This window comes from Zootoca vivipara, chromosome 7 (genome assembly GCF_965207765.1).
Source record: "Zootoca vivipara chromosome 7, rZooViv2.hap1.1, whole genome shotgun sequence".
NCBI lineage: Eukaryota > Metazoa > Chordata > Lepidosauria > Squamata > Lacertidae > Zootoca > Zootoca vivipara.
This window is the reverse complement of record NC_142590.1, coordinates 9,408,681-9,460,721: the sequence shown is the minus strand read 5'-3', so window position 1 is coordinate 9,460,721 and position 52,041 is coordinate 9,408,681. Positions and strand designations below refer to the sequence as shown.

General features: G+C 46.8%; 1 protein-coding gene across 2 annotated transcripts; it reads right to left on the bottom strand.

Moving 5' to 3' along the window:
• Positions 1-10,259: 10,259 nt before the first annotated feature.
• On the bottom strand, positions 10,260-34,470 carry TMEM121 (transmembrane protein 121). Of its 2 annotated transcripts, XM_088674869.1 has the most exons (3): positions 34,262-34,470; positions 13,552-14,420; positions 10,260-13,404 (listed from the first exon to the last, which is right to left on the bottom strand). In XM_088674869.1, exons 2-3 carry the CDS (start codon positions 13,687-13,689, stop codon positions 12,751-12,753), a joined length of 792 nt encoding a protein of 263 aa, XP_088530995.1. In that variant the 5' UTR covers positions 13,690-14,420; positions 34,262-34,470; the 3' UTR covers positions 10,260-12,750. The 2 variants fall into 2 exon arrangements, with proteins under 2 accessions (XP_088530995.1, XP_088530994.1); XM_088674868.1 differs by having other exon boundaries at positions 10,266-14,420; positions 34,262-34,414.
• Between the last annotated feature and the right edge of the window lie 17,571 nt (positions 34,471-52,041).

The following is a 52,041-nucleotide window of genomic DNA, read 5'->3' as shown; positions in this document are numbered from 1 at the left end:
TGAGTTTCTGGGTGCCAGGCACTGAACCCCTGGACACTGAACATCTGGGGAGTTGATCTAAGCCTTGTTTAAATTTACCCAGTGCTTTTGGGGGGGGGTTTCAGGGGTACGCATATCCCTAAACATTTTGTGAATCTAACAGGAGAAGAAACAAAGATTTTTAAATATCTTAGTTTCTTCTCTATCACGGTGAACCGTCAGTTCTGATACTACCCCCGATGGCAGCCTCATTTCCATTCCCGGTGTTTCCAGAGTCTCAAACGGAAGTGAGCGTTTAATGTGTGAAGCAGTGTGGAATGTGGATGTTTTACTGATGAAAGTTTGGCCTCATTGAGGGGCAGTATTTCAATATTAGCAGGAAAATTACGAACTATTTTTCATCAACACAGCCAGAAAAGAAGTGTAAAGTTAATGAAGACTCTGTAAAAACAAAAGATGGGACAATGGTGTTGTCTAATATGAGGTAATGCATGTTCTTTGTACTTTTGTCCATTTACTGTTTTTATTTTCCTCGATTTGAACTGTAAAATTGTGATTTCCTCCAGTCAAAATGAGAGTACCACTAAACATTTTTTTAGGGGGGGGGGAAGCACTGAATGTTCCCTAAGCTCTTCATTTGATTGTTAGTTATAAAAACTGAATGAAAGCATTTTATTTCATTCACAAAAGAAAATCTGACGTGATTATGATAAAGGTTTATATAATAAAGGTGACACATTTATTGATCCTTTTTGTAAGTTGTTATTTGTCTACTTTAGGGTATTCTTATAGTAATCAAAAAGGAGGTGGGGTGGGAAGCAGTTTTGAATATGAAACTGGTGGATGGCTGTCATTAATCCAGATCAATTTCATAGAATCATAGAGTTGGAAGGGACCTCAAGGGTCATCTAGTCCAACCCCCTGCAATGCAGGAATCTCAGAGAAAGCATCCATGGCAGATGGCCATACAAGCTCTGTTTGAAAAGCTGCATGGAAGTATAGTCCAGCATCTCTCATAGGAGTCTGTTCCACTGCCAAACAGCCCTTACTGTCAGAAAGTTTTTATGAATGTTTCGTCGGAATCTCCTTTCTTGTAACTTGAGGCCATGGGTTTGAGTCCTGCCATCCATAGCAGGAGAAAACAAGCTTGTTCCCTCTTCCATGTGACAGCCCTTAAGATATTTGAAGATGGCTATCAGATCTCCTCTCGGTCTCCTCCTTTGCAGGCTAAACATACCCAGCTCCTTCAAGCGTTCCTCGTAAGGCTTAGTTTCCAAGACCCTTGATCATCTTGGTCGCCCTCCTCTGCACACATTCCAGCTTGTCAACATCCTCCTTAAATGGTGGTGCCCAGAACTGGACATAGTATTCCAGGTGTGGTCTGACCAAGGCAGGAGAGAGCAGGACTATGACTTCCCTTGATCAGGACCCTGTAGATGCAGCCTAGAAAAAGCATTACCATTTTCTGCTGCTGCACATTTCTTGTGACCGAGGCTCAGAGTAACACAGGGACTTTTCAGTTCATGGAGTCAACATGACTGCGAGGTGTTGCAAGTCATTAACTATGAGCCTCATGCCCATGCCTCTGAAAACACAAACAATCCGATTTTCAGAGCTGGCTATCATTGGCTTCTTTAATCTTTGTGTATTGCTCCACCTTGTGGCTGAATCATATAAAGCAGTGTTTCTCAACCTTTTTTGGGCCACGGCACACTTGTTCCGTGAAAAAAATCACGAGGCACACCACCATTAAAAAAGTTAAAAAAATTAACTCTGTGCCGCCCTATATTATAATTATGACTGTAAGAAACACTTGCCAAATATTGCTTTCCGGTGGGTCAGCGCTGTGTATTGGCGGCCGCCAGGCACGTGACAATGCAAATCGCCCTTCTCATCGCCGCACGTCGTGGCACACCAGCCAGCGTCTCGCGGCACACTAGTGTGCCGCGGAACAGCGGTTGAGAAACGCTGATATAAAGCACTGACTTTTATAGACATCTATTTAAACTTCCAAACGTTGCCTTTTGTCAGCATCTGGTTCTGTAGTTTTTCTGCTTATTTTAAGCTCATATTTTAAGCTCAGATCCTCTGGACAATCATTGTCTTTTTTAGCCATATTATGTGACAACTATGACAAAAAAAAAGTATGCGTAACAATTTAAAATAATTTTACATCCTCAAGATATCAATGACTTCCCTTCTTCTCTTTCCTTGGTTCATTTCACGTATCATAAATCCCTGCATATTTTACAAAAACTATACCAATCAGTTTTCCATTATTGCATCCATCAAAACTTATTTTCATTCTTGAATTTATCTTAATGCTGCCAGTGTTTTCAGCTGTACGCAATTCAATATATTCAATAAACCTTTTCCAATCCTCTTTAAATGTATGTTCTTCTTGTTCTCTTATTCTATATGTTAAGTCTCTTATTCTATATGTTAAGTTGTGCATATTCTGTCAACTTAAGTTGCCATTCTTCTTTGGTTGGGTTGACCTCACTCGTTTCCCATTTTGGTGGTAACAAAACGCGGACCGCAGTTGTAGCATACATAAATAACCTTTTTTTTTTTGATACCTGGGAATTTCAGTCTGAATTATCCCCAACAGAAAGGACTCTGTTTTTATTGGGGGGAGGGAGTACTTTTAAACATGCTTTTCAATTCATCATGGATCATTTCCCAATACTCTTTTACCCTTTTACTTGTCCACCACATATCAAAGAACATTGGAAGCTGGGCCAGATGTTCTGAGCCCCTCTTTTCTCTACACTTGAATCCCCTACTCACATTTTTCCAGGTTAGGAATGGTAAAGCTTGCCAGGTTCATTGCGTGCAGGCAGATTGCTCAGTGATTCATCGTTTGTTTTTGTTTGTTTAGTCGTGTCCGAGTCTTCATGACCCCATGGACCAGAGCACACCAGGCACTCCTGTCTTCCCCTGCCTCCCGCAGTATGGTCAAACTCACGTTGGTCGCTTTGGGAACACTGTCCAACCATCTCGTCCTCTGTGTTATCCAAAAGCGATGAGACGGTGGCTGCAAAGGCAGTGGGGAACAAGGGATGCTCTCCAACTTGGCTGCTCCCAAGCGAGCATTTAACTAATGTGCTAATCTAGCCGAGCAGCTGATCACAGGCTGCAATTCTCACAGTTCACCTGTCTGTTATGCTTCTGCCCCAAACTCTGCCTTTTTTCCTGCCATTTGGGGAATATGCTGCCCAGAGGTATTTGTTTTATTTCCATAAACAGCGAGAAGGGGCAGTCATTAAGTGCGTGCAACTGGACCTCCGCGCACAAAGTAGCCATGGAAACTCCTCCGAGAGCTTCAGTTTCCTCCTCAAGAATTAATTTACATGAAAATGCAGGTGTGGGAGCAGCGCAGATCTCTAACAAGCAAAGCTATTTATAGCACGGATCCATAGGCTTTTCATAGACCGGGAGCGGCAGGACTGAGGAGCTGGCAAGACACATCTGGGTTTGTCAGGGTTTCCATGGTCTCTGGCTGAACAAGTTTTGCAGGGTCCTCCCCCCCCCCAGCGCAATGTCTCAAGGCCCTGCTTCTCAGGTGTACCACCTGACTTACTGCGAAGCACCACTGCTTTAAATGTACACCCGAAAAGCTGGATCCTGTGCAATTTGCATGTATTTTGCTACAGCCACCTGTGACACCAAGCCCTAAGGCAGGCATCCCCAAACTGTGGCCCTCCAGATGCTTTAGCCTACAACTCCCATGATCCCTAGCTAACAGGACCAGTGGTCAGGGAAGATGGGAATTGTAGTCCAAAACATCTGGAGGGCCGAAGTTTGGGGATGCCTGCCCTAAGGCTTCCAGATTTACTTTCTTGAACTGGCTGGATGCAAAGGAGTGTTGGGAGGCACAAGCTGGGCAACCCCCAGGGGAAGAAAAGATCACAACATACCGTATTAGCCCGAATATAAGCCACACCAGAATATAAGCGCCACACCTTTAAAATTCAGGGGGGAGGGGAGGGGAAAAAAGACAATACCCGAATATAAGCCGCTCCCTTGATATTCCGCAGGCACTCACACCCGTTCCGTTTTGCCATATGTCTGTTTCAGCAACGATACCGTGAAAGCCAATTTTTGTAAGGCCACAAATTTAAGCTGCACTTAACATTTTTGATGGTGGGACATTCCTAGCCTTCTCATGCCTTGAGAGAGTGTCAGCAGCTGGAGTCTGCTGCAGATCAGCAATAAAACACCCGCTGACAGTGAACTCTTTCTTCAACCCCCCCCCCCACACCAAAATAGCTCATGCCTGGTGATCACAGCCACTCTTCCCAGTCTTGCCCCATTGAAGGTGTTGCAAGGACTGAAGGTCCGCACCTCCCCACCACTCTCTAAGGCTCCTTCCCCAGCAGCCTAAGGCTCCTTTGTTTTGTCTTCTACATTTATCTGCATGTTCTGGGAGACCAGGGGCAGGGGAGCTGGTCGCAGCAGGAGGGGAAGACTCCCTGGATTCTGCCTGATTTCTGTCTCCTGGTCCCCCTCCTCTCCTGCCGCTGAGTCTGGACTGCCCTCTGCCCCATCCACTTCCTGCTCACTAAACCCTGTTGCTTCTTCAGCTTCCAACACCTCCTTCTCTTAGTTTTGTTTCCAGGCCCAATTCAAAGTGCTGGTTTTGAGCTATCAAGACTTAAATGGCTGAGGACTGCAACACCTCAAGGACCGCCTCTTTCCATATGAACCTACTCGGACCCTGAGATCATCTTCTGAGGCCCTCCTTCGTGTGTCTCCTGGAGAGGTCCAGAGGGTAGCAACATGAAAACGGGGCCTTCTCGGCAGTGGCTCCCCGCCTGTGGAACGCTCTCCCCAGGGACGTTCGCCTGATGCCTTCATTATACACCTTTAGGCGCGAGGCAAAAACGTTCCTTTTTAACCAGGCCTTTGGTTGATCTGATTGACACCCTATACCCTTTTAAAATGTGGCTGGGGGGGCAGTGTTATTGGGTTGTTGTTTCTATTTTGATTATTTGTTGTGGTGTTTTATGTTGATCTGGTTCTGTGAACAGCCCTGAGACATCCGGGTATATGGTGGTATATAAATTCAATTACAGGTAATTAATTAATAATATTCTTTCCACAGACAGAATTGTGGAGCAAAAGACCACCAATGGCCATACCTGCCAAGTTCCTGCCGGAGAAATAAGGGACCGGACCGGAAGTAGAAGACCGGAATTAGCGCTGTCGCCATTTTGGAACTGGGTGGAGCATGCTCAGAAGCTACTTTTGATGCTGCTCTGCCCAGTTCCAAAAATGGCCGCCGTGCCAGAAGTCGCACTGCAGCCATTTTGGAACTGGGCAGAGCAGCATCAAAAGTCGCTTCTGAGCATGCTCCGCCCAGTTCCAAAATGGCTGCTGCGCCAGAAAACGTTTCTGCGCATGTCCAGAGACCGGGGAAAAACCGGGGAAAAACAAATAATCCGTTTTTTCAGCTGGGAACAGCTGGAAAAACGGGGGTTTCCCGGGGAATACGGGAGACTTGGCAGCTATGCCAATGGCGATTAATCGCGAGAGCGCTTGTTACTGCCTCCCGGCACAGAGGCAGCCTCTCGGAGGCAGATTTGGGGAATCGTGGGGAGGTAGGGAGCTTTTGCCCTCGGTTCCTGCAGGCAGCCTTTCCAGAGGCATCTGCTTGGTCCCTGGGGGAAGAGGGAGAAGCTGCCTTAAACAAGCCTTTTGTCAGGTCCAGTGGGGCTCCTAAGAAGGGAAGGAAAGCAGCAGCTGTTGCCACGATAAGCATCCAAAACAGTTTCAGTGATGCAACTGAAGCTCCCCCGCCCCCCGCCCGAGTTGTCACAAGATCCAGCAACTAGCTGCTGCAGCCGTGCAGACAAGGAAGGCTCCTTTGGGGGACTGTCCCGCAGGATTCAGCTGCCCAAAGTGGCTGCTTCAGTCTGTCTCATGAGTGAGCCGGCCCTCCCTGGTGACCATTTCACTTCAACCCCCGATCTCCCTTTTCCTCCAAGGTAAAGGTAAAAGGCAAAGGACCCCTGGATGGTTAAGCCCAGACAAAGGCGACTATGGGATTGCAGTGCTCATCTCACTTTCAGGCCGAGGGAGCCGGTGTTTGTCCACAGACAGATTTCCAGGTCATGTGCCAGCAGGACTGAACCGCTTCTGGCGCAACAGGACACCGTGATGGAAACCAGAGCGCACAGAAATGCCGCTTACCTTCCCGCCACAGCGGTACCTATTTATCTACTTGCTTTCGAACTGCTAAGTTGGCAGGAGCTGGGGCAGAGCAACGGGAGCTCACCCCATCACAGGTATTTGAACCGCTGACCTTCCGATCGGCAAGCCCAAGAGGCTCAGTGGTTTGGACCACAGCGCCACCCGCGTCCCATGCAAGGAGCTGAAGGTGGCATAAGAAGTTTCCCTCTTCCCAGTTCAGTTCTAGTACTATGAGAGGGAGAGAAAAGAACCTGCTTCCTCCATGCCGTGCATAATTGTATAAACCTCTGTCATTGCTAAGCCAGCCTCTCCAGTGGCGGAGCTTCATGCTCCGGCACCGGGGGCGGGGGAGGAGAGCAGGCGGGGCAGGGCTGGTGTACATCAAGGGGCATGGCGCGGCACCCACAGGGGCGTGGCATGCATCCTGGGGGCGTGGCACGCTGCCTGCATGGATGTGGTGCCTGCAGCCGTGTTGGCGCCCCCCCAGCATCGCGCTCCCGGGGGCAGTGCGCTCCCCCCGCACTCTTCTTCTTCTGCCAGTGACCCTCTCCCCTAAGTGGTCACTGCTTCAGCAGCCCGGTCATTTAGTGGTCTCCTTTTTGACTTTTTCCCTTTGAAGACAAGCCTGCCCAGAGCTGAACAAGAGATCCAGGTGTGGCTGGACCACAGATTTGTAGAAAGGGCAGCTGTGATCAAGGTGAATCCCAAGCTTGTGGGATGTGAAACACATAGCAGTCAAGTACAACATTCCTAGAGTGGTCATGCTAGGGGATGCTTTGTACCAGGGCGGAGAAAACTTCCTGTTTCCTCCTGAGCTGGGACAAACTTCCTCTGCATGTGACTAGATGTGGGCGTGGCCTAATCTGGGTAGGGGAGCACATGTGCTTCTTCTCCATTTTGTTTTTCCACGTATTAGCAGAAGTGACTGTCGGCAGTCACCTGGGACCAACTCTCTTATGGGATAGTGCCACATATATATACATGCACTTTTGTACTTTTGTAACCTAAGTCTGCCTTCAGGGATCCAACTGTGAACTCAATGAATGTGATTAAATTACTTTTATATAGACTTTAATAAGATTGCCGTGTCTATTCTTTTTAAGAGGGACAAGACAGGATCTTACCAGGAATCTTATATAAAGAGGCTCAGACGAGCCTGCAACAAGCAAACCACTGTGCGTTTAAGGGGAATGTCTAAACTCTGCTACAATATAGAGTAGGGGTCAGGAACCTTTTTCAGCCGTGGGCCGGTCCACTGTCCCTCAGACCGTATAGTGCACCGGACTATATTTTTTTTGGGGGGGGAATGAACGAATTCCTATGCCCCCTAATATCCCAGAGATGCATTTTAAATAAAAGCACACATTCTACTCATGTAAAAACACGCTGATTCCCAGACCGTCCATGGGCCGGATTGAGAAAGCGATTGGCCCACATCCAATATATAGAGCTTGCTAATGCAAGTTAGGAAGGATATCATTAAACAATATATCCTAGTCTCCTGGCTCCCTGAACATTCCCACGACGCTAAGAACTGCCAGTGCCACGATCTCTTAACATGACATTTGCCCTTTTCACAGCTGCCACAGGCTGAGCCAGTGGTTGCATTAAGCCTGCCCGCCATGAGTTGCAGGATTAGTTCAACCAGGAACTTGAGTACTGTATTAGAATCTAAATCAGATGGGGGTGACACAAAATGCTCCCTAAAATGATGGGGGAGGGAGCCTCCATCAAGTCATGCTGGTGGCTTTTTTCAGCTGCCTCTTTCGGTTACTCCTCGCTCTGCTCCCCCCCCCCCCCAATTCTTATCCTCCCACTGTGATTCTGTGGTCTCTTCCCTAGTTGAGTATAAGGATTTGCTGCCAAGGAACTACATAGCATCACTTCCGAATGGATTGCTTATTCTTTGGAAGAAAATAGGTCATCTCCCATTTCCTTCTGGCTTTCATCCAATGGAAGCCTCCCTCTCCATGCCTGCCCCACTGCTCCCTTCGGCAGTAGCATCTTTTCTAACGGCGTAGAGCATGCCGAGCGTGCAGGAAGCTTAGCATGACGCTCCGAGTCTGGGACTGAATCATTGAGTGTCATACAGCCGTTAAAAGCTGACACTCTCTACCTGGGGCAGGGGAGGGAAAGAGCTGCAGCAACAGCACCTAGCTAAGAGGTAGGCCACAGCATCCTTTGAATTCGGGGCGGCCCCCTGGAGTGGCCTTCATCTTGGTTCCTTCACACCTCTGCATGCTGGGCAAGCCAGGGGAAGGCAGGCAATGTTTCTACCACTGTAGCCCTGCAATGAAGCCCCATCTGGGAAAACTGCCCCAAAGGGCCCTGATGTTGCAACTTAAAAATGTTCTGGCACAGCCCTAAATTTCCCGGCCAGGAGACGCCCTGCACATGCCTCCTAAAAGGGACAAGGGTGGCGCTGTGGTCCAAACCACTGAGCCTCTTGGGCTTGCCAATCAGAAGGTCAGCGGTTCGAATCCCCGCGACAGGGTGAGCTCCCGTTGCTTGGTCCCAGCTCCTGCCCACCTAGCAGTTCGAAAACACGCTAGTGCAAGTAGATAAATAGGTACTGCTGCGACGGGAAGGTAAACGGCGTTTCCGTGCACTCTGTCACAGTGTCCCATTGTGCCAGAAGCAGTTTAGTCATGCTGGCCACATGACTTGGAAAACTGTGTACAAACGTCGGCTCCCTTGGCCTGAAAGCGAGTTGAGCGCCAGAACCCTATAGTCACCTTTGGCTGGACGTAACTGTCCAGGGGTTCTTTACCTTTCTGATTAAGTGTATTGTGGGGACAGGGCCGGCCCTAAGGCAAGGCTGGGTGGTGCAATGCGCCAGGGTGCCGGGCCACCCGGGGGGTGCCGTGTTGCGCGCTGCGCCCGCTGTGCTGGAAACCGGGGGGGGGGGGCGCACCGGAGGGATCTTCGCACCACGGCGCCAGATATACTCTAGACAGCCCTGTGTGGGGTGCTAAGAAAAAAGCAACACCAAACACCTGTCCTTGCCACGACTGAGAACTGTCCAAAGAGCCTCCACTCAAATGAACTGAACTTCTCCTGGCCAACAGCTCAGCAGAGACTCCACACATTCCCAGCATGATTTGGGGTGGGGCAACAATGGACCTGTCCATGACTTTGGTTCATGTTGCTTTCTTCTCCAGAGGATGTTATTGGCTTCATAAATGCTGCTCTGATCTCCCCACCATTCAAGAAAAGGGGAAGTGAACCAGTACACCAGAATATTCTTTTACAAACAACCACTAAAAGTAAAGGTAAAGGACCCCTGGATGGTTAAGTCCAGACAAAGGCGACTATGGGATTGCGGTGCTCATCTCGCTTTCAGGCCCAGGGAGCTGGTGTTTGTCCACAGACAGTTTTGCAGGTCATGTGGCCAGCATGACTGAACCGCTTCTGGCGCAACGGGACACCAGGACGGAAACCAGAGTGCATGGAAATGCCATGTACCTTCCCGCTGGAGCGGTACCTATTTATCTACTTGAACTTGTGTGCTTTCGAACTGCTAGGTTAGCAGGAGCTGGGACAGAGCAATGGGAGCTCACCCCGTCGCGGGGATTCGAACCGCCGACCTTCCAATCGGCAAGCCCCAGAGGCTCAGTGGTTTGGACCACAGTGCCACCCGCATCCCTATAACAAGCAACCACAACGTAATAAGGATCCATGTCCAGTCACAGAAGCGAAAACCCATCAGGGGACGGCAAGAGCGGCTGTCAGTCTTCCTGGCGGACTGCTTGGGGATGTGCCGGTCCGCTCCTAGGAAGTGGGCTCCTTTCCCCCTTAACCTTACCTTCCTGCATACATGTGGAGGCACAAAACCAGCTGGTCCTAGTTCTGCAACGGGGGCTGCAAGGTAGTAGGATGGGTTTGGGAAAGAATATCAGCTGGAGGGGTTCTCTGCCATAACTTGGCTGCATGATACTGGGTAGCTGGCCTCCTGAGATAGACCGGGAGGAGGATCCTACAGAGATGGACTTCCTGTACAGTTGTTTGCAGATACCATGTGGACTTCTGGGGAAGAGCAGGGATGAAATCGAAGGGTTGGCAAATAAGACACACAGATAGTGAAAGCAGCTGCCCGCTGGGTGTCCAGAACCCTTTATTACATAAAAACAGAACTGTCTTCAAACAAAATAAAAACAGAGTCCTGTGCAGGGACCAAACTCTTCTTCGGAGTTGTGTCGCTCCCCAGGCAAGTGACATGATCTGATAGTGCCCTATTGTTGAGCGAGCCCAGCACCTTTCTATACTTCCTTTTCGGGGACGGCTGCAGCTGGATGACTCCAAAACACACACCCTGCTGTTATGGCCTGAGAGTAGTGGATTCGTAGGAGTGGTGGAGATGCAGTGAAGGCCCCCCTGGAGGGTTTCAGGGCCCAAGAGGCTGCTGCTCCCAGGCACAGCACCTCGCAAAGCAAGACTCCACAGCACAGGCCCCCTTGAGTCACCCACATTTTTCCAGACACACCCCTCCTCTGCTCACCCGCTGTTTCCATCTCCTCGTATTTCTTCCCACCATTACTTGGTGGAGTGACAATTCTATGGGTCAGAAAGCTCAAACCTTTCCTCTGCCCATACCTGCCAAGTTGCTGTCAGAGAAATAAGGGACCGGGCGGAAATAGCAGACCAGAAGTAGCGCTGCCGCCATTTTGGAACTGGGCGGAGCATGCTCAGAAGTGACTTTTGATGCTGCTTTGCCCAGTTCTAAAATGGCCACCGCGCCAAAAGTCGCATTGCAGCCATTTTGGAACTGGGCAGAGCAGCATCAAAAGTCGCTTCTGAGCATGCTCCTCCCAGTTCCAAAATGGCTGCTGCTCCAGAATAAACCGGGAAAAAACAAAAAATCTGTTTTTTCAGCTAGGAACAGCTGGAAAAATGGGGATTTCCCGGGGGAAACGGGAGACTTGGCAGCTATGCCTCTGCCACTGAGCTTTGGCGTCCCTCTCCTCCTCTGCCATCCGCATGGAGGCATGGAACACAATGGCTGGGTATTGCTTGCTCAGCTCGGGGGGGGGGGAGGTGTAGAGGAAGAAATGGCAGCCCCTGGGATTTGCCAGCCCTCTTCCTTTTGCACTCCTCAGAGTGGCATCCCATTGTTAGTTTGCATAAGGGAATTGATGTATTCTGTTCCAGATGCCCGACACTGAGGCCGAGCTTTTAAAAACATACAATGAAAACACGGGCCGGCGGAAACCTCACCGCAATTTGGAACTTGACTGCTTGGGCTATGGCAGCAGGCCGCCAAATGGGACCCCTTCTCCCGTGCAGCTGAATGGGGCAAGTGAGCAAGGGGCCTCGTGGCTGAAGGGGATAGGGAGGTGCACGGCACATGGCGCATGGCACATGCAATGGGAGCAGCGGCCCCCAGACACTGTGAGGCTGCCCAGGAGAAGCCAGAGCTTGGTGTGGAAAGGGGAGAAAAGATCACTGATAAGGAAGGGGCCACCGGGAGAAGCCCCTGCTTGGGTGTCAGCCTTCTTTGCTGCTAGACACTGCAAGACCTCTTTCGGCCTCCATTCTCGGTAGCGTTTTCATGGTGCTTGGATCCAACTGCTGCCCATCCTCTGCTGGATCCGACTGCTGCCCCTCTGACCTGCACAGAGGATTGGCTCCTGCTCTCGCCTAGAGAAAGACTGTGTGGTTTATACAAAAGCAGCCCTGTTTTAAATTCAGCTGCTGGTGCTGCTGCTGGAATAAAAATGGACCTGCATCATCCTTAGGGTTGCAGCTTCCACTTGTAGCCCCATCTGGCCGCTCTCCTCACCCTGACCCCCTCTGGCAACCCCCCCCCACCGGAAAAATCAAGCCATCAGGACTGAGAGTTGGAAAATGAGAAAATCATCCTATACCCCCTCCCCCAAATAAACCCAGGAACCTTGTGCTGAATTATTTGACAAAGCATCAGAATGGCTCTTACAAAGCATTCCGTTGGCTGTCAAACCGCTGTTCCTGGCGCCACTGCCTTACCAGTAGCATTTTGGCCATGTTGGAGGTCCTCTTCTCCACGCCTCAGCTTTTGCACCTACGCTTGAAGAGAACGGCATGGCAGCTGTACAGAACCAGGAGCTGCTGCCAGAGATTATAAAACCGTCCAGAACTCTGCTGGAGTTCCCAGCAAGGATCAAACGGGTGGCTTTTTTCGTCTTTAAAAATAAGAAACTGTAAACACAGCCATTTTAAATAAGACACCCATGTTTACAGGGACACTGGTAAAAGTGCAAGGCCCGATTCTCCCTGCCCTCCCATCCCCTTCCTTAGAAAAGACTGTGATAACAAAAAGATCCTCATTCCCATCGTGTTGTGATGCACAGGTAACAAACAGCTAGAAAAGATCAGATGCTGACTGGGGCAAAGTTCTTCTCCGGAGGTCCATTTGGTTTTGTTTTCTTTCTAGAGGGCCCCAAGGAAATACCTGAGATGCAAGGGGTGTCCCACCACTTTGATCAGAACCTTGTGCCGGGGGGGTTGGGGGGCAGCTCTAGGTGCTGGGGTGAGAGCACAATCCCCTCTCCCCCCCCCACCAAGTGAAGGTGAGCAAGCGCCGATGCCCGAGGGGCCCCGTCATGTGTCCAAGATCTCCCTGGCGGGCGACTGCTCATGAGTAATGCCCTGTGAACTGTGGACCGTCTGGTTGTGGGGCACCGAGTTCTGCTGCAGCTCAAGCGCAATGGCGTTCTGCGGGAACTCCTTCACCTGCTTCTTGTACTCGAGGAAAGTGCAGGCTTTGGTGGCGATGGCGATGATGTTCTTGCCGATGAAGATGGTGGAGACTCTGCTGTCTTGGAACAAGACCATGTTGATGGCGCGGATGAAGATGGTGACGACGTTGATGGTCACCAGGCTCAGGACAGGGTAGAGCATCATTTTCTGCGGAGCAATGTGCTCCCCTTGCATGCTGATTTCGCTGAGCGAAACGCAAGGGAGGATCAAGAGAAGGATGTAGCAGTAGAAGAACATGAGTCCTTCTGCCCAGATGGGCAGCCCCGTCTTGTGCGGCTCCCACAGGTTGGCTTGAATGTCCAAGATATCCAGGAGGTCCAAGGCTACCCAGAAGAGCCTTCCTCGCAAGTCCTCCTTCTTCCGGAAAGTGCGGATGTATTCCATGCTGTCCAAAGCCACGAGCACCAAGTATAGTCCTGGCACGCAGATGGAGAGCAGCAAGGTCAGGGCCTTCCTGGCCACTGTCTCCAGGTTTCTCTTATCAGCCTTGTAGTTCTGGAATATAAAGTAGAGTTTGATTTCCAGTACAAAGATGTAGAGGAACCACAGAATCATAGCATAGCCACGCTTGGCCGTTTTGACCTCAGCCCCCACCCAGACAGCCACATAGCGCAGCACAATCAGAAAGCAGATGTCTCCTACCAGGACGATGATGCAGACGCCAATCTTACGGGGCCCCTGGTTCTGCTCCACCAGATAAGCATCCATGAATGCCATGCTGGTCATTATAACAATAGTGGTGAGACACACATGCCGCTTGTCCGGGGGTGGAAGCACCATGGTGAGGCGGTGGAAGCGCTCACTCTTTCCTCGGGCCTCCTTGCTACAAAGGCAGGCCTGCGTTCATCTCTGATGGAGTGTCACCAGGCGGGCAGCAGAAGTCCTCTGTCGCAAAAGAAGCTCCAGCAAAGCAATGACCAGGGACTTCATGTGATGTCCTCAAGCTCCAGTAGCCCAGAATCACAGCACCCTCGACACAATCATTGCTCCTAAAGGCTTTGCAACGTATGGATGGAGGTTCCTGCATGGAATGACCTCAAGCAAATCTTTCGCTGCCCGCTCACTGGAATTGCCTTCTGTTCTCAGTACCCCTGAAAACACCAACCGTTTCCTTTCTCCCCCTTCCGTTCCTTCCCACTCCTGATTCTCTCCCGCTTTTCACTACTAATTTCCTTCTTGGGAGTAAGAGCAGTCCCGCACAGGCCGGTGGGCAATCTTTCTTATGGGCCTCCTGACAGCAACTTGTTCAGATCCTCAACAATTAGAGAAACTATCGGACAGCCGTATCAGCGTAAAAGGGGGAAATGTTACTCCTCAAGAGGCTCAGGCTCTTCCAGAGCCGCAGACAGGACCAGCACAGACATTTCCCAGGGTATCCTCCTTTCTCCTGTGACTCGTTCTGCTCCTCCTGACCCAAACCTATTTTGAGCAGGATCCATGGTGGACAAGACTTGCATTTCCAAGCAAGGGTTCTGCTCAGCCATCGCTTTCCGGGAGACATCCATTCAGATCTGAAATAAACCAAAGAAAAGACATGAGAGGGTATATTGTATCTAATCCCTCACCAGTAAACATCACATTTTTCATTCATTTAGGCAAAGCTGGTAGATCACAGAAGCTTTTGCCAATCCTGTTAGCATCCTGAAAACTTCTGGGATGCTGGCTGCCAGCTAGCACTGCCAATGTGCTCACAGAGTCACTTGGTGGGGTTTACTAGATCCAATGAATTTTTTTTTAAAAGTCCAGTAGCACCTTAGAGACCAGCTAAGTTTGTTCTGGGTATAAGCTTTCGTGTGCATGCACACTTCTTCAGATACCATGCACACAAAAGCTTATACCCAGAACAAACTTAGTTGGTCCCTAAGGTGCTACTGGACATTTTATAATTTTTTAAATTTATTTCTACTGTGTCAGACCAACACGGCTACCTACCTGAATCTAGATCTAATGAGTGTTGGATAACAGATGCATCAGAGGCTCCAAACCGGCCTTCTCCAACTTGGTGCCCTCCAGATGTTTTGGACTATAACCTCCATCTTTCCCAGCAAGCACAGCTCCGGAGGGCAGCTGGTTTAAAATATATGGAGGATATCATATTGGGGAAGGCTGCTTGGCACTCCCAGGGCAGAGAAGATGAGCATTCAGATGCGGGAACCAGCAAACGGGAAGGTTTGCCACCTTTCCACGCCTGAGACTTTCCCTGTGGCATCTGGCCGACCACTGTCAGAATGCTGAGCCATTCCTTTCTCTGTGTGCAGTCCCCTGTGCTCTTATTCGTTTCCCAGCAGCAAGCAAAGATCTCTATGGAAATCAGAGCTGTGGCAATTGGCAATTGTTGTGATCAAAGGAATGGAGATTCAAAGGCAGTCGGGCTCATTACTACAGGGGTTCCATTCTGGTTTTGCATGAAAGTGTTTGTTTGTTGAGGCTTCCGGTCCAGCGCCAGCGCCGATCGGCGGGGTTTTGTCTCGCGTCCGAGACGGCCCGCTTTCGCTAGGGGGGGGGAGGGCAGAGAGAGCGACTCTGCGCCCCTTTGAACCCAGGGTCGAGCGTCCCTGGGGCGAATTTACTCAGCAGTGCCCCAAATTCGGACTCCCCAACTCTCCGGTAAGCTCTAGTAAGAGCCCCGGAGCGAGGAGGGTGGAAGTCGCGGGGGCCATTTTGAGTGTCAGCGTCACCCTGGCGGAGGGAAGCTCCGAGCCGGAGGCGGAGAGCGCTGGATTCTTCCAAAGAAGAAATTTAAAATAAAGACTGTAAGTAAGAATTCGAAAATATATTATTTGATTTTATTTCGGCATTGGGAGGAAGGAAAAAAAAGAAACGGAAGCCACCTCCTCCCACCGGTATCTACATGACCCAGTTAAAAAGGGTCCCAAGCCTTGATTTGAAGATTTATTTATAAAGATTCCTTCAAAGACTTTAAGAGAAAGGAGAGTTCCCCCCCGAAAGCAGGGCAAAGGGGGAGAAACAGTGTGTGGATTAAAATTCCCTGCAAAATGTGGAAATAAAGCTGGGAAAACCTATCCCTTCCTCGGAGCCAGCAGCCTGACAGATCAGCAAGTATATCAAGTATTTAGAGGAAAAGAAAGAAAGAAAGAAAAGAACTTATTATAAACTTTTTGGAACTTATATTTAAAACATCTGTTTGATTTTGAGAACTTATATTGCAGCCAGTTTGTTAAAATGGGGTTGGAAAAATAAACAGCGACCATTTCCCGCTCCCCCAAAACGGACACTGACCTTGGAAGGATTGAAAAAATGTCAACAAAAGAGTACTCAGCTGGGTTCCAACAAAATGTTTTGAGAATCTTGTGGGAAATGACTACTGGAAGGCACTATGAAGAAGCACAATCGCAGGAGACAATGCAACAACCGCAGATGGTGGATAGAAATAGCGACTTTTCTGTCGGAGACAACACGGAAATTGAACTGAAGGACAATGATAGCGACTGTGACAGGAACAGCACAAATGAAAAGGAAGTACAACGCGAAGGAAAAGACAATTTGGTATTGGAAGACGGTTGGAGGAACACCCCTCCTTTGTGGGGGGAAAGACAGGATATGGTGGATTTACAGAATAAACACAAGGAAAAGATCAGTCAAAGAAGAGGAAAAACCCAGGGGGGGTACAAGGATGATTGGACTGTAAAACACTGGAAAAAGGGGGTGGGTTGAAGGAAAATTGGACATTTGATTAATAGGATTGATTAACAGGATTGAAAATTGGTCTGAAGACTACGAAGCTTGCTGTGATGGAGGGGGTAGCTGGGAAAAGAGGAGGGGAAGGCGTATTGAGGATAGTTAATTATGGAATTGAAAATTAGTAGGAAAATTGGTCTAAAATTTATGGAGGTTTTTGGAGGGAAAAATTAGGCTAGGGAGGAAATTAGATTTGGAATAGGTAAAAGCAAGACGGCATGAAATGATTAGTAAGGAAGGAAGTTTTGAGAGGAATTAAAAAAAAAAGATTAATATAGTAAAATATTAGAAAACTGGTAAAGGAGAATTAATATGAAGACCGGGGTAGGGGGGAGGTAGGGGAAGCCAGAAAAACAATGATTATGGATAAAGATTTAATAAGGTATTTTTTCTTTTTCCTTTTTTCTTCTTTCTTTTTCTCTTTTTTCTATTTTTCATTTTTTTTTTCCTACAGGACAGGCACGGAAAATAGTTGGGAGGGTACCCTCCCTTACCCTCCCCAGGCTCTTGGGGCTCTCTGGTGGCAGGGGAGGGGTCTGAGGGGTGGAGAGGGGGGTGGGGATAAACCCAACTATAAAATGGATTGTCTCCGTCGATTCGCCGCGCATGGGTGGCTCTAGTGGCAGAAGAGGGCCCGTGGGGGGTGGTGGAGGGAGGGAATTAATTTGTTATATATGTTGTCCTTGTGTGTAAAATCAATAAAATATATTTAAAAAAAAAAGAAAGTGTTTGTTTGTTGTTTCGAATCCCAGATGAGTCCGCAAAGACACCCAATTTGCATATTTGCTTTCCTCATGAATCTGCCTGGCAAGAGCAAGACATGGGCCGGCAAAAAGTGAAACTCCCAGAATGAACACAGCAGAACAGCCTGTGGCAAGGTACCAAAGGCAAGTTTCAGGGCCGTCTTACCCATTAGGGTTAGTGGCGCCCTGTGCCAAGGCGCCCGCCCATCAGAGGCGCCCAGCAGCGGGAGTCCAGGACCGACAGGGAACAGCTGCAAGGGCATGCTCTTTTGCTTCCTGCCTGGGAGAGGAGGCAGCGGCAGCACCCTTCTCCCTCCTGCCCGCCCCGCGGCAGTAGCGGGACTGCTGAGGAAGCCCACGCGGCAAGCGAGCCTCGAGCTGCCCAGCGCAGGGGGCAGGGAGGACGGAGAGGGGGAGGAGCACTGAGAACGTCCCCCCCCCGCCCCTTCCATCGAGGAAAAAGGTGGAGGAGGGATTCATTCAGATTTGGGGTGATGGGAGGGGAAAGCTGGGGGAGAGTGCACTACCATTAGGACTCAGTTTGGAGGTAAGGATGGACTTGAGAGCATGCTCTCCATGCAGTTAGTGGTTAAAAACAAACAAACGCCAACAAAAAGTCTTTTAAAGATGGGGGCGGGTTTTAAGGTCCTATTAGGTTCAGCAGAGCTTATTCTCAGGTAAGTGCAGTTAGGGCTGCAGCTTTTGTGACCCACGTTTTGGGTCCTTTTTAGGAAAACTAAACATTGGGGAGCATTGAACTCAAGCCCTAGTATGCAGGCAGACCCAAGCCCTTCAGAGTGGTTTTGGTGGTGGTCAGGGCCGGATTTCGGTTTGATGAGGCCCTCAGCTACTGAAGGTCATAGGGTCCTTTATAAGTCCAGCTGTCCTTTGTCAACAACAAATTGTCGCTGTTTTTTTGTGTTGAATGCATGCTATATGGTAATTTATGGACCTAATAGGAATCTAGAGCCATTTGCACATGCAGAATGTAGGCACCCTATATATAGAAATGAGCAAACAGTGATATTTTAGGGAGCAGGCTAGCAGGCGGGGCCCATTACTTACATCATAGAGCCTAGACAACACAAAACACTGTGGCTGTATGTAGTTTGTTTTTTATCTTATATTTTGGAAATGTACATCCAGGTTGTTGTTTTTTCCTTTAAGCTCCTGCAGCCAATCAAAAGCCGCGGAAGCCCCGTTGGACGTTTGGCTTCCAAAAGAACATTCAAAAACCGGAACAGTCACTTCCAGGTTTCAATCATTTGGGAGCCGATTTGTTTGGGAGCCAAGGCATTTGAGATTCAAGGTACGGCTGTATTATTGTAGATATTCTAAGCTAAGGAGGAGATATGCTGGAGTGGGCGTACAGGAGGCCAAGATGAAATATTTGCAAACAATAGACAGCCCTGGGCTCTCCTCTAAGGAACCTGGAAGTCAGTTGCTGTTAATTACTCCTTAGCACTTTCACTGGTTGACAGTTGTGCTAACAGAATCATGGCATAAAAGTATTCCTTCCTTGCTCAGGTAAGCTATAAAATGAGCTCCAGTCTGAGTTCAGCCAGAATCAGCAATGTTTGATGTTCTTATGTCCCAATCTGATCCCAGCTGAAAAATCTCTACTTGAGTTAGCAACAGAAAATGAAGGTAGAACAGCCTGGGGTGGGGGGTGGGGTGGGGTGGGGAGTAGGAAGTAAAATCTGCCATAAATCTAGCATTACTCTGCTCGAAACTGGTGACTTTACAACTTTAAAAAATAAAAATGCTCATATAGACATTCTGGTAACAGTTCCAGAGGACAACTCTTGTCTCCCATCATCACAATTTCGAGGAACTTTAGGCATAGTTGTGCAGCTTATAAATATGAAATACTATTTTTCAAACATAATGTAAGAGGGAACACAAGATACATGGTGGAAAGCAATGGGCAGAGGGTACTTCATCCACGTTTGCTCTTGATCCCAGACCCCCACCCCAAGTTTTGGGGGCAGATCTACATTTATTAACACCTCTTGTTTAGCCCTCGGTTCATTTTGGAACAAGTAACACCAACAGAGGGGGGAAGTGGGCTGCAAGGAAGGCCCCGATTCTCTAGCCTCTGGCCACTGGTCAGGAGAAAGACCCACAGACAGCTCAAGCTGGGGCTCTCACAGCACAAAGCACAATCCTTCTGCTCATAGGAATGACCTGGTGCCAGGGATCCAATCCTGTCTCACTGCCTGCTGCACTACCTTTCCGCTATTTGCTGCTGAGGAGGTTCGTCAATCTATTCTTTGCTGCCTGCCAGGCTGCAAGCCCACCTGCGGTCTCTTTTCCATAACTCATATATGAGCACCTGGATCACACTCCAGAGAGGACTCCCTCTCCATCCCAATCCTGAATTTGCCTTCTCTGCTCGCCTGCAAATGCCAGCATCCTGCACTGTGCGGGCATGCGCTTAATTAAACAATATATATGGTCAATAATGTTAATCAAATCCAATTTCTAGGCATTATCCATGAGCAAAGACTGGCATTTATTTTAATTTAAAAGCTCAGCAGCTAATTCCAGGGTGGATCAGACAGTATTGCCAGTGAGGCGAGGGGGGGGAAAACAACAACACCTGGTGAGATCAGGGCACTGAGAGTGACACCTCCCAAGCAGCTAGAATTGTATTAAACGAGTAACATTAATTGTGAGAATAACAACAGTGGTGTGAGAGAGCAAGGAGGAGAATGGAGGAGAGTCGCTGCTCTCCTAGCTCCATCTCAAGTGCTGCAAGAGACATGGAGTGATGGCTGGAACTTCTGTGGACTTCACTGACAATTTAGGGAGGTGGAAGATGGGTTCCTGAGAATCTAAGCAACTCTGCATGTTATTCCTGGAAGGAGAACTACTTGAAAATGATTTACAGATGGTACCTAACTCCAAGTAGGCTTGCTAAGATGTGTAAGACTGAATCAGATAAGTGCTGGAGATGCAATGAAGTTGAGGGACGGTTATTTCATATGTGGTGGACTTGAGTACTGGGAAATGATTTATAATGAATTGAAAAAGTGTGTATCTGAAGAAGTGTGCATGCACACGAAAGCTCATACCAAAATAGAAACTTAGTTGGTCTTTAAGGTGCTACTGAAGGAATTTTTTTATTTTGAAAAAAAAAGTTTAAAAGTGCTTTCCCCCAAAAAAAACCAGAGTCCTTTTTTGTTGGGGATAATTGAGATTGAAATTCCCAGATGTCAAAAAGGGTTATTTATGTATGCCACTACTGCGGCCCGTGTTTTGTTACCCCCAAAATGGAAAACGAGCGAGGTCCCAACCAAAGAAGAATGGCAACTTAAACTGATGGAATATCCGCAGCTTGCGGACTTACCATAACATATAGAATAAGAGACCAAGAAGAACATACGCTCAGAGAAGATTGGAAAATGTTTATTGAATATATGGGGGAGGGGAATTGTATGCAATTGAAAACGTGGGCAGCATTAAGATAAATTCAACACTGTAAAAAAGCTATGGTGGGTGTAATTATGGAATGCTAAATGGTTTGGTTTATGTAAAATATGCAGGGATTTACGATATGCAAAATGAACCATGGAAAGAGAAGAAGGGATTTTTTTTGATATTTTAAGGTTGTTTAAATGAATATTCTCAATTGTAAAACAGAAAATTTAAATATTTATACATATATCTGTGAGAATCTAAGCAACTCTACTCAGCACCTCCTTTTACACCATGTGTACAAGTTGCTGATCAATTAGCTTTTAAATATCAAAGGCAGGAAATCCTTCTGCCCCCCCCCCCTCCCTCCCTGTGCACACACAGAGCCAGATTCCTTCTGCAATTTGGTCACCAGGAGTTTCCTACTGTGAGAGCTCTGAGCATCTCCTCTCATTCCCCCTGCCAGATTCCCCTTCAGCTCAGACTGGGAGAGCAATCTCTCTAAACAGGCAGTGGCTGCCACATTCCCATCTGAAAGATACTTTAGAATATTAGCAGCCTGGACAGCAATAGAAGGGGAAATAAAAGAGTCTGCATTGCAGAAAATTTGAGTGACAAGCCAAGATGGAGTAGGTGGGATTTGAAAGAGGACTGCAATTTGGTATCCATGGGTAGAGGAATGGTTTCTTTGTACTTGTAGCCAGTGCTTTTTTTCTATGAAAAAAAATGTTTAGGGGTACTCTCATTTCGACTCAAGAAAATCACCATTTTATAGTTCAAATCAGGAAAAATAAATACAAAAGTACAAAGATTCACAAAATGTTTAGGGGTATGCGTACCCCTACGTACCCCCAGGAAAAAAAGCACTGCTTGCCGCCCTCCCTTCACCATACGGTTACATAAAATTCATTGAAAATGTTAAATTAAAACCACAAAACAACACAAAATCACAGGAGCAGCACACTAGGCATGCAACAATGCAACAGGAGGCGAAGCAGCTCCTTGTCCCCAAGTTTCTTGACCTGATGGCACAAGAGGCACCTCTGAAGGGTTCCATAACCTGACGGCCCTCACAGAAAAAGCAAACATTCTACAACCCATGCAAGGCAACCCTATCACTAAAAAAGCCTACCTTTTTGATCTAGGCAGGTTGAAGACGAACGAGACATTTATTCAGATAGCTAGGGTTGTGTATGTCAGTATCAACAACATCTTAAATTGCTCTAGGGAGCAGGGTGCAAGATTTTGTAGGAAGATCGGGAAGGCAGTAAGGTCATTTTCATGCTTCTAATCATTAAGGTTGCAAGGTTTTTAGCCAGAGCCATCTTTCTCATAGGGCTTAGCGGTGCATTGCGCCAAGGCGCCAGCCTCTCAGGGACGCCCCAGCAAGTGGGGGAGCTGTGCGGTTTTGCCAGCGGCCTCCCCTCTCCCTGCACGCCCGACAACTGCGCCATGCTGACCATAAGGCTGGCGGGCGTGCAGCTTCTCTCCCAAGCCTCTGTGAGGATCACTCTCCTCCCGATGAGGCTTGGGAGGGCGCAACTTCACTCCCAAGCCTCTGCGGGGATCGCTGTCCGGCAGCGGCATGGAGAGTTGCGCCTCCCTGGATGGCTGGCAGTGTGCAGCTACGGCCACCCCAACACTATCCATGGTAATTTGGGGGCGCTGGGTGGATATTTGCATCCCGGCACCCCATCTGCTAAAGACGGCCCTGTTTTTAGCTGGGGCAATCAGAATAAGATCCACAGTATTTGACTATTGATTCAAAACCCTAAAATGTATTTTATAGTGGTACCTCTGGATATGAACGCTTCTGGTTGCGCACGCGTCGGGTTCCGAGCTGCACTAACCCGGAAGCAGTTGCTCCCGGATGTGAACTTTGCCCCGGGATGCGAGCGGAAATCGTGCGCTGGAGGTGTGTGCGAAGCGGGAGGCGTGCTTTTGCTAATGGTGCCTCATGTTAAGAACAGTTTCAGGATAAGAACGGACCTCTGGAACGAATTAAGTTCGTAACCGGAGGTACCCGTGTATATAATTGACTTTTTATTTCTATTCTTTGTATATTGTATTGTTGTTTTATTGCTGATGTCTGACGCAAATAAAGATTCATTCATGCTTCTAATCATGTTTTCAAGGTGTGATGGGGACTGAATTTCAGAATGGAGCTGATTCCTAATAAATCAAGCTATGATCTATTGAAAGAGAAGGCTCTCAGTTTTACCGAGCCCAATTCCAAACCAAGCTGCAGCAAGGAGCTTCTTTCTGTATCTCCAAACATCTAAACGCTCTCCCAGTGATGCTACCGGTTGGAGAGCATTAAAAGCTGCAATGCCTTCCATTCTGCACACCCTTCCTGTCCATATTTAGCTCCCCCCCCCCACCTTCCCCAGCACAGCACTGCCCTATTTATCACCCTCTGCTTCATTTCAATGAAGGGAAAGTAGCAACAGAGAAAAATATGGCAGAAAGGCAGGACGGCAGAAGACTTCCACAAACAGCGTCTTTAACTACAAGTCAGAAAGACCTGACAAATTGCACTCCCGAAAGTGATTGAAACAGAGACTTTAACATCTAGAAGGAACAGGAATGATATATTTGCAATCAACATGGATTTATTAAGAACAAATCATATCAAACGAACCATGGTAATTTCATTTCATGAATGATTTAGATGAATGATGGAATCACAGGACTGGAATGTACCCACTTGTCCTAATGCAAGATGTGCATTATGTATAGATTAATTCATGGCAATTCACAAAAAGGGCACACTTTCATCTTCATTTCCCCTAATTCACAAAAAGGGCACACTTTCAGATTCGTTTTTGTTTGGATTCATTAATACAGGACAAACAGTGCGGCGATGCTTTCAAAAGAAGGGACATGGATTCACAATTACCTCCACCTGAGCCCAAGGTCATTTATTTTGTTAAGCTGCTTCCACGAGGTTTCCAGTTTCTTGTCCTCATCAGATTTTTGGTTCTCACAGTTATTACAGAAGAGCTCTTAAAATCCTGTGCCTGTGATTTCTGGTTCAGAATTATTATTGAGCAATCTTCAAGGCAGTGAGGAGGGTCTGTGGCAGAGCCCTTTTGACCGAGTAGGAAGAGGGGCTTTTCTAGGTCCGTCCGCCCCCCCCCCCATTTCGTTTCGAGGAGTTTCCCTTCATTTCTCCTCCCACCAGCGTTGGTGGATACCCCTAGCATGTTTTCTGGATCTTTCCAGCAGTTTGTCTCCTCCAGTGGCCTTAGACTGGGTGTAGGATTGCAGTCTAAGTAAATTAACAACCAATTGTTTAATGTATTCAACTGCCCTTTAAAATTAAATATGTCTTAGTTCAGGTGATATTCTGCATATAGTTAAACTAGGGGGCAGTGTTTTGTTTTGTTTTTTTAAAAAATCCTATTGATTCAGTACGTTTCCGAGCACAATTCAAAGTGTTGGTGCCGACCTTTAAAGCCCTAAACGGCCTCGGTCCAGTATACCTGAAGGAGCGTCTCCTCCCCCATCGTTCTGCCCAGACACTGAGGTCCAGCGCCGAGGGCCTTCTGGTGGTTCCTTCACTACGAGAAGCAAAGCTACGGGGAACCAGGCAGAGGGCCTTCTCGGTCATAGCTGCCAAGTTATCCCTTTTTTTAAGGGCAATTCCCTTATGCTGAATAGGCTTCCTCGTGAGAAAAGGGAAAACTTGGCAGCTATGTTCTCGGTAGTGGCACCCACCCTGTGGAATGCCCTCCCACCAGAGGTCAAAGAGAACAACAACTACCAGACCTTTAGAAGGCATCTCAAGGCAGCCCTGTTTAGGGAAGCGTTTAATGTTTGATGGATTTCTGTAATTTACCGGTAATATTCTGTTGGAAGCCGCCCAGAGTGGCTGGGGGAACCCGGCCAGATGGGCGGGGTATAAATATTATTATTATTATTATTATTATTATTATTTAGTTTTCTCATAGTCCACTCCCCCTTTGTTTCCTATATGCTGTAACAGAATCCCCCCCCCGTTTTTTTATTTACAAACTGCCTATGGTGAAGGTGACTTGAGGAGGGCGGGGAGCTGCCACCGCTGCTACCAGGGCAAACACCTGCAACCCATAAACAAAGAAGTCATGCCAGACTAAACTTATCTCCTTTTTGATAGCTCTACTAGCCTGATAGATCAGGGGATTTTTTTTGTGTGGATTTAGTATACCTTCATTTCAGCAAGGCTTTCAACAAGGTGTGCCGTGATGTTATTGTCAGAATGTGGGCTAGACAATGCTGACAGAGGGATGCTTGCTGGACCAAACCGTGCTCATCAATATCTCCTTGTTCTGAGAAGAAGTGACAAGCAAAGTGCCAGAGGGCTCTGTCCCGGGTGCAGAGTTGTTCCACACATTTATAAATGGCTTGGCGAAAGGAATAGCCGGGACGCTAATCAAATTCTCAGGTGACACCAAGACGAGAGGGAAAGCCAATGCCTTAGGAGACAGAAACAGGATCCAAGAGGATAGGATGGGCCCAAACAAACAACATGCATGTTAACAGATAAATATAAAGCTCTTTCTACAGGTAGGACAAATTGGATCCACAAAGAGAGGGTGGATAACGTGTGATAAATACCTAGGTGACAAGCTAAGAAAGGTTAACACAATTCTAAGCTGGATCAAGAGAAGTAGAGAGTTCAGATCATTAGAAATAATGGAACTGTTCTAGTCTGCTTTGATTGGACCTCGTGAGGATTACTGTGCCTAGTTCTGGGCACCTCAGCAGAAGAAGGTGGAACAAGCCCAGAGGAAGGTGACAAAGATGATGAAGGACTTGGAAACCCAACTCCTAAGAAGGTTGAAAGAGTTAGGGTGTGTTTGGTCTGGAGACAGGACCATTGATAGGTGAGAGGAGAGCCATTGTCAAAGATATGAAAGGCTGCCGCACAACCAGATTTGTTTTCCATTCCCCCTATGGATGCAATAGATTCACATTACAAAAAAGCAGGTTTAGACTAAACATTAGGAAGCTCTTCCTGACTATAAGAGCTGTTGTTTGGCCATGAAACAGGTTGCCTCAGAAGGTGGTAGACTCTCTTTAGCTAACAAATTGGAAATGTTGACCATGTAAAGGTAAAACAAAAAGGTAAAAGACCCTTGGGTGATTAAGTCCAGTCAAAAGCAACTATGGGGTTGCGGCACTCATCTCGCTTTCAGGCCGAGGGAGCCGGCGTTTGTCCACAGACAGCTTTCCAGGTCATGTGGCCAGCATGACTAAATAGCTTCTGGCGCAACGGCACACCGTGACAGAAACCAGAGCACACAAAAATGCTGTTTGTGTTCCCGCCACAGTGATACCTATTTATCTACTTGCACTGGCATGCTTTCGAACTGCTAGGTTGGCAGGAGCTGGGACAGAGCAATGGGAGCTCACCCCGTCACGAGGATTCGAACCGCCAACCTTCTGATCGGCAGGCCCAAGAGGCTCAGTGGTTTAGATGACAGCGCCACTCACATCCCCCATGTACCAAGGATGCTGCAGTATTGGGTTGGCTGGGAGTTGGGCCAGGTGACCTAGCCCAACTCCATCTTTGTGGTCACTCTGTGCACAAGAACCTCTTTTGCCCGTTTTGCTCCCCATCTCCTAGTTTGGAGAGATCTTTGGGGAGCTCTTCACAGTATGCATTGGTTTTCATCAACCAGATTTACTATGAAACTATTCTGAGTTCTCTCGTTAACATGCTAGGCATAAGAATGTTCTTTTGGTGTATTTATATTGATTCGGTTTTTCATGCTTTGCTGCAAATCACCTTGAGTGTAATGTCCCTGGCAAAGCACTATAAAAGGGAGGCAAGCAGATCCCCTCACCATCTTGATCACATCAGACTTTTCAGACTGAAGTTACTATATTGAGAATGTCAATGTGCTGCACAATCGGAACTGTGGGAAAGCCCCTGTGTATGTTTCTATTGCGGGTTCTAGAAACTGTGATCAAGTTCAATTTGTGCAGGATGCTGAAGACAACCTACTTGTCTAACAGCTTCTTATAACATCTATCCAACCATTTCACACTAAACATGCGTTATAGTTCTGCTTGCCTTGCAACTGTCGGAGAGCCAAAATCATCTGATATACATACAATTTGATATACATATGTTGTTTAGCTTTCAGAATAGTCGGTGTTATCTTGTAATCTCACTTTGTATGCACAACAAGCTCCCCTGCTATCTTCATGGCTCACACAGCCTACGAGGAAGTTCGGCTCCAGCCTCATGAAGCTGCTCATCCACAATAAATGTAGCGATGTCACATTTGGGACTTGGTGTTATGAAGGAGGGTGGTGCCTTCGGCCAGTGGAAGTTGTGTGCAAGGCAGCTAGCACACGACAGGACCATTTACCAAAGCAAATATCAAACCCTCCAATTGTCCGACAAATGAAACGATACAAGACGTAAGAGATGTTACCCTGACCTTTACTGGAGCATCTGAGAGAACATTGCACTATGCATTTAAGAAACACGGGATTCTCTGTTGTTTCTGCCATGGCAGACCAATATTGAAATGGTTCTGGAAGAGGGCTGTATGAGGATTCTTAGCAGATACAATATGTTGATTCTATAGAGCAGGGGTTCCCAAACTAAGGCCCGGGGGCCGGATGCAGCCCAATTGCCTTCTAAATCCGGCCCACGGACGGTCTGGGAATCAGCATGCTTTTACATGAGTAGAATGTGTCCTTTTATTTAAAATGCATCTCTGGGTTATTTGTGGGGCATAGGAATTCATTCCTATTTTTCCCCAAAAATATTGTCTGGCCCCCCACAAGGTCTGAGGGACAGTGGACCAGCCCCCTGCTGAAAAAGTTTGCTGACCCCCTGCAAAGCGCAGCTCTTTTTGCAACACTGAGCCTATTTGAGCTAAAGTAATAATAATACTGTATTTTTTTTTATTTATACCCTGCCCATCTGGCTGGGTTTCCCCAGCCACTCTGGGCGGCTCCCAACAGAATGTTAGAACAGGATAAAACATCAAGCATTGAAAACTTCCCCAAACAGGTTTTCCTTCAGATGTCTTCTAAAAGTCAGATAGTTGTTTATTTCCTTGACATCGGATGGGAAGCTGTTCCACAGGGCGCGCACCACTGCCAAGAAGGCCCTCTGCCTGGTTCCCTTGTAACCTCACTTCTCGCAATGAGGGAACTGCCAGAAGGCCCTCAGAGCTGGACCTCAGTGTCCGGGCAGAACAATAGGGGTGGAGACGCTCCTTCAGGTATACTGGGCTGAGGCCATTTAGGGCTTTAAAGGTCAGCAACAACACTTTGAATTGTGCTCGGAATTGTATTGGGAGCCAATGTAGGTCTTTCAGGACCAGTGTTATATGGTCTCTGTGGCCATTCCCGGTCACCAGGCTAGCTGGATTACTTGTAGCTTCCGAGTCACCTTCAAAGGAGATGGTAAGACAGAATTGGAGCCAGATGGAGTCCTGGACACAGAATTGACCTGCACCTCCATGGACAGCTGTGAGTCCAGAATGACTCCCAGGCTGCGCATGTGGTTCTTCAGTTACCCCATTCAGGACCAGGGAGTCCTCCACACCCGCCCACATGTGAGGGAAGTGTTTGTGATCACAGTCCCCGTTACTCTGCCTCCAACACGCTCGCACTGCTGGTTTGGCATGCAACATTTGCCACAATCAAATATCCATCCTGTACATATTCTGCCTTTTCGTATAAAATCCTGCTTTTTGATGCATTCCCCCTCAAACCAAACCGACCCCAAAACAAACCGGCTGCATTTTAAGCTGGTAAAATGTACGCAGCTGTTGTGCTATGAAAATCTGGTGGATTGCATCCATATTTTTTTTTCTCCTGGCTCTCAGATCTACAGGTGGGTGTTGTTTTTTTGTCCATCCCGAAATGTAATTCAACTGCTTTGATATTGGTCCAAAATCTACGTAACTTGAACTAACTAAGGCAGGCCATGTTGTCAGTGCTGTTTCCCCCTTAAAATAGCTTGAAATGGTTTGAAACATGGCAACCCTACTGTAGACAATTTAAAGCAGCATACAATATATCATAGAAGTGTAGAGCTGGAAGGATCCATGGGAATTATCTAGTCCAACCCCCTGCAATGCAGGAATCTTTTGCCCAACCGCGGGCTTGAACCCATGGCCCTGCGATTAAGAGCCTCATGCTCTCACGCGCAAAGCTTAAAGCAGCATGGCTACAGAAGCCAACTGCAACAATATCTCCTCTGCAAGCATAGATACACAAATCTACATCAGATTAAACAGCCCCAATAAACAATATTAAAAGGAGGGTTGATAAAAGATGCTAAGATTGTTAAAAATGGCTGCAAGCCAATGAAAGTCCTGGAAGAAAAGAAAGGTATTTGTCTGCTACGGAAAATATTATCTCAAGCAGGTACCAGGGAAGCCATTCTCTAAAGAGGTGTTGCTGGGGGCTTTTCACTGCTGAAAAGGCTCCTCTCTGTCTCCCCCCCCCTTCTGAATCTCAACAGGGTTCAAAACTCTTGTGTGTATTTACTTGTATGCTTCATTTCATGCCTGGTGGATTTTTGTAATAATAGCATGTGTTTCTTTATAAATAATACTCATTCTGTGCTAAAATGCTTGCTAACTGGACGTCTTAATAGCTTAATAGACGTCTGAAAGGGGCAGGTTCCAGAGACAAGGGGGGGCCACTGCAGAAAGCTCCGAGTCATGTCACAAGTCTACTAGCATCCAGTACATTAGATGGCAATACATTATGTCCTCACCTTGAAAGTTTTATTTATTTTAAAATTCATATTTTAAATGAACCAATATACCAGGGATGTCCAACCAGTAGATCGCGATCTACCCGTAGATCCCCAGCTGATCCTGGTAGATCCTTATCGTGTCCAAAAAGTTATGGGGGGGGAAACTAAAAAACTCTGTGTAATCCTCTCCCCAAAAAGCTCAACAACTTTGGGCACTTCCCTCCTAAAAAAAAACTCAACAAGTCTGGGCAATCCACCCACCCCACACATGCTCCTCCTGCCTCCAATGACAATGGGTAGATCACTGCCAGATTTTTTATATACTGGGAGCAGATCACAGTCTCTTGGGAGTTGGCCATGCCTGCAATATACTGTACCTATACCTTAGGAGTTCCTAAGATGGTTGGAGGGCTCCTTGCACACCTCCTTCCGGAAACTCTTGCAGCCAGCATGGTATAGTGGTTAAGAGTGGTGGACTTGTGAATCTGGTGAACCGGGTTCGCTTCCCTGCTCCTCCACATGCAGCTGCTGGGTGACCTTGGGCTAGTCACACTTCTCTGAAGTCTCTCAGCCTCACTCAGCTCACAGAGTGTTTGTTGTGGGGGAGGAAGGGAAAGGAGGTTGTTAGCCGCTTTGAGACTCCTTAAGGGGAGTGAAAGGTGGGATATCAAGTCCAAACTCCTCCCCTCCTCCTCCTCCTCCTCCTCCTCCTCCTCCTCCTCCTCCTCCTCCTTGTGCCCAATTTGTGTATGAATAAGGTGAGCCTGTGACCTGGATTCAGGAACTAAAGTATTATCCATCACCAAAGAATGGCCAGGCTGCCCAGGTAATGCAATCAGTGACCATTATTAGGTATCTTGGCAGGCAGGATTTCTGCTGTAGGCACACCTCCTATGCTGTATGTCTGATGACTTTGGGGCAATGTCCAAACTCTTTAAAGGTTCCTGCACACTTTTGTTCAGGGTCTCTCCCTCTTTGGAAGGAGGGGGGGGGGGACTCTGTTGCAACAGAACAAATAAATATCTGCCTTGCTTTCCACTGGATCCTGCCTCCATCTTTTCTTCATAGACTCGGGGGGCTCAGTGTCCCATGGGGAGCTAGGCAGCAAAAGCCAAACCCCAATTTTACATTAGCACCCAAACCTGAGAGTAGTGGACTCTCCATCTAAAACATGTAATAATCAGGCCAGGTTAAGATTTGTCTTGCAGCCTTGGAGCTGTTCTAATTTGCAGGGGTAACATACCTGGAGAAATAGGAACCTTTACATACAAAAACACATCACCTAGTTAAAGCGATCCAAACTTGATACCACTGAAAAAAAGCACTCATCCCCCTTTTGCAGCCATTCTCTATATTCATTAGAGTTGCGGCTGAGAATAGGTGACAGGCCCAAGATAGGAAGTCAGCAAAAGCAAGGACGAGTTAAGTGAACTTAAAATGCTCAGAGTATTTTCTTTATCAAGGTTCCCGAAATGTTTTTGCTGCTGTGAAACACCACACGTTCAGTGAATTTTTTGCAGTTCCCAAGGACTTCTGCCACGATAAATTTCTTAAATCTTTAACATACCACCACAAGTCTTTATTTAGCACAATACAACTGTTCCATGTGTTCCTTTTGTGGAGTGGGAAGCAGCCCCTATTTGGGGACTGCAACCTTGAGTGGCACTTACTTCTGAGTAAATAAAATATGCACCTCGTGCTGTTCCTACCCAAACCTAAAGGTGGGGAACCTGTGAACTGGGGTGTAGCACGGGGAGGTCCGGGAGGGCCGTAGCCCTGGGCACATGATTCTGAGGGGGTGCGAGCCAGGCGCCCCCATACAGGGATCCCTGCCCTGCCTGCCGCTGGGGTTCTCTGGGCCCCATAGCCTGGCCTGGCTTTGCCTCCAGTCCTCAATGAATGTCGGCCTGCCAGAGTTGGTGTGGATGAGCCTGCCAAGGGCCACGTCAGCCAGCCTCCGTGCCCCATGCCCACCTGGTGGTGGTGGTGGTGAGGGTTGGGCTGGTGTGGGTTTTGTTTACCCTCCACACCGAGCCCCCGGTCCTGCTGGTGTGCGGGTGTGCACGCCCCGGGCACCAGCAAAGGACGCAATGCCTCTGCCCCTAACCATTGGCCAACAACTGGATAGCCCTATGGACAAATGAAACTACACAGCTGCTTCTTTCTATGTTGCAAGAGTGGAAAGGAAAAGATGTAAGGAAAAGATACACAGATTTCATATCAGCGTTATGATACTGGTCTAGAGGGACTCACTTGGTTTGAGGCAGCTTGCTATGTTCACTCGGAGTCCGCCAGAGCAGCCCTACGGTCTCTAAAAATGTCCAGGCCATTTAAGATACCTAGCTTGGCAGATGAATGTAATATTCATTTCACCACTGCCTCATTTAATGCACTCACAGATGCCAGCACTTAAATACTGGATAAGCAAACAAGCTTAATGTTTCCACAGGCTATCGAAATGCTATAGTATGAAAAGGAAATTGACATTTCAGTAAGGTGTAACGGTGCTGCTCTACTCTACTTTGTCAGTTCACCCAGAGTATTACGTTCAGTCCTGGGCATTGCAGTTTGAGAAGGAAACTGCCGAACTAGAAAATGCCCACAGAAGGTTAACAAAAGCAGTGAGGTCCATTGACCAAGTCCTAGGAGGAAAGGTTGAAGGAGAGGCATGGAACAGATTCCTCTTGCTATTTCAGAGGGAAGGACCTGAAGCCATGGGTTCAAATCGCAAGTAAAACGATGTAGATTGTAGAACTAACATTACAGAAAACTTGTTGACTGCATGAGCTGTTTGACGGCAAAACAGACCGGGGACTCTCCTTTTAACCAACTGTCAGGGATGCTGTCGTGATGGATTTCCTGCATTGGCCATGAGTTGGACAAGATGACCTTTGGATCCATTCCAGTTCTGTGATTCTATAGCACATCTGTTTCAGATTAGCAGCATTAGAAACCTCCAAGACAGTCAATGCCCTAGCAATGTTTGACCCAAAGAGAGGCAACACACAGAGTGTGCTCATAAGCACATAGAAAAAGGCCCAGCAGACACACACACACACACACACACACACAGAGAGAGATGGATAGATAGATGGATAGATAGATAGATAGATAGATAGATGATAGACAGAGATGGATAGATAGATGGATAGATAGATAGATAGATGATAGACAGAGATGGATAGATATAGATACATAGATAGATGATAGATAGATAGATAGATAGATAGATAGATAGATAGATAGATAGATAGATATAGATAGATAGATAGATAGATAGATAGGAGTTTCTAGGGCTGGTTTACACGGACAAACCCCCCACACCCCACCCAGTTCATTTCTCAAATGAGTACTGCTGCAGCCTGTCTGGAGGCCAGCCCTTTCCCTAAAGGTTCATCCCTGACCCTCTCATTCACAGGGTGTTTCTTTTTTGCGGGGGGGGGGGAAGCTGGTTATTCAGTGAACGTATCGAACAGCTTTCCAGGGAAATCCCAGCCTGTTCTAAGCAGAACGAAAATCCATTTGTGGCTAACAAGCTCCTACGACGTCTCAATCTAGAAACATTCAGAAAAGCAACATTCTGCACACTCGGAATGGCAGCAGCAAAATATCCCGCCGACACAGTCTGCAGGATGAAACGTATGGAAAAGAAGCTTCCTTTCCTCTCTCGACCAGCCTCTCAGCCATCTTATAGCCAACGGATCTTGGAAGCAGGCTGGCCCTGGGAAGCAGAGGGTTATTCTGCTCCAGGGCTTCCCCGACCCAGGCACCATGGAGAGCGACAGGAGAGCCTCTGTACGGCCTTTTGCTGCTGGGGGTGGGATTCTCACTTGCATCCGGATGGGGGCATGCTACAAGTAGTGGAGTCAGAGCATTTTGAGAACAGCTCCCGATTCTCAGAATAACCACCATCTCTCCCCACCCCCTGCCCCAAATCCACATCCGCCCAGGAACACCAGCCTGGCGAGCCCTACTTCGTCAAGATGAAGTGGGACTTTGTCCAAGAGTTGCGTTGCGAAGATGCAATTCACGGCGGCGAGAGGATGCGAGCCTTGTCTCTGCATCTGTGAGTAGAAGCACGGGGAATCTGCTCCCTTTGCATGCATGCTGCTCCTCTCTGTCGCCACCTCCTCGGAGCAGCTGAGAGCCAAGAGTCGCCTGGAGAAGCTTTGCAACCCCCGGGACCATAGCCGCCCCCCACTCCCCAGGCTCACCTGCGCTTGCCCTCCGAGCCGTGGGGCTAGCGTAGGGCCTGGCGTGTGTGCTCAAGCCCCCCCCCACCTCCAGGGCCGGCTGCTCCCCTTCCCTCTAACTGGGGGCGACCCAGCAGAGAGAGGAGAGGGCCCCACCCCACCCGAAAGCCGCCCCACCCGTAGGGCCCGGGGGAGGGATGAAAGCGGGACGCTCGGTCGGAAGAGCATCCAGCTGCGGCCGCCTGGCCCACCTTGCGCGCTCCCCGACGGGCTGCGGGACTGCGGATGGGGCCCGGCAGGCCCGGAACCCCCGCGGAGATGCCCGGAGGAAGAGGGCATCGCCGAGGGAGAGGGCGAGGGGCGACCCCTACCCGCCACCAACACCCCCCTGACGTGCAGGCGCCCCGGCATCCTCGGCTTCCTGGGCGGTTGGGGGGGGGGCGCGCCGAGATGCCCTCCTCCCCGAGGCACCTGGCCACGATCCCGGCGAACGACGCACGAAGGGCCTGTGGCTGGAGCCCCCCTGGCACCGGGATGGCGGGGAGGGGGGCGCCCGGCAGGCTCTGCGCTCTCCTTACCTGGCATCGGCCGAGCGGGCTCCGACGGCCGCTTCGAGCCCGTCGTGGCCGGGCGCGTCCCCGGCCGCCGACCCGCCTCTCGGCGCGGGCGCCGGGCTGGCCGAGGCGAGCTTTGCCGGCGGGGCTGCTGCGCGACGGGACGAGCGGAGCAGCGGCGGGAGCGCGGGCGCGGGCGCGGGCGCGCCGCTTGCGATGACGCGGCCGGGGGCGCGGCTCCGCGGATCGGCCTGCCCCCCCCCCCGTCGCAGGAGGACCCCTGTCCCCGTCGCCAGCCAGCCAACCAGCTGCCTCCGATGGGGCGGGCGGGCGCAGGGATGCCCGGCGCTGAAGCGCCCCAGAGGAGCCTCGCCGGAATCCTCCGAGGGGCGCCTTGGCCGACAGCCGCCGCCTCTGCGCCAGGCGCCCATCTGGCAGGAGGAAGCAGATTTGGTGACGCCCTCATTTCCCCGGGGATGGACGCGCCATAGGATGCCCAAGGTGATGCAGCCAGGCGCAGGTGCCCATCTGACAGGCACAGATATGGGGGCGCCCAAAGGACACCGAGCGCCTGCCTGCGGCTGCACGGTGCCCTCATTTCCCAGGGGATGGACGCACCATAGGATGCCTGACGTGGCGGAGCCACTTGCGTCCCACCCCCCTTGGTGTTTCTCTTAAAAAAAATAATTATTTATGCTTTTCAGGTCTATACATTTCACTAATTTTACAATCATTTTAACATTTCAAAGCTTGACTTCCCCCTTTCTGCGGTTCCTTAAATTTATTTTTAATATCTTCTGTGTATCCAAATTAACTTAATTTGCTCATTTATTCCTCTACTTTAAATATATACTGTTGTAAAACTGCAGGCTATTACAATAACCCTGCCCCTGTTCTTATCTGCTTACAGTTTATTTGTAAGTATTCAAGGAACCATTTCCATTCTTTTATAAAAAGTTTTTTATCTTTATTTCTTATTCTTCCGGTAAGTTTTGCCACTTCTTCATTTTCTGCAAGTTTTTGTATCCATTCTTCCTTTGCTGGGACTTCTGCTTCTATCCATTTGGGGGCAAGTAACATGCCTGGCGTGCTATGGTCCAGGGGGTCACAAAGAGTCGGACACAACTAAACGACTAAACAACAACAAAAAATTCTTGCTGTAGCTGCATGCATGAATAAGTTTCTATACAATTTAGGTAAATTCTGTCCCTATAGATCCCAAAAGAAAAGCTTCTAGTTCTTTTTATTTTTATTTTTAATTTTAATATTTCATTTTAAACATCCTTTTCAATTCATTATATATCATCTCCCAGTAAGCTTGGTGTGTCTGTTATCCACAAGCGAATGCTGACAGGTTGCTTCCCCAACGTGCCGCCCCCGCCTCTTTTACCTTCAGGGCTCGGGAGGAGCCAGGCACGCCACGCAAACAGGCATGTGTGCATTGAGAGGGCTGTGCAAATTGAGATGGTGGCTGCCTGGCAACTCCCCGTGCTTTGCAAAGGCGGGGCGGGGGGGGGGGAAGGGGATTCAAGCCTTGGTTCGAAAAATCCGGGTCTTAGATCCCCAAACAATGTCCCTAACTCAGAGCTCCTCCCACCGACTAGTTCATTTCACTTTCAATTTGCATACAGCCTTTCTGTTTTGCAAGTTCACCCAGGACAGTCCCATCCAGCTCTCCCCATGGGAGCCCATCCCAGCCCCACAGTCACTATGTGGAGCCTTCGCACTGGGGGGCCCGTATACCTCCGAATACAACGGGCAGCCTGGAATACATAATTCTCTTTTTTAAATATAATTTTTATTAATTTTTCTATTTTACAATTTAAAGTACTCATTTTTTTACATCCTTAAAATATCAACGACTTCCCTTCTTCTCTTTCCATGGTTCATTTTACATAACATAAATCCCTGCATATTTTACAGAAACTAAACCATTCAGTATTCCATTATTACATCCATCATAACTTACTTTCACTGCTGAATTTATCTTAATGCTGCCAGCGTTTTCAGCTGTATGGAATACATAATTCTCTGGAACACCTGCCCTGGGTCTTATGCATGGGCTCAGAGGCATCCCAAAGGAGTTCTTTTCGCCAGCGATCCTTCAGGGACGGAACTCCCTTCTGAGTTCCCTGCAGGGTTCTAGCCCAGCCTCCTCCTGACCATGAGGCCACAGTCAGTTGGTTCTGAAAGTATGAAGCTTCCCAGCCACACACTCCTGATGTGTAAACAAAAGGGACTCATTTAAGGTTGAGTCCTAATGGCTAGCAAGACTGGTTTGCTGGCAGGATTAAATCTCTCCCCTCCCCCCCAAAGAAAACATGTACTCCCTGACTAAGCCAAATCAGATGCAAAGGCCCAAAATAGTGGCACGGCATCCCACAGTTTCAAATGCAGTAACAAAAACCCAGTTCCATACACAGCTACGTATAAAAATAGTGCAAAGTTACTAATTTATATAGATCAATATCGATTCATTTTCTTTCTGACCCCCCCCTAATAGACGTTTCCCGTTCAAAACTCTGCTTGCTTTTGCTTCCTGCCTGACACTCTAAATTTGGTGAGGCTTGCGCTGTGGGTTAAACCACTGAGCCTAGGGCTTGCTGATCAGAAGGTCGGCAGTTCGAATCCCTGTGATGGGGTGAGCTCCCGTTGCTTGGTCCCAGCTCCTGCCAACCTAGCAGTTTGAAAGCATGTCAAAATGCAAGTAGATAAATAGGTACTGCTCCGGCGGGAAGGTAAACGGCATTTCCGTGCGCTGCTCTGGTTCGCCAGAAGTGGCTTTGTCATGCTGGCCACATGACCTGGAAGCTGTCTGAGGACAAACGCCGGCTCCCTCGGCCTATAGAGTGAGATGAGCGCCGCAACCCCAGAGTCGGACACGACTGGACCTGATGGTCAGGGGCCCCTTTACCTTTACCTTTAGGATATCAATTAGGTCAACCAAAGGCCTTTTTAAAAAGGAACACATTTGCCTACTGCGGGAAGGTAAACAGTGTTTACATGTGCTGCTCTGGTTTGCCAGAAGCGGCTTTGTCATGCTGGCCACATGACCTGGAAGCTGTACGCCGGCTCCCTCGGCCAATAATGTGAGATGAGCGCTGCAACCCCAGAGTCGGTCACGACTGGACCTAATGGTCAGGGGTCGCTTTACCTTTACCTTTAATTCAGAATAAACAGACCTAGGTTTGGATTGTGTAATCCTCCTCTTCTGATAAACTGAACGGAGAGCTCTCTGTTCTGCGCTGCTTGTCAAGCATGGAGAGGAAAGGTGAAGTATTTCTGCAGAACTATGTGGCTGAGCATTAAAAAATAAAAATAAAATCAGTCAAGATCATGAGAGATGAAAGTATCTCGACAGTGGTAGCAGCAGCAGCACTGGAACAGAGGAAAAATTAGCAGGTCACCTAGTGACTGTGCCCTAGGAGAGAACTCCTGAGAGAGAGCACAAATGTGAGGATTTGGCCCATCCTTAAGGTTCTCCTGTGGAAAAACGAGATGCTCCCCTGTTAATTAATCATTTTAAAGAGGCTCTAATTAACCACCATATGCTCAGCCTCACCATGTAGGGAGCCTGCCACAGGATGCTATCACTAAATTATGCTGCTCATCGTTGAAGGAAACGCCTTTACAGAAACATTGGAAAGTGTGGCCGTGCTTTATGTACGCCACTACAGCGGCGAGCATGTTGATAGCACAAAATTGGAAGGCTGGGGAAGTACCAACTAAAGAGCAATGGCAAGAAAAACTGATGAGCTATGCAGAAATATACAAACCTAGACAACATCTTAAAAAGCAGAGACATCACCTTGCCAACAAAGGTCCGTATAGTTAAATCTATGGTTTCCCCAGTAGTGATGTATGGAAGTGAGAGCTGGACCATAAAGAAGGCTGATCGCCGAAGAATTGATGCTTTTGGTGCTGGAGGAGGCTCTTGAGAGTCCCATGGACTGCAAGAAGATCAAACCTCTCCATTCTGAAGGAAATCAGCCCCGAGTGCTCACCGGAAGGACAGATCCTGAAGCTGATGCTACAATACTCTAGCCACCTCATGAGAAGAGAAGACTCCCTGGAACAGACCCTGATGTTGGGAAAGATGGAGGGCACAAGGAGAAGGGGACGACAGACGACGAGATGGCTGGACAGTGTTCTTGAAGCTACAAACATGAGTTTGATCAAACTGCGGGAGGCAGTGGAGGACAGGAGTGCCTGGCGTGCTCTGGTCCATGGGGTCACAAAGAGTTGGACACGACTAAACAACTAAACAACAACATTCAGAAATGGTGAAACTGAAGGACAGACTACGGGAAAAAGACAACCGTGACTTTGAAAGAGAATGAGAATCATTCATTGCAGAAACAAAGAAAAACTATTGACTTGATGGCAGGATTTAAATAAACACTCACATCTTCAGTAAAGAAATACAGTATGTAGAAAACAAGGAAATAATACAATGTATTTTTTAGAGATAGCAGTGTGTAATAGGGGAAAATAAATCAGAAGTGGAAGTTGGGGGAAGCCCAGGAGGGGTGGGAAGAGGAAAGGTAATATGAATGTTACGGATATGTGACATTTGTAATAATTGAAAAAGAAAAAGAAATAAAAACTTAATAAAAAAAGGAAAGTGTGGCCGGGGGAAAGGAGAGGAACAATATAGGAAAATGGTTCGAATAATGGGATGTGGGTGGGTGCCATTTAAGTATGTTGGAAAGAGAGGTACGCTTGGACACTTGATGAACTTCTTCAGCTGACGTGGTCTTGCAGTAGGAAGAGTAAAGCCACAGACAACCAGAACAGAGATGAATCAATAAAGTACAGCTTAGTTAGTTGTAGACATATGGACTGTGGCACTTGGAATGGACAGCCTTGGATCAGCAGGTTTGGTCCTGAGCACTGCCAGAATGAGGACCCAGTGCCATCTCCTAAGAGCTGCATGTTTAGGGAAACAAAAGACGAGCTTGTTAAAGCCTCTTTGACACACTGGGCAATAGATATATGTGGGATGTGATACATAAGTAGCAGTCAAGTACAAAATTCCTTGTTTTCCTAGAGTGGACATGCAGGGGAATGTTTGGTCCAGCCAGTTGAAAACTTCCTGTTTCCTCCTGGCTGGGACATACTTCCTTTGCATGTGACTAAGAGGTGGACGTGACCTTACCTGTCCAGGTAACAATAAGGACAAGGCACACAGCACTCTCTCTCACGTTTACTTCCTCTGTCGTTGGAGCAGCTTTTTAGCTAGAAATGCTCTGTTGGCACTGGGATTATCCCCATATGGGATAGCTCCACATGTATATACTTTGTAATTAAGTCTGCCTTCAGGGATCCATCTGTGAACTGAATGTGAGTAAACTACTTTTATATACTTTACTCAAGATTGTGGCGTGTTTATTCTTTTGAGGATTATAAGGGAACTTACCAAGAACCTAATAGTGAGAGGCTTACACAAGCCTGCAAGCAGTTATCCACTGTGCATTTAAAGGGGGAATGTGAAACTCTGGTAAGTAAAGGAACTTCCTAGCGCAAGTTAGGAAGGATATTAATAAACTATATATCCTCTCCTGCCTCCCTGAACATTCCCACAAAATAGGACACAATATAGATTTTAAACTCTGGGGAAAACTCGTTATTACACATACAGTTGAGTGCCACCAGAAAAAGCACTGCTTATTTGTAATTTATTTCATTGATTGCACACAGAGATGCCCCTCTGCCTCCGCACACACAAAGAACTCGGAACAGCTTACCATGGGCTTCCCTGGGCAGTTCCCCAAAACTCCTCAACCTCAGCAGTAGAACAGTATCATGTTGTCAAATTATGAACTTCAAGTTTCGAAATCTTAAGTCAGCTTTCAACATCAAAATGCAGCTTTTTAAGAGTGAAAAGGCACCAGATTGTGGCAGTGAGGAGTTCCATCTCTTGTTTCTCTTGGAAGCATTGTTAGTATTTCTCTTTTTTTTTAAAAAAGCAATTTATTAAATTTTTCAAATAAACACATTAAACACAATAAACAATAACAAAACATCCAACAACAAACACAACACACACAAATTTTCTCTTTTTAACATCTATACCCCTATCTCAAATTCCCAATGCTCTGCCGAGCTTTGACTCCCCTCCCTCCCCTCATTTGGTTTTCTTATCAACTCTTATCTCGCAGTTCCTTTACTCCTTCTACTTAAAGTCATTTCGTAGGATTTATTTCAATCCTGCAAGTGTCTTCAAACTTCTAAAATTCCTCTCCATATAGTCCACAAAATTTACTCCAGTCTTTTTGGAACTTTGCCTCTCCCTGGTTTTCGGATCCTGCTAGTCAGTCTTGCTAGTTCCGCATAGTCTATCATTTTCGTCTGCCACTCTGTTTTCCATTTTTGGGCTAACAAAGTCCTTGTCGCGGTTGTCGCATACATAAATAATTCTTGATCTCCTTTTACAATCTCTTGTCCTATATGACCCAATAAAAAAGCCTCCGGTTTTTTTTTGGAAAGTATATTTTAAAATCTTTTTCAATTCATTATATATCATTTCCCAAAATCTTTTAATTTTTTCGCATGTCCACCACATATGATAAAATTCACCATCCTTCTCTTTGCATTTTTTGTATTTCTCTTGCCCTCGATCATCATTTAGGCAGATTATGCTCGTGTCCGATTAATTCCACTGCCAATCGCTTGTAGAGTTCCTTTTTCTACAGTTGTTCAGAATAGCCAGCGCGGAGCCCCCAAGATGACTTTGGCCACATTGCAATAATGCACGAAGACCAAGTGCCTTCCAGTCCCAGGAAGATAGTTAATAGAATTTCTTGAGATTAGGGCAAAACCTCCTTACTTGCAGAAGGAAGAATCTGCTCATCCTAGCATGGCACACCAATTGGACCATCTGGTTGTAGCTTCCAGCACTGAACCAGAATTCTGGTTACCGTTTTGTGATCTCTGCTCTCCTTAAATGGAACATGTGTCTGCTGGCAGAGAAATGGATAATCTCTAAAAAAAAAAACAGGCCCATTTCTGGCTTCCTTCCTTGATTGCAGCCTTCATCCTGGCCTGCCTCTGCCTGGCGACCCACAGTTTCTGCCCTGCCAGGGTTGGGCCTTCCCAGCATTGGTATTGCTAGGGGCCTGGCAGGCAAGTGGTTTTGGGAAAGCAGCTTCCGATGAGTCCATGACTAGGATCAGGTTGGGGATAATTCAGACTGAAATCCCCAGGTATCAAAAAAAGGTTATTTATGTATGCCACTACTGCGGCCCGTATTTTGTTAGCCCCAAAATGGAAAACGAGTGAGGTCCCAACCAGGGCCGTCTCAAGCAGGTCGGGCGCCCTGGCGCTGAGGCACGAGATCGCTCCGGCGCCCCCGTCCTTGCAGTGCACAGCGCGGCTTTGTCGCGAGCGCTCCCCCTGCCGGCCCGGCGCCCTGGCGCCCCGCACCACCGGGACTGCACCTAGAGCCGGGCCTGGTCCCAACCAAAGAAGAATGGCAACTTAAGTTGACAGAATATGTGCAGCTTGCAGACTTAACATATAGAATAAGAGAACAAGAAGAACATACGTTTAAAGACAATTGGAAGACCTTTATTGAATATATGGGAAATAACTGTGTACAGCTGAAAACGCTGGCAGCATTAAGATCATGGGTAGGCAAACTAAGGCCCGGGGGCCGGATCCGGCCCAATCACCTTCTAAATCTGGCCCGCAGATGGTCTGGGAATCAGCGTGTTTTTACATAATAATAATAATAATAATAATAATAATAATAATTTTTATTTATACCCCACCCTCCCTGTATGTATGCACGCAGACAATCATTATTATCTCATATTAAAAATTGGGAGAGGGTGGCTCTTACTACAGCCCTCCAGTGTACACTAGTGGCCAAAATTTTGGAACCTTCTGGGGAAAATGTATTTCCGAGGTTTGATGGCTCATAACACCACTTTGTTTTGGAGTAATAATACCAGTGCTTTTTTCCTGCGGGGACGCGGGGGGAAGCATACCCCTAAACATTTTCTGAATTTAACGGAAGAAGAAATTTATTTTTCCTGATTTGAACTGTATTTATTTTTCCCCGGTGCTGATTTTCTTGTGTCAAAATGAGAGTACCCCTAAACATTTTTTTGGGGGGGGGGGAAGCACTGAGTTATACCATAAAATTACCTTATATATCAATGGAAAGATAATTTAATGAAGAATGTAATGCAATAACTTTTATGAAGCATGATTTATTACAACAGCAATCATAAAGAAGAAACGTGAGACACACAGAAAACAATGAGATATACAGGTTTAAATTGCCATGTTGGCACTTTGCGATAAATAAGTGGGTTTTGGGTTGCGGTTCGGGCACTCGGTCTCTGAAAGGTTCGCCGTCACTGCACTAGTGCAAGTGTTCAGTTGAACTCGGGCCCAATCTTTGTGCACCCTCACGCCCCGAAAAGCAAGGCAGCACTGACAATAGCCATAAAGAGCGCAGTTGGCGATGTGACCTTTCAATTACAAAGGGCGTCCTTTTCCCTCTCTCTTTCTTACGCTTATAGCTGAAAATGTTTTACTGTATCGCCTCGCAGCCTCTTTTGGTTCCCCGAGTCACGTGCTCTATGCCTCTGCTATGCTCATGTCACTGCTTATTTGCATGTTAATTAAAATTGCCTAGTTGCCTTTCACGATGCTTAGCTGCAAGGGGAGAAAAAAGCTCAACAGATTGGCACCGCTGAGTGTTTTGCACTTGGCCAATCAGTGTCTGGATTGCAAGTATCGCTTTCCTTAATTAGCCAGCTCTCTGGAGACTTCATCTCGTCCATCTGAGAAGCAGTCAAGTTTGTCGCTGGACCAGGGCTGTGCCATTTCAAGCTGTGCATAAGTGAACCTGGCCATGCAGAGATGTGGTGGCTAAGAGCTCGGCTCCACTGGCCTTTTCCTGAGCAAAAAACTCCTTTCTGCAGTTAATTAAGGACTGCAAGCCAGACAGTTTCCCCAGAGCAGCTGCAGCCACACTTCAGTTTAGCATTGGCCGAGATGACCATTTGAGGGCTTTTTTCCACTCCCTAATTGCTCCTTTTGTTTGCCTGTGCTAGATGTGAAGTTGTGGCCAGGAGGGAGAAGTCTTATTCCAAGTGCCCCATTTTATTTCATTTCTTTAAATTTTATTTATGCTTTTCAGGCTTATACATTTCACTAATTTTGCAGTCCTTTTAACATTTCAAAACTTGACTTTCTTCCCCCTCTTTCTGCGGTTCTTCAAACTTATTTTTAATATCTTCTGCATATCCTATTTAACTTAATTTGCTCATTTATTCATCTACTTTAAATATATACGCTTATAAAACTGCACGTAATTACAATAATAATCCTGCCAATGTTCTTATCTGTTTACAATTTTTCTGCAAATCTTCAATAAACCATTTCCATTCTTTTATATAAAAAAGTTTTAGTTACAGGTAGGTCGCCGTGTTGGTCTGAGTCGAAGCAAAATAAAAAAATTCCTTCAGTAGCACCTTAAAGACCAACTAAGTTTTTATTTTGGTATGAGCTTTCATGTGCATGCACACTTCTTCAGATACACTGGAAACAGAAGTGTCAGACCCTTATATATATACAGAGGGTGGTGGGGGTGGGTGGGAATGGGTGATGGGCTGATGGGAGTGGTAAACCTGTGGATGGCTATTCTTCTGGTAAGTTTCGCCATTGCTACATATTCCATAAGTTTTTGTATCCATTCTTCCTTTGCTGGGACTTCTGCTTCTTTCCATTTTGGGGCGAGTAACATTCTTGCCACTATATAAGCATACATGAATACATTTCTATACAGTTTTTGTAGTTCTGTCCCTATAAGTCCCCAAAGCTGCTGCTGCTGCTGCTGCTTCTTCTTCTTCTTCTTCTTCTTCTTCTTCTTCTTCTTCTTCTTCTTCTTCTTCTTCTTCTTCTTCTTCTTCTTCTTCTTCTTCTTCTTCTTCTTCTTCTTCTTCTTCTTCTTCTTCTTTACAAAGGTTATTTTAAACATCCTTTTAAATCCTTTTAAACATTATATATAATTTCACAGTAAGCTTTAACCTTACTACCTTACTACATATGATAAAAAGAACCTTCTTTCTCTTTACATTTCCAACACTTATTTGATTTAGATTTATACATTTATACGTATCTGAAGAAGTGTGCATGCACACGAAAGCTTATACCAAGAACAAACTTAGTTGGTCTCTAAGGTGCTACTGGACATTATATATATATATATATATATATAGAGAGAGAGAGAGAGAGAGAGAGAGAGAGAGACTGCGTCAGACCAATATGGCTACCTACCTGAACATTTTTGCCAGTTTACTCGATGTAAGGTACCATTGATATATCACTTCCGTAAACAGTCGTACCTTGGAAGTCGAACGGAATCTGTTCCGGAAGTCCGTTCAACTTCCAAAACGTTAGAAAACCAAATCGGGCTTCTGATTACCTGCAGGAATATGTGGAAGCCCCATTGGATGTTTGGCTTCCGAAAATAGTTCGCAAACTGGAACAGTCACTTCTGGGTTTGCAACGTTTGGGAGAACTAAGCTGTTTGAAAACCAAGGTGTTAGGTACCAAATAGCTGCTGAGTGTTTTGCCAAGCAGAGAACAAATATTTAATGTGTAAGGGAAAGAACACCCCGCTCCCACAGCTGCTTGAAATGTGGGTGATCTGGACCATTGATCTCCCGGTGACATCTAGTCTGCCCCTGGGATGCATCAAATGCTTTTCCAAGATATGTTCTGCGGAGTGACATTTGGAGGCTGCAGCATGCCAGGAGGTTGGTAGGAACCTCCATGGGCTCTGTAATTTGTCTACCTCTTCCATGGCTCTGCAGCTGGGCTGCTCTCCTTTGTGCCTGTCATCTGGCAGGCCTCAGACACACCCAGACCGCATTATTACAAAGGAAATTAGATGCCTGCTCACTGCTGACTTGTGCCTGCTTTATTCTGAGCCTCATTATCAGCTGTAAGTAAAGGTTTGCAGCAGTTGTAATCACTAGGTTTTCATTTAGTGTCTTTAGTTTCCAAAGCAGAGGGTGGGAAGCGAGTGGGGTTTTGTTGTTGCTTTTAAAGGTTATGGGGAGCAAATATATATATTTTTGTGTGTGTGTAAGTAAATTACTGTCTTGCATTCTATACTTTCAGCAAATTCCACAGGGCTGCTCCTCCTACACACACACACACACACACACACACACACACACACACACACACACGTGTGTGTGTGTGTGTGTGTGTGTGTGTGTGTGTGTACCGGTATATATATATATACTGTATAATATCACATCATAACACTCCACTTTACAGTCTCTGGCTCTTTAGAGCCTGTCAACTTCCTTCCCTCCTGCCTAGTGGCTTTCAAAATTAACCTTTATATAATTGCATTTTGCACATTTTCCAATTCTAGTTAAACACATTACAAAGTAACTCAAAATTTAAATAAATATAGAAAGGTAGAAAGTTTCTCATTACAAGTCTTCAACCAACCCTGCTAGTGATGTTAATTGCTTACAATAGTCTTTCAGATATCGATTATAATTTACTCCAGTCCAGTTCATCAATGCTGGTTTCAGATTCGCCAGTTCTGCAAAGTCATCATCTTGATCTGCCACTCTTCTTTCATTGGTACTTCTTCTTGTTCCATTTTGGGGCTAAAAGAATTCTTGCCGCAGTTGTTGCATACATAAGCAGTATTTTATCTCCCCTTGGTATCTCTTCACCCACTATACCCAGTAAAAAGGCTTCTGGTTTTTTTAACAAAAGTATTTTTAAACATATTCTTTAACTCATTATATATCATTTCCCAGAAAGCCTTTACCGCTTTAAAAGTCCACCACATGTGGTAAAAGATACCTTCCTTTTCTTTACATTTCCAGCACTCATTAGTTCTTGTCTTACACATTTTGGCAAATTTAGCTGGTGTTAAATACCATCTACAGCAGGGGTCAGCAACCTTTTTCAGCCATGGGCCGGTCCACCGTCCCTCAGACCATGTGGTGGGCCAGACTATATTTTTTTGGGGGGGAGGGGGAATGAACAAATTATTAAGCCCCACAAATAACCCAGAGATGCATTTGAAATAAAAAGCACACATTCTACCCATGTAAAAAAAAACCAGGCAGGCCCCACAAATAACCCAGAGATGCATTTGAAATAAAAGGACACATTCTACTCATGTAAAAACACGCTGATTCCCAGACCACCCGTGGGTCAGATTGAGAAGGCGATTGGGCCGCATCCGGCCCACAGGCCTTAGGTTGCCTAACCCTGATCTACAGTATACAACATTTTCATAACATTTTATTTAAGTACCCTGCATGCAGTAAAATAAATACCTTCCTCCCGTAATCTTTCCCATGATTCTAATTGAATATTACATCCAAAATCTTTAGCCCAGTGTATTGGGGCTGTTGCTCCCTCATCTCTTCTCAAATTTATCTCAAACCTCTCTCTCTCTCTCTCCACCACTTGCCTGCCTGCCTGTTTGCTTTGGAGCAACACATTGCTCTTGCATTTGCTAACGGGAATAGGGCAATTTCTGTGCTCAAAGCAGCACGAGCATAATTGCTGCGAGTTAGTTCCAGCAAAGGTATTATTCATCATTTATTTCTGTTCTCTTTCCCCACAAAAAAGTGCAGCAGCTTTGGGGCACCCCCCCAAAAAAGCAAAGCAACTTTTGCACCCCCAAAAAACCTCCAAACTTGGGTCAGCAGCTCCCCCCCAAAAGCTCAACAACTCTGGGCACTTTGTGATAAATAAGGGTTTTTTGGTTTGGTTTGGTTAAATAATTAGTTTTTGGTTTATTAAATACAGTTATATACTGTATTACAATTATACATTTTTGTTATTTAAACTATAAATATCGCGAAATTATGGGTTTTTTTCTCAAAGTGACACACCACCCGAGTTATTCTCAGTTTATTTAGGGAATTTTGACACACCAAGCTCAAAAGGTTGCCCATCACTGGTATAGGGTTTGCACAAAAGGGTCCCTGCTTACATGTCAGGAGACAAGATCTTTCGTGGTTCAGCTCTGATCTGGCGAGTCAGTTCTAGTAGATAGGGTTGAGAGACTTCAGCTTTATGTCAAAGCATTTAGGTAAATAAATAAAAAGAGGGTGGTGGTCCATGGGTCTCTGTTTTGTCCCCAATGCTATTTAAATTCTATGTGAAACTACAGGGATAATCCATCCATAGGTTGGGGGTGAGATGTAAGGAGGGCCGGATTAAGGTTTGATGACGCCCTAAGCTGCTGAAGGTAATGGGACCCTTTATATGTCCAGCTGCCCTTTGTCAACAACAAATTGTCGCTGTTTTTTTGTGTTGAATATATGCTATATGGTAATTTATGGACCTAATAGGTATCTAAAGCCATTTGCACATAACAAATAGGAGCCTACACAACACAAAGCACTGTTGCTGTATGTAGGTTTTATTTTATTTGTATTTTATCTTATATTTTGGAAATGTACATCCAGTTTTTTCCCCCTTTAATTTTTTGGGGCCCCTCAAGAGAATGGCGCCCTAAGCTATAGCTTGTTTAGCTTATACGTAAATCCGGCACTGGATGCAAGTCCTGCCTTACAGGTGCTCAAAGCCTCACACTTGCAACTGCATCCCCAAAATGTTAGCATTTCACTCCTCCCATTGCAAGGATCATCTGATTCTTGTTTACTTTCTTTCTATGAGAAAGGAAACCAGTCTGTGTGACTTCCGTCTCTGGTACTACAGTATTGTACTTTTTCTTTCTGCTGTGTCTTGCGACAAGACAGGATGTCTGTATGAGGGCTGCTCCTCTCACAAGTGTTTGTTATGTTCTTTAATCTGTAATTAGTAGAAATGAAGTAGGTATGCCCAGATACCTCCTCACCTCCATCTGTGCTGCTTTTACTCTGCTATACCAGGTGCTCACAAGAGAGCAGCTGTCAGTCCCAGAACACCAGGACCCTTTTTTTTTTTAATATATTTTTTATTAAACATTTTATCAACACACATCAAGGAAAAAATACAAAATACAAAAATACACGAACAAAAAGAAAAAGAAAAAACATCAAAATACAAAAATACCAAAACATTTTCAAACAACATACAACAGAAAAATATATCATCCACAATCCATTTTTATATTCATTGTTTTCTGGCTTCCCCAGCTCCCCACTATCTGATTTCCATTCTTATAGACTTCTGTAGCAGTTTCTAAATCATCTTTCTTACCCATCATACAATCCCTTTAACACTTCAAAATTTCATCTTATATATCATCTACCATAGTCTCTCACTTTCAATCTTATATTATCTCCCTAATGCCTTAACTTCTTTATTTTCCTGGATGTTCAAAATCTAATTGTCAACACCAGGACCCTTTTCTGGGAATGCTGTTCCAGTTGCCAGAGGAGGCTGCGGGGCCTGCAATAGAGTTCCATTACCTTACGGCTGCTCCAAGCCTCACACTTGCAACCAGGGGCGTACCCAGGATCAAAACTGGGGGGGGGCAAGCCATGGTCGTTCAGGGGCGGCGCCAAGGCATGGGAGGGGAGGGGCCACGAAGTGGGAACATGGGCAGGGCTACAGGGCCAGCGGGCCTGATGACATTGCGGTGGCGGCGGCCACCTTGTGCTTCTGGGGCTGGCAGTGTTGGCGGCTACCCTGCTTGGCTGGAGAGGACAGAAGGGTCAGGCAGGCGAGAGGGGGTGGCAGGGCGGGCGAGGGCGAGGCACGGCACGGCACGGCCGCAGTCACGACGGCTCCGAGCCGTTGCTGCATTTCAGCATAATATATCAACCATGTCGTGGGTTCAAGCCCCACCTTGGGAAAAAATTCCTGCATTGCAGGGGGTTGTACTAGATGACAGCTGTGTTCCCCCCCCCAGCAAGCAGAGACCGAGCGGCTCTCGCTAAAGCAAAGCACGTCTCCCGTTTGCCCTTTTCCACTTCAGTTTTTGGAGGGGGAAAGTGCTGGTTATGGTCTGTAAAATACGTTAATTTTTTGCTTCTTGGGGGGCAGCTGCCCCCCTGCCCCCCGGGTACGCCTATGCTTGCAACTGCATCCCCCAAAACTGCATGGATGACTTTTTGCATATTTGCAAAGATCACAAGTCTACCTCTCTGCCGAGACACGCTGGACTTGTTACGTTTCCTTTAAATTTGCTGCCCTTCGCAGGTGGCACATTTTGGGAGGACAGAGTTTATTTTGGAGGGGGTGAGCCTTTAGGAGGCTATCTGTATTGCGCGCACACACATTTTATTGGACCTGTTTTCGTCTGCCAGGCCATGGCCAGAACTCTGCATTTGCCCCCACCAAGGTATCCTTGCGCCCATAAAACGTCCGTGGGTATGGGCTCACCTCGGTGGATCGAGCTTGCCACAGTGCTTTCAGATTTAAAAATAAAATAGAATTGTGCAGATAAATCCCATGAAGTTCCTTTTTCAGCAGAGATACTTCATACCAGAGGAGAGATCACAGATCTCAGAGGTGCCCCCACATGAGCAGGGAAAGCTGTTTGACAAGTTTGCTTTTAACCCAGCCAGTGCAGGTTTGCCTGTTTTCCATTTTATCTCTGTGCCATTTTCGTGCATTGAAATTCTACGGATATGTTCCTAGGTCTTCAAAGGCAGCTTTTGGAAAACCTTGAGGGAAAGAAGAGATGACTGAGCAGCAATTCTCTCTCTCTCTCTCTTTCTTTTCCTTCCTTCCTTCCTTCCTTCCTTCCTTCCTTCCTTCCTTCCTTCCTTCCTTCCTTCCTGAGATTATTTAGTTCCCCTAAAACTCTTTTGGTGCTGAAGAATGATGTGCCAACTTCTGGGGTCAAATTGCCACTGGCCTCTTTCTCTTGAGCAAAACTAGGTGCCGCAGTTAGCTATCGTTCCGTTCTCCTCCTCCCAGAATAAATCAGAGAGATTATGCATATCATAGCAAATGTGTGTATGTAACCTGTTTATTGTCTACATCTGTATCTTCTGCTGTTTTCTGGTGCAGTGGTTAGAATGCTGGACTAGCCCTGGAAGACCAGGGTTCAAATCCCCACTCAGCCAAGGAGCTGTCCTCGGACCAATCACGGCCTCTCAGCCTACCCTACCCTACAGGGCTGTTGTCGGGATCTAATGGAGGGAGGGAGAACGGCGTACACAATCTGGAGCCCCTTGAAGAAAACGTGTGCTGTCAATGCAGTGAATAAACAAGCAAACAAGCATTTGAGCCTAGCCAAATAACAGACATTTCTGCTGGAATTTTAATCTCGAGTCTCCTTCCAAGAGTTAAATTCCAAGATAAGTAACAATACTGGATGCATTAAGGACATCTCACAATGGGGCAACCACAGACAAAGAGGAAACCATTCTGTCACACCCCATTTCTGTGCCACTGAAAAATGGCATCCGTTAAATGTTGGTCTTTTGTCAGCTGGTGCATCCACAAGACTTTTAGTGGCCACAGAGGAGTCATCGTCTTTCCATCTTGCAGTGGCTGCCTGTTTGTGACCAGGCCCAATTCAGTGTTTACTGCCTCTCTATATACATGGCTGTTTGGACTCTGAGAGTACCTGCACTGGGGATTGCCAGCAAATATTGGCTTTTTTTGGGGGGGGGGGTTGCCATATTTCAAAAAGTAAAAACCAGGACACCCCGGAAGTTGTTGAGCTTTACTGATTAATTCTGGCTTAGGTCCATGCTGTCTGTATTTTGTTGTTTTGATGCTGTTATATTTACATTGTAATGTATGAATCTGATTTCAATTGATTGTAGCTTATAGATGATATTATTTTACAATCATTGTGCACCTTTGGTGTTTGTTATGTACTGAGCTGAATCCTAGAACAATAGGATTCAGAATCAGCAGTCTGATTGGTCCGCAGGAGCTACCCAATCCAACTCCAGGTGGAAGTGAATCCGCAACCTGATTGGCCTGGCAGAAGTGAATCTGCAACCTGATTGGCCTGTAGGAGCAGCCAATCAGGCTGCAGGCAGAAGTCAATCCACAACCTGATTGGCCCACAGGTGTAGCCCTGAAGTAGCCAATCAGGCAAAGCCCATTGTGCAAATAATGTATATAAGCAGATGGTTCATAGCTGCCAAGTTATCCCTTTTTTTAAAGGGATTTTCCCTTATGCTGAATAGGCTTCCTCACGAGAAAAGGGAAAACTTGGCAGCTATGAGATGGTTTTGGGAAAAGAGCCATTCTTCTCTTCTTCTCCTTGATGACTATGAGCTGAATAAAGAGCATGAAATTCACTCTCGACTCCGAGTATATTTCAGTGTTTTATAAATTCTATGAAATAAAGTAAACAAAACATGCTGGCTTCCAGTCCATTTCCAGACCCAACCAAGTGCTGTTTTTTTACTTTTAGGGCTCTCCACAGCTTAGGAGTGGGATCCTTGCTGTTGTAAAAAAGAAAATCCATTTCCTTCTCTTCAATGCATATGTAACTTTAAACCACATGAGAGCACTTTCTTGTAGCCTATCTGTCTAAGTTAATTCCACCTCTAAAAGTTGAGCCATTTTTGTTTCTCTCTCTCTCCCAACATGTTGAGACAAGATGTCTGCTGCTTACTCTCTCTTATTCCCACTCATCCTGTACATACTGTAGTTCCTTCATGAATAAAGCCTTTGAACTCCAGAAACTGTAAGAGATCATTTCAATCTAATTCACCCAAGCGACAAGCTTTCCTAACACTTTTCACGATACCTGTCTTCATATTGTTTAAGTAGAGAGCCTACTGTGGGTTCCCTGTTGTTCCCTGTTGAGGCTACCAAAGAAAGAGCTCTTGTTAATATCCCGGTTGTGGAATTAGTCTCTTCAGAGAGATTCACCT

Bases quoted from the DNA above. Each gene is read 5' to 3' on its own strand.
- TMEM121 (XM_088674868.1), bottom strand. From the start codon at position 13,689: ATGGTGCTTCCACCCCCGGACAAGCGGCATGTGTGTCTCACCACTATT.